Source organism: Rhinolophus hipposideros (genome assembly GCF_964194185.1).
Source record: "Rhinolophus hipposideros genome assembly, chromosome: 11".
NCBI lineage: Eukaryota > Metazoa > Chordata > Mammalia > Chiroptera > Rhinolophidae > Rhinolophus > Rhinolophus hipposideros.
The window spans coordinates 46,069,471-46,141,559 of NC_138057.1; positions in this window are offsets into that span (position 1 = coordinate 46,069,471).

Below are 72,089 nucleotides of genomic sequence, written 5' to 3' on the forward strand. Positions count from 1 at the left end.
GCTTCTGTATAGGAATCTTGGATGGTAAAATATATAACATATCTATTTTGCATAGAAAGTAAATTACTTTAATTGGTGAGTGTACCTCTGATAGGGTTGGTTTTACTTGCCATGCCTAAATGCATAGTAAAGATACTTAATTGGACATTGTTCACAGGGCTAAATTTTGTTTTGCTAATGTTGCTTCAGCTGTTAGGGTGTAATACCTCAAACTCATGGTAGGATTTTTAGTTTACAATACAATTTCACTAATACTGTCTCCTTTGAGTCTTAACAGAGCCCAGCAAGGTAAGAGGAAGAGGTTTGATGTTTTATTTTTCAATTTTATAGAAGAGGAAATCAAAGTTTAAATAGATGAAAAATCACAAAACCAGCTGCAAAGCCAAGACTCAAATCTAGGAGATCATGTTTGCATTTCAGCTTCTCCCACTTGCTTTCAATGCCACCTCCAAATAATTCTCCTTATGACGTCAGTTTGACTTTCTCAGGCTTTCTCTCATCTGTCCCAAATCTGATTCCTTTTTCATCTCCAAAGCTCTATGACTTGATGACTGGATTATAGGAAAAGATTTAATGATGAATGTTAATTATCTATCCATTTATCTGAACTCTAAAGTGAAGCAGGAAAAAAAAAGTGAGACAGCCCTTTGGAGTATTGATTACTTCAATGGTTTCCCATCTGCCTTGCACATTTGAATTACCTGAGGAACTTTAAAAATAAATAATGATGTCTGGATCCAACCTCCAGAGAGTCTGGCTTAATTGCTCTGGAGTCAGTGCCCAGACATTGGGTATTTTTTTTAAAGCTCCCCAGGTGATTCTAATATGCATCAAGTGTTGAAAAACCACTGGAGAAATTCCTTTTCTTCATCCCCTTCTGGACCCATCCCCTTATATTTTTCCCTACTAACTCTTGAGAAATGCCATGTTTTCTCAAATACAATCAAAAATGTGTATCTTAGACAACATTAATGGCAATATTCTAAAATTTAGAATCTAAATGAATAACTGTGTGTGTGTGTGTGTGTGTGTGCACGCGCGTGCGCACGTGTGCGTGTATGTGCGTGCTTTGGCTACTCTGAGAGAAGGAGAATTATCATGAAGAAGGCTGTTGTGGAAAGAGATCATAGGCTAGAGACATTTTGTGGAATATATTTATTTATAACCACTAGAATGTTGTCCCCCATTCCCCAAGGGGAGTGATTTGGTCTGCTTTGGCCACTGCTTTTTCCCTAGCATGCTGAACAGCATGACACATAACAGAAACTCAAAACATTACTAATGAATATTTCCTCAATACCTCCTTCACTCACCCTAGACTAGAACTATACAGACTACTTGAAGTTTCCAAGGGAATCCCAAGTTCTCCACTTAGAAGATGTGCCTTCCCATCTTTTCCTTAAGTATAAATCCTTTCATCCTTTAAGGTCTAGCTTTAGTGGAATTTCTTACACAAGGCTTTCTGATTCTGCTTTGAATTATTACAGGAGTCATCTATATTTCACTCATCACTGCTACTTACCACTGCCTATCATATATATATATATATATATATATATATATATATATATATATATATTACAGTTATTTATGTGTTTGTCTTCACTTTTCTTCTAGTCATGACAAATTTTATTTTTGCATTCCCCTCTCAGAACACATGGAAAACTCTCAACAAATATTAGCTTGAATGAATCACCATTGCTTCTGGTATATTAGATTCCTACATTACACAATGATGAGAGGTTAAATAGCATTTCATAATGTTTGATTTTGTTTTATGCTTTGTATTCTTAAAAAAATTCCCACATACAATATCTTATTTGCTCCTATACGAAAGCCTGGGGAATGAAACAGATGGATATTATAATTTTAAATGAAAAGAAAGTGAGGCCCGGTGATGTTAAATGATCTTCTCAAGGTCATACCCCATCAAAGGTAGAGTGTGAATATAATGGCTGAATTTCGAGCATCTAGTCCATGCAGCTTCACTAAAGAACAGTGTCTTTTCCCCCAAACTGCAGTTTGATACCTGGTACATTTACTTTTGTTAACATCCATAGTCCAAACCTCTCCAGCTCAGTTAAAAAACTTAAGTTCACTCCCAGGTAGGAAGTAGAGAACATCTATGTCATTGGTGAACTAAGTCTCTGTGTTTTTAGGCAGAATGCAATTCAGGCAAGTCAGTTCTTTTTGTCCTTATTGATATCTTGTGAATAACATTGTTCTTGTTTCAGTGTGTCATGGCTTGTTTTCAACCTTCACTTTTGTTCATTAGATCAAAATCATACCAGAGAGAAGCATGTCTGTAACAATGAATAGATGAATAGCCAGACTATGAAAAGTACCACATTGAAAGGAACCAGTTAAAAAAGCAATGAGAACCCAATGGTATGCTGCTTCCCAGCTGGTTTTCTGTGTATATTTTTTAAAAGCATTTAAATTCCTACCTTACCTCTCCAGCAGTTTCTAAGCACCAATCAACAGCATGAACCTAGGATTCAGAGATTCCCTTTGCTCATATATTTTAGTCTAAAGGAATGATTAAGAATCCATATTAAATGACCTGAGGTTTTATTTTTTTCATAACTATGTAACACATCCATCAATGAAAACATCATTTTAATCATGTGAGCAAGACTCACTATTGATCTATCCAAGATCGAACTAAACAATGGTTTTTGACAACAAGAGGGACGTAAGTAGCTCTTCTTAATATGATTTAAATTGATCATTACATATTTTTAATGATAATTTGTGAGCATTTTGCTCAGTTTTCAGTACATTTATTTTCTAAGGATGAAAATAAAACGTTATTGAATACTCTGGAATGGAACAAAATTGTATTTTGTTTTCTTTAAGATTTAGTTATATTGAGAGTTGTGCTTGACTTTAAGAGATAAAGTAGACTTATACTTTTCTTCCATTTTGCATAAATACAGTTCAGGGAATATTACTAATGAAGTGGATGTGGGGTCACCTAGCCACCTTAGGAAAAGGTTACTACTTTATTTTAAGTAGCCCATCAATCACTATGAATTAATGTCGTATTCTAGGTGAAAGCACTAATCATAATAAATTCATTTTGTATTCATGAGGGTGTCAAATGTATACCCATCGGAATCCCATGTCATTTGTCAGTATGGAAAGAAAAATTTAAATATGACCTATTCACGATCTCTTTGCTGTGGCTTATACCCAGATGCATGTTGTGGTACTCAGCGACCTCAGACGCATGTCGGGGAAAGCTGGAACCTTCACTAAGATTATTGGAAGTGGAATAAAATCTGTGTCAGGAGTAATGACCTCGAGCTGCTGACTGACATTTACATGTCCTCCAAGGGATGCCAAAGGGACAAGGGGGTGCCTGAGGGCAGGGCTGTGAGTGAGAATTTATGACCTCACAACCGGGCTGCCTTATTTAACTCACTACTTCCAAAAGCGATGACCACCTTCCACTTGAAATAATAACTTGGCATCATTATTACCATCACTTTACCCATTATAAAAGCAATGTGGGAACCTTTTCTGGGTAATTTCTAGGCGCAGATAATGTAACAGGGCATTGGACATTGTGTAGGAAAGGCTGTTTCTCTCTTTTTCTATTCTCCCTGTTAGAGGTATTGGAGAGAAGCCCTCCTTTCCTTCTTTCATTAAATCCATCTCAATGGGAAAAGGAGTAATAAATGCAGGGAGATGAAATGTCTAACATACTTTTAGAAATGTGTCTCTATTGAATGGAATTGATGTGTTAAATGGCTTGCTGACATTATTATTATTATTATCATTATTATTATTGGTGCTGATGATATTATTATCTCCATTTAAAAAAAGAGCAAACTTAGTCATAGATTGGTTAAATAACTTGCTATGGTTATATAACCCACAAATGGTGAAGTCACCATTTGAACTAGTATTCTGCCTCTCTGTGATTATTATACCTGCTACATGAGATTGTTATGAAAATTAAGTGAGACTGAAAGTATAAATTTCTCAGCAATGTTTGATTAATGTTGTCTAATCTGATTAATCGTATGGTTTGGGGTAAGTGTCCCTTCCCACACACACAGCTCATTGGGACTGAGTTTTTCGTCTGGAATGAAGAACTTGTGGCTCCATTTCAGTTTGCTCTGGTTGGCTCTGTTACCAGGCTAGCAATTAATGTCATAGTCAGGGATCCATTTCTCCTCACGAGGTCCTTACTGCCATCATTGCTCAGATATATCTGGGGCCTGTGATGTTCAAGTCCATGTCCAAAATTAAATAGATCTCTACACTTTCCAGAATGCCTTAGAGGGGGCAAATGGAGACTGCCAGTGCTGCTTTGAGGACTCTTAACCCCAGAGGACTTCACTTCTTATAAAGTTTCTCTATCCTTGGTACCAGGGAAGAATCTCTTTGCACAGCATTTTCACCCTGAGGCCCAAATGGATGATTTGAGCATCATGAACTTATTTCTCTCATCTCATCACACTTTCTCTTCCTTTCCACCAACAACTCTCTTTGATGAAATAGATAGAGACAGACCTGTATCGGAAGAGTAGGACTCAGAAACAACAGAACCTCACACCTTCATTCTACTAATCCTAGAAACCCTTTCATGCTTACTCCTCTTCCAAAGATTTAATAGCAGAAAACTATTGAGGCAGCCAGTGTAAAAGTTTATTTCTCTAGCAAAAATGTCCTATGAAGTATTAGATCAAATAAGAGGAAGTGGGGCTCAAAGGACTTTTCGGATGGCTAAACATATGATTATTAGTTCTTTTTAAACCCCAGCTTTGCCACTGAAATTCCTAACTGGCTTTGGTCAAAGATATTCATGATGTTTCCCAATAAAGTGGAAATTACTCTCGCTCGTATTTATGGGTGTTCAAATCCCATTTCATTCTCATTCAATTGACCTTACCTACACTCTTTTGTTCGTTTAGTCTATACCTAATAATGTAAATCTTAATCATATTCTGATTTTTAGTAGTTATTGTTGTTTAGTTTATTAGATCGCTTGTTCTTATAAGGTATGGCATATATCTGAGTTTCAAAAGCAATCTTACGTGTTGGAGAGAACACTGAAATTTCTCTCAAGGGTACTGTAAAAGTTTTCAAATGAGGAAGTAACTTCGTCAGTAGGTAACAAATTGCAGGGAGTTTTGATTGACACCAAGATTTCTATCTGGGAAGACTGGAATGTGACATTCATCCAACATTTTTTGAATGACTTTTTTTGAGAGATGCAGGCACTCTCCTTGATGAAACAGTATATTCAATGCATTGTTCATTCTGTTTATGATATGTAAATGTCTGATGGTCAATGAGGATGTTAGTGAAAAAAGCTTGTAAACAGTCCTATGTTTATCAAAAGAAGTTGAAGTAGAGAGGAATAAAACATCTTATTCAAGACAATGCTTAGACTCCACAGACTAGTTCAAGCAAAGAACAATTTGTATAAAATTTATTTTTTATGTATTCATGTAAATAACCTTTATTTGTAATCTCTAGCAATCAGATTGATAATAAACTCTTCAATATACCTTAAAGTATCCAGTTAAAACACAAAGTTTGCATAAGGTCACTAATCTTTTAAAAAATACTAATATCTCAGAGCAACAGTTCCTACCTTTTTGGGGGAGTTACAAACTGTCACTTAAAAATGCAAAATTAAAATACGTAGCAAAATTAAAGAAAGGGGCATGAGGACAAATGGAGCTGAAGTGTTTTAAGGTCCTAACATCATCTGGGAACTGGTAAAATTAATAATTTATATTAGACTGACATAAATGAAATGTGTGTGTTGTAATCCATAGGGTAATCATTAAAATAATGGTGAGAGATTGTATTATTGAATAGCTAATAGATGAGGTTAATGGAATAATAAAGATATGGATTAATCCAGAAGAGAAACAAGGAGAAACTATAGAAGAATATAAAACAGGTGGGACAAATAGAAAACAAATAATAAGATGCTAGATATTAACCCAAATATATTTGTAATTACATTAAAAGTAATACAAATATTTTTCAAACTGAGTTAAAACCATATTGCTTACAAGAACCATACCTTAAATATAATAACACTGCATGATGGAAAGTAAAAGAATGGAAAGATATATATCATATAAACAATAACCAAAAGAAGCTAAAGGGTAACTATACAAGTGTTTGACAGGGTAGATTTTAGGATAAGAAGCATTACTACAGATAAAGAGAGGCATTCAATGTTGATAATAATTTCATATACCAGGAATACAGAATTTACATACCCCTAGTAACATAGTGTCAAAATTTACATACCCCTAGTAACATAGTGTCAAAATATATAAAGCAAGAAATCTAAAGCAAGACAGATATATAAGGCAAGACAGATCCAAAAAGAGAAACAACAAATCCACAGTCAGAGGAACAGAGTTTAATGCACCCCTCTCATAAATTAATAACATAAGCAAATAAAAAAATCAGTAATGGTATCAAAAATTAAAATTAGAATAAACGTTAGTTCTGCTCTACACATTACCAATATAAAAAGTATTCATAATATTTTGACCTAAATAGCATTACCTAACTGTAAATCTGTGGATGTCTTTATAGAGGAAATCTTGATGTAAATTTTGGGGTTTCCCATTTAAACAAGCCAAACTATTGAGACACTCCATCTTGAGGTTGTCCCTGATATAACCTTTTAGATAGCCTACATTTTAAGAAGTAGCAGTGAAAAATCTTGTTTCTTTTATTTTGTTAAATATTTCAGCATCAAGGCAAAACAGGATAAGTTTCAGAATAAATGATAACTACCCTTGTGTATCGCTTCTTGTCTCTGTATAGTATTACTATATTGTGTGGTACATAAATGTACTCATTATCTCACTTACCATTTATGTTTACCGGTGTTTTGGTGGTGCATATAACATGGTAATTATTTAGCACTGTGAAAGTAATACCTTGAAATGCTTCTGGGTTTGAATTTTGTTTGCTGATGGGTTGTTACTGTTTTTAGCATCATTTTAATTGTTATCATTATTATGCTTCCTACATAACAGACGGAGTATAAAGAAAACACACATTTGGACTTAATGACAGGGAGTATATTCTTTATTCACAAATATATTTAAATTAGTGGCAATTATAGAAAGTGATGCATGTTATAGGTTCAACTCTGAAATGACACCTAACCCTGGTTTTATGACACCCTGGCACATCTCCAATTAGCTCAAGGGGTATGAAGTTCTATTTAAAAATTCTCAAAGATAATTTATGTCCAACTTATTTTAATTATATAGATGCTGTTCAGCATGTTTATGGTAGCTGACACAAGAGGGGATGGTTATGAATTTTAGGAAACAATGGCAGAATTTAGTACAATGATAAAAGGTACGTTATCACAAAACCAAGGCAATAAGGGACTTAATCCTCCTTATCCTTCTAGAACCCTCTCCTCCTTTTCCAGATGCAATATAAAGAAATACTTAATACAGGATCATTCAATCTGATTAAGAACCGTGAAGGCTAAGAAGGCATGTATTTTCTGAATAAGGCTACGATTGAGGGATACATTTACTTGATAATAATAGAACCAAGGTTGTTATTCAAAGGAAATTAGAGAGATCAAAGTATGAAATATTTCTCGCAATAAAAGAAGAAAAGAGAATGTAATTTTACAAAATTATCAGTCATTTTGCAGAAAATAAATTTGGCCTCCATAATAAAAAATGAATTTTTTACTTAGATAACTTTAATCCCAAGAATACATTCTCTCCCCGATATGACTGCAGTTTATCCAGATATATGTTTGACTGATTCTTTATCCAAATGTAGTTTAAAGTTATTCAAATATGCTTTTATATTTTTTGAAAACTCAAATATCCATTATCCCTTAAATATTTCTGAGTAAAGAATGCATTCTGTAGTTTTCATAATTAAACATTTATCCATATTTACTGAACAGTTTAGTTCTTTGTTGTTTGAACTATACACTACTGAGATCACACAGATTTAAACTTCAGCAAAACTAAAAATTACATTAAACATGATTAATGTAATGTTAAAAGTTACACAACCGAAGCAGTACTTTAAGGTCTTTAGAGATTATCTAAGCCAGGGGTTGGCAAATTTTTTTCTGTAAAGGGCCAGGTAGTAAATATTTTTGGTTTTACATGCCCTATCATCTCTGTCACAGCTGCTCATTTCTGTCACTGTAACATAAAAGCCGCCATAGACATTGCATATGTAAATGAATGGGCAGAGCTATTTGTGAGAACAAGCAGGGCTGTATTTGTCTGTGGGTCATATTTTACCAACCCCTGAAAGTCAACAACATCTTGTTAGTTATTCATTTATCACTTATTACATGCCATACCCTGTGGTAAGCATTGGAGATATAGCAATGTATCTGACTTAGTTCCTGTCCCAAAAGAGAGCTTTCAGACTAGTATGAGGAGATACACATGTGAGTAAATAAGTGTAATATATTGTTTTGGGTAGCATGACAAATATACAGAGTGTGTGTGTGGAGGGAGGGGAGAATTTTTAATTTCTTAATGTAGGAGTATAGTGAAAATTTCTATGGGTACACAAGAGGAGGTATAACACTTTGGGAAGAGGAAATTATGAAACAGTTACAGAGACAGTTGAAAGAGTTTAGCAAGTTTGAATACTAAATAATGATTTTGTATGGCTGAGGCATAGTATGGAAATGGCACATAGTAAGAAATAAAGATGGAAAGATTGGTGGTCTCCAGGCCCCTGAGGGGGGGTCTGCTAAGGACACTGGATTTCTTGCTGAGGCAGTGGGGACAAGCAAAGGGTTTTAACCTAGGAAGAAGGGTAATCTTATATGCATTTTCAAAAGATACTACTGGCAGCATTGGGAATGATGCAGCAGAAAAAAGCAAGACCCGAGGCAAGGAAACCAAATCATGGAGTTATATAGAGTGGTTCAAACCCTAATTATAAGTGTTTGGACCAAGATGAGAGCACTGTGTACATAACATTTTATTCAGTGAGTTTTCCTGCCAGGTCTTCTGTCTGCCAGAGAAGGAAGCATTAATATACAGTGATTGAAATCTTTCAAGGATAATTTAAAGGAAATACCTTGTTGTCAGATATTCTAAAATGTATATGAAAATGTCTCCAGGATGGGAAACAGGGTTAGTACATTATGGTACTACTAGCACTTGCTTAGGAACAATGAAATGTGATTTCTAGTCTCAGTTCTGCCACATAAAGTCAGATGTTTTGAAGTCACATTTAAAGTCACACTCTTTAACCTTTCTGAGCCTCAGTTTCTTTTTTGGATAAAATTAGCTATCCTATCTTCTTTTCAAGTTTTTTTTTTTTTTTTTTTTGGAAGCATACCTTTCCTCTCAGGATGATAGGGAAAAATATATCAATGATTGTGAAGTCATTTTCAAACTATAGCTTATCATTCAATGATAAGTTATTATCATAATATAAAGAACGGATTGGAGAGAATTATTACCTTGATTCCGTCATCTGTAACAGGTCAGAGATAGAGATGGTAACGTGTTGGCAGAAATCCCTACCTGCCACAATTTTAGCTAGCTCCGAAAACCAGACTCCTGGAAAAGGAAGCCCAGAGGAACCCATGAGATTAATGATCCTTGTAAAATGGCCCAGGCTATGCTTTCAGGCTAGCATTTCATGTATGTGTGAGTGCATGTGCGTGCACTACCACACATCACACAGATGCACAGAGCATTTAAAATCTCATCCTTTACGTTCAAGCTTATAATTAATGCCATTTGCAATCTCCATGGATGTACATGCAACTTAAATGTTTGCTGTGTAGCCAAAGTTGTCAACATCTTCTTTTCCTTTATTTATTTATTGTTTTGGCTCCTCAGTCCTTACTTGATCCAGCTCCTCTGGTATACAAACAGATTCACACACACAAATGCAACATATGCAATATAGTACATACACAAAATACAAACAAAACTCACAGAGGACACTTTACATACACAACACACAAATACGTGTAACACACAAACATACTCAACACATAAACTTAGTGATTGTACCACACACGGAAAATATGTGGTTGCTACATGTACAAACATAACACAAAACACTCACACACAAACCAATTAATATGTACCACACAGAAACCACAGACATAGCATACGTATAACACATCAATGGTGAGTTTCCCAAGTACTAGCTATTCATTTAATACTTTCATAATATTCGCTTTATCTACATATCACTAAACATTCGTTTACTTAATATTTTATATCACTTATACAGGTTACACTTCAGAATATTTTTATGTATTTTTTTGCTTTAGCTTTTAGTTCATCATAGTTGACAAACTCTTTATCATCTGATTTTTACCTACTTAACTCATTAGAAGTATGTGACAGAAGTGCTGGTAAATTTTATCCATCATAAGGAAGATGTTGATTATCCTAACCTCAGTAGGCTGATCTACCCACATAGCAGCCTCTATAATTTATGGAGAATTTGTTTTTAAAATGAAGATTATTTTTAAATTAGGCACATCAGTTGTTAACCAGTCCAATCCTATATCTAATGTTCATGTTATTTCTGCCCTAAGTAGTTAATGCTAAGAATAGTGAGTTTATCAGTAACACTGTTGCACTTCTAGAAATCATCTATAATAGCCTATCAATATATTGAAGGCAAATCATCAGGTTGTATAGGTACTCTGAACATAATATGTCTCTCAATCTGCTCAAGGACGGATTCTTGGAATGACTGTTCAAATTATTAAAACATAATTAGTTATAATCACAAAAAATTGGAAAATATGCAAAAGTATAAGTAAAAAATATTAAACACATAATTACTCTTACTACCTAGAAACAACATCATTGTTCTAGAAGTAAGATTATTGAATCAAAAGGTGATACACAGTTTTAATGCTTTGTGAACATACAGAACAATTGTTTTCCAGAATACATGTGCCAACATATACTCCTCACAGCATTGAGCATAGTCTACGCCGTTCTCTCATTAGGATTGAATATTGCCCATAACAATAATCTTTACCACATACTGTGTTTTTTAAAATTAGATTTTATTTCCATCAATTTTCAGTTTGGAGAAGAAATGCCTATTATTATTCAGTACAATTCATAAAATAAATTGGCATATTGATTAAGGAAGTTTTGATATTGTAATTTTCTTCTGTGGAGAAATTTTTTCTGTGGCAACTGATATCCAAAATCACGTTAGTGAAAAGGAAAAAAGTAACATCTCCTAATACCTAACTTCATGTCCCAAGTAACCAAACTCTTTTACTCTTGAAGTAAAGTTCTGACAGGATATTTGAAAAGACAAAGGTATTCTCATATTTCAGGTAAAAAAGCATTTATTTTCATTTTTTTTAGTGCTTGATTTGTAGACTCTCTGAGAAGTTTTTGATGCAGTGCTTTTTAATAAAGTTTGGGTTGCTACATATTCATTTGACGAAGGCCAAAGAAGTGTCTGTTTACACCACTTTCTATGAAACATAAAGGACTGCCTTTGAGTTTGAGGTAAAATAAATGCAAAAGTATACATACACACAGACACAAGTTCTCAGATGAACTGCCGTGCTAATTGGTTAATATTCCTTAATAACATATCAGTGGAAATTAACTGCAGAGTTTGCTTTTTACGTGTGTGTTATTCCAGAGACTGTACCTTCTAAGCAAGTAGAGACCATTGATTATAAGTTTCAGATAACGATAATTTTTCTGTTTCCCCATTATTTTTCCCACAGGTTAGATTCATTTAAAAGATGTTTCCTTTTTTAAAAGATGCATTTTCTGGATCAAAGACTTAAGCATAAGACCTGACACAATAAACTGCATTGAAGAAAACATAGGTACTAAACTTATGGACCTTGGGTTCAAAGAGCATTTTATGAATTTGACTCCAAAGGCAATGGAAGTAAAAACTAAAATAAACAAATGGGATTATATGAAACTGAAAAGCTTCTGCACAGCAAAAGAAACTATTGACAAAATAATGAGGCAACCAACTGAATGGGAGAAGATTTTCGCAAACAGTTCCTCTGATAAGGGGCTAATATCCAAAATATACAAGGAACTCATGAAACTCAACAACAAAAAAACAAACAACCCAATTGAAAAATGGACAGAGGACCTGAAGAGACATTTCTCCAAAGAGGATATACAAATGGCAAATAGACATATGAAAAAATGCTCAACATCGCTAATCATCAGAGAAATGCAAATGAAAACCACAATGAGATATCACCTCACCCCAGTCAGAATGGCTTTCATCAACAAAACAAATAGTAACAAGTGTTGGAGAGGCTGTGGAGAAAAAGGAACTCTCATACACTGTTGGTGGGAATGCAGACTGGTGCAGCCGCTATGGAAGGCAGTGTGGAGGCTCCTCAAGAAATTACGAATAGAATTACCATATGACCCAGCAATCGCTCTCCTGGGTATCTACCCCAAAAATATAAAAGCATTTCTCTATAGAGACACGTGTACTCCAATGTTCATTGCAGCTTTGTTTACGGTGGCCAAGACATGGAAACAACCAAAATGTCCTTCGACAGATGAATGGATAAAGAAGTTGTGGTACATATACACAATGGAATACTATTCGGCGTTACGGAAAGATGATATAGGAACATTTGTGACAACATGGATGGATCTCGAGAGAATAATGCTAAGTGAAACAAGTCAGACAGAAAAAGCAGAGAACCCTATGATTTCACTGATATGTGGTATATAGACCAAAAAGAACAAGACAAACAAATGAGAAACAAAAACTCATAGACACAGACAATAATTTAGTGGTTACCAGAGGGTAAGGGGGTGGGGGGTGGGTGATGAGGGTAAAGGGGATCAAATATATGGTGATGGAAGGAGAACTGACTCTGGGTGGTGAACACACAATGGGATTTATAGACGTTGTAATACAGAATTGTACACCTGAAATCTATGTAAATTTACTAACAATTGTCACCCCAATAAAATTAATTAAAAAAAAAAAAAAAAAAAAAAAAAAAAAAGATGCATTTTCTTTCAGTTGCAATCAAAATAACATCCTTTTCAGGATATGTGGATAGAAAATTCCTGACTCATAATTAATGTTTAAGTCTAAATAAATCCATTAAAGGAAGAACTAATTCTAGGCAAATGACACCAAGATGAGTAATGCTTACATGAAACAATTTTCTAAGAAAAATTGTCCAAATTATTAAACTTTTAAGATATTTTTTAAGTTTCGCATTAAGTCCTTTTCTGTTTTTTCCTTGCAGAATGAATGTCCTTTGGTAATACTAGTTCATCTTAGTGATACTTGACCGCTGTTAAGCAGTATGACCTTGAGCAACTTGCTTCACTTCTCAGGGATGTTTCCTCGATTGTGAAAGAAAAGGAGTGTGGATTAGATAAACCTATAAAGCACCATAACTTTAAGGGTCTATAGATTTTTTTTGACAATATATCAAACTTACAGAAAATTCTTAAAAATAATACAAAGAAATCTCAAACACCAATACTCATTATGCCAAATCTACAAAAGTTAACATTTTACTACATTTGTTTTCTTCCTTCCTTTCTTCCTTTCCTCCTTCTTTCCTTCCCTCCTTCCTTCTTTCCTTCCTTCCTTCCTTCGTTCCTTCCTTCCTTCCTTCCTCCTTCCTTTCTTTCTTTCCTTTTTCCTGAATACTTTAAAAGTAAGTTATAGACATGATGCCCTTTTACTCCTAAATATTTCAGTGGATATTTCCTAAAACAAAGAGTTTTTTCACATACTCAGCATAATTATGAATACCAAGAAAATAACAGATGCAAAAACTATTATGTATTCTATATATAGTTGCTTTAAGGACCTTTTTATTTTAAATCAAGTGATTAAAAGTGGACTGTGCTTTATATTGTGTTTATAATAGATGTGATTTTTAATACTCCCAACCTCTCAACAAGACTTTGATATCATTTCTCTTTCCTGTGGACTTGCCTTCTTAATCCTATATCCATCTGGGTTCTCAGATACAAACCACTCAAACTATCTTTGGCTATCTTAAGTAAAATAACAAAATTAAAAGGGGATTGTACAGACTATATTAGGGCTCACAGAATTACTAAAAGACCAGAGAACTAAAATGTAAAAACAAACAAACAAACAAACAAACAAACAAAAACATGCAGAAAGAAGGACAATTACCCAGCCAGAACCATAGCTAAATTCTCACCACAGGTACATCTGGGCAGATGTCACTGGAATCACTTTCTCATCGATGCTGCCATCATCACCGTGATCAGAACCACCTACCTTCCCGGTGTCTTTGCATCACACACCCAGGATTCTAGAGCTCAGTCTCACTGTCCATGTTTAGGTTATGTGTTCACCTTCTGGCTTGAACTGTCAGGAAAGAGAGGCTGTAGTGGCAGCCTCCTTCAAGGCAGCTAGGGGATTCCTTGGAGGGGAAACTGAGGGACAGTATATTTGTACATTCATTAACAAGAGAAAACATACAGCTCATATGAAATTGGGCATATGAATATTATCTCTGCAAAATATTGCAAAAGACTGACAGTAAAATCCAAATATGATCATAGCTAAAATCTACCCCCCGAATCATAAATGCAAATGCTCGTGGCACACAATTTCAAAAAAAGGGTCCATTTGCTTAGAAAGGAATTTACCTCAGAAAAGAGGTTTAACATTGCAGATAGCTTTAATATTAATATATATGAGCAGCACTGCCTCCCCCATACTTACCCCTCTAGCTCCAAGAAAAGTAAAATAGACTCACATAAGATTTATTACAGTTGAGTTTAAATGTACAAATGAAACATCTGACCCAGTCAGCAATGATGTCCATTAGTTGTTTTATGTAATATTTCAGGAGAGTGATATCTGGAACATTAAATAAATAAATTGAAAAGATCTCATGAAACTGAATTCTAAAGAACCCAAGCAACCTCCTGTGACCTCTTTGAACCAAACGACCACATATAAAAAAATTAATGGGACAAAGAAAAGAACTTGACAAAGAAATTGAAAAGGAAGGGAAATTACTACATGTAACCACAACTGGGGACAGATTGTATCACAGGGTTATTAGAATTTGGAGGAAAACATTATTATTTTTTAAATTGAATTGGATTATTTATTACAGTTTTAAAAAGTATTGAACATGAGGAAGATTCCTAGCAAATATTAGATTATACCAGGAAATAATGTATATGAGAAGAGCGTCTCAGAGATAAATCTCTATATAAACATTACAAATATTAAATTTTTCTTCTTGTAGCTCCAATCTGATAAGAATTGCTCTTATATTTTATAAATAGCAAGTACTGTAATTCTGCTTTCTTACCTTTGTAGCTAGGAGCAGTAATGTTTTACAGAACTGACAACAGTGGCAGTACTTCATGTCTGGTAAAGTTGGTGACCATTGTGAGGGGATTCGAATACCAGCACAGAAGGACCTCTCCAGTGGGCAAGTGTGACTGCTGTATTTAGTTGCAGGGTTTCACAGCTAATTAACTCTTTGCACCCCTGCTTCCACCTTTCAAAATGCTATTCAGTCAAAATTTCACCTCCTCTAGGAAGCCTCCCTAAATACCCTAAATGAAAATTTTCTACCCACACCCCAGGCTCCCTTACACTTTTTGATATAAATGTGTAATGGTGGTTTTGTAATTTTTATATTTTGCATGATAGATAGAACGTTATGGGTGTTTATCTTTTCTAATGGACTATAATTTATTTGAAGGCAAATACTATACATACACATACACACATACACATACACACATATACACATACACATGCACACATACACAGAGGAATAGTAAGCTCCATCTTCATGTAAAATCTAGGCATACTTTAAATTGTAATAGAAGGACATATTTATTTTTTCCCCTCCTTACCCTTCCTACCACTGCAAAAGCAGAAATTGCCTCGCAAGTCATAGTAACTACATAATCCTGGTCTAAGCTTCTCCTGCTTTAAAATACACCATGGTCCACAAGGATTCAAGAAGTCAAACAGATTTATTTTCTGCCATTCTTTGGATATTAGTGATATAAATTGCATCCCCACTGCTTGTGTCCTGGGTGTGTGGAAAATTCAATCTAATATGAAAACCAGTTTTACAATACTCTGCAGAAGCAAGTCCAGCTTCCTAAGAGTATTGGACAAAGAAGAGGGAGAAAATTGAAACTGGTGCCAGGGCATCTTATAAAATGAGAGATCTTCTAAATGAGAAGGAGACAAATTCATTAAAACAAAACCACTTCAAGCCACATGGCTCCAAGCACTGTGGAATGAACATTTATCTGGATAGAAAATCCAGGTGGTCTCCAAAGCTTTTGTCTTAGATTTCTGTTTTTGTGCCCTAAAGAAATGTAAAAGCTTTTATAATACTCAGGCCAAATAAAACCATTCTTGCCACAGTTGTACTTTGAATGGCAGAGAAAGAATGCAATGAGTGTATCCTGCTTATTTGCTAACAAGCACAACTAGCATTGCCCAATTAACTACAAACTTGAAGAGAAAGTCATTTCTCTCTATAACCCTGTTAGATATTTTTTTTGTAAGTGTGAATAATTGGAAAATTTTAACACTGAAAGTATCCTATGAATTTTGGGTAGTAATTATGGTGTGAAGGTCTGACCTTTTCAACATTGTTATATGCTTCGCCTTGAGTTCCTTGAAGGTTAATGCTGTACATCACTGGTCTCATAAAGCATTGCTGGAAAATTGAGGGCAGAATTTGTGCATGGGTATTTCTCATTCTTATAGATTTAAAGACTTTGAGTGAGTTTTTCTTCTGATGCTGGTTCTCAATTGACTGCATCTACTAGCAGGTCCAAAAAAGAGTAACTATTATTCGCAGGAGACAGACCCCAGAAAATGTGGACAGCAGCTTCCTCTTGGACCAGTCTTTTTCTTCTTTCCAGTATTCTCGTTCTCAGGTATTGGGAACCAGGTCTAGGGGTTTCCCTTTTAGTGTCTTATTCCTAAAGACACTAGGTCGTATGCCCCCACCTAATGGACATACGTGAGGAAACTGGTGGTCTCGAAATATTTGGAAGAAAATCTTTGTGTTTACTCAACCAAGCTGTTTTGTGCCATTTCAATATTAAAGCAAGTCTAAGTTTGCCTTTTGTTTTTGTAAATGTAATGATTCTGTAAATCCAAAACTGGAAAAATGCCTGGACATAAGTATCTAATTAGCTAAAGTACTACTCACAATTTTTGTCTGCAACTTATTCTTCTTTTATAATGAGTAGGGGGAAACTTTGATCAATATTTTGAATTCTCACTAAGGCAAATTTTGCATCAAATGTTTAGAAAATAAATATCCTTATGTGTAATTTTGCACAGAAAATTTGTTATAGGCAATAGTATTTATGGAAGGGGTATGGAAAAATTCAATATGTGTATTTTTCCCCACGTTAAAGTTTAAAACTGCCTAAATAAGTTTTATTATAAAGAATTCTAAAGATTAAATCCCTCTTTTACTGATTTAACTTCAAAATTGGGTAGGGTGGAATACAGCTACATTTCAAGAAGCATTTCACATTAATTTGGGGCTTAGCCTTATAGTTTATTGAGGAGTCAGTTCAATTTCACAAATCATGAGGGCAGACTACTTAAATGAGTCCATGCTGACCTACCAGTCAAGCCTTTTGAGGCTCACCTGTAACTAGTTTCTGTGTTCCTTGTTGTGGTCATATTATATTCAGCTGGTAAGGAGCCGTGTCTTAATGCAGTGAGTACTTTTTTTCTTTTTTCTTTTAATGTGCTTTGTAAGATAGAGTGCTTCAACTGCCAAATATGTGCCCACTGAGTTGCTTTGAGGTTTGTTCTTTATAGACTGTATGGAATTGTGGGGAGAGGAGTCTCTATTGACTTGAGCTAGCAAAACCAATATTTTAATTCAAATGGAGCACTCACCTGGGTAACTGGTTATAGTTCTTACCCCAACTTTGTTTTCTTTCTTTTCTGTGCCTCACTATAAATTAACAAATAATTAACATACACTTAAAGCTTGCTGCCTTTTTAAAGCAGTGTGTGAGCCTATTTTGGTGATAGATTAAAAATGGAGGAATAGTTTTGTGTGTGTGGTTGTTTTTCTTTCTTTTTCTTTTATTTTTTTTTTTGGAGAGTGTTTGGGAGAGGCCTCTACACTAAGATAACACTGAAATCATTAAACCTCTAAAATAGTCATGTAAAACATTTTCTCAAGTTGTATTCATAAGACAGCAGGTTTATTTTAACAAAATTTTAATTGTAAATAACAACAACAATAAACAATCACTACTGTGTTTTGTATTGTTTCGTATTTTATGATGCTTGGGGGAAAAGACATAAAAATAATTGCAGAAAATATGATAAATCTATACAAGGAGGATAAAAATTACAGAACTTGAAACATATGGGCTTGTTAAACTCTTTCTCCTCAACTTACTCATCACTCAGGAAGCTGCCTCAGTCGTAATCTAAAATTGACCATTGCAGGAAAAGCAAACCTCAGCTTTCTCCAGAGGGTCCAATCTGGGTTGTGGTCACTATTTTACTACCAGTAATTTTAAATCTTCTTGGAAATAGTACCTTTCTAATTTACTGTAAATTTTGATAGATCTGTGAAACCACACTTGAGATATTGGTAAACAAGATAGATATGTAGAGTGTGGATTAAGAGGAAAACACAATACTAAATAAAAATTAAAAACCAGTAGTATGTACCTGGAAATCATCTGGTTTCAAATGGCTTCGTGAATGGCAATCCAGCAGAATGCCTATCTATATTTGACTTTTCTTTTATGTTTAACTGTGGATCTTTCAGCAAGTTATAATAGGACCTAATGCCACTGGAAAGTCATAAATAGTGACACTTCATGAGAAAACAGACACTTCTCATATTTACCTCTCAGAAAGGTAGAGGCCCACAGAAACCATTCAGAGAGACCAAACAGGCTAAGTGGAAGCATTAGTGAAAGTATTTTTCTTCCAGAATAAGGATCTGTCTCATTACCTTCTCTAAGAAGTTGTAATATTGCTGAATTTTTAGGGCTTTGACTTTATGAATCAAAGGATTTTCTACATCAGGGCAGTTCTTGGTAGTTAAAAACCAACCAAGTCTAATCACTGTGACTTGGAAGGGCCAATTGAGTGTTTCTGTGATTGGTTTTAGTGGAAAGTCTAGGTTTAAGAAAACTCAAAATCTCAACAGGTAGGTATTTATTAACCATTTGTTGCGGGGCAATTCAATAAGCTTGGAAAACATGGAAACGCTACCATATAGCATGGCAGCCACTAGCACTGGTTTGCTTTTCCACATAGGAGAACAACACTAGAAGATGTTTTATTAAAATATAAGAAAAAACAAACAAACAAATAAACAAAAGAGATGGAGACTTCTTTACTATGGAACTTGAACACAAGAAGTTTTAAAAATTCCTACATCAATATTGTGGGGACAGAGCCAGGAGTGCAGTTTCCAGGCTCTTGGCCTCACGTGGAAAGATGCTCACACGGGTAGTAAATGGCCACCAACTGTGATTGAATGGCCATCAGCTGTGGCTAGTTGGCCATCAGCTGTAACCAGTGAGCCATTGGCCACTAATATAACTGCCGTGGCTAAGCTAGCAGAAAATGAGGGCTAGCAAGCAGATGGTGGCTGAACTAGCAAGCGTGGATTGCAGTTAGCAAGTGAGGTTGGTTGGCAGAAGTGGACGGCAGGTTGCAGGTCGTGTGGATCCAGCCTCCAGTGAGACTATAGCGGTATTAGTGGTATGACTCCCCTATCTATGGCTCCGTGGGTGTTCCTTTTTGGCCTCACCATGTCCTGTGTTCTTATATGGGGAGTGGGACCAGAGACCCCACAGGCCACCTCGCATGACAAATGGCACAGGGAGCAGGGTCCCCGCATAACAAATTACCAAATAGTTATATAGTTATAAAGACTAAAGTGGTAGGTTAAACATATACATTTACTTCCATTCCTTCTTACTTCTCTACTAAATCAACAGTAAAGATATATATATATATATATATATATATATATACACATATACACGTATATATACGTATATACATATACGTATATATATCTATATATACGTATATGTATATATGCATATATATGTATATTTTAAAAACTGTAAACCCCAAAGAGAACAAAAAGAGGAGACAACAGCAACAACATTTTAAGATGAAATGCAGCTTGATAAAATGGTATGTAGCAGATCTCAGCAAACTAAATCCTAATCTGTCAATGGGGAAGAGAAAAAAAATCTGATTTACACCAAAAAATTCCTAGTATTCTCAGGAATTTGTGATAACAAGTAAATCAGGATGTGGGAAGTGAAGGTGGAGTTTAATAAAAAATGAGGATTAGCTGAGAGTATATTTAAGATAAGTAAGCCCCAAGACTTCCCCAATGTGAGCAGAGGACTTACTCTCTGGAGAAGCAAAACAGAGGGTCTCTGCACTGGGAAACATCAGGCATAGTTGGGGGTAAGGTTGCATACTAAATAGGATGATTGAGTAAATGTTACTGACTTCAGGATTTGTATAATAAAATTACTTTGTCATACCACCCTATAGTGAAATCCAGTCAAGGAGCTTTACCCATGAACACAAAACTTCCAATTAGCTGTTTAGTGCCCTTCTCTTTAATAGGAGAACACTGTAAAAGACTACCAAGTATCTGAAGAAAATATCTGATGTAAATGGCAGAAATCAAAACAAGTGGACTAAAGCAATAAAGAGGAAAGAGACTATGCAAGGATGATGAAATTAAAACCAACTAAGAAATTTATTATAAATATTGTTATAGACAGAAGATACTACAGCAAAAGAACAAAAACAAGAGACTATATTTTAAGGAAAATTCAGAAGACAGAAAACATGTGGAGATTAAAAATAGAAATAAAAAACTCAAGAAGATTAGAAAGACAAAGTGAAGAATTTTCTTGAAAATAGAGAGAGAAAAAAAGCTAAAAAGTAAAAAAGTGAGAGAAAGGGAAAGAGTTCACAAGTTCTAGTAGATGAATAACAGAAATTCCATGAGAGAACAGAGACAATGAAATGTAGAAAATCATTAAATAAATGATTTAAGATAATTTACTAAAACTGAAGGCTGTGAGTTTTCAGAAAAGATAGATTCACATACTGCCTTGAAAATAGATGAAAATAGTACCATACCAAGGCATATCATTGTAAAATTTCAGAATATGGTAAATAAAGGACAGTCAAATGAATTCTAGAGAGAGAAAATCAAAACAAAGAAAAAAAAACAAATGTCACACAAGAAACGAGAATCAAACTGGCTTCAGATCTCTCAACCCAATATTGAATGGTAGAAGATAATACTTTCAAAATTCTGAGAAAAAGTGATATCTGATTTGGGTTCTGTATTCAGCAAACTATCAATTAAGTGCAGTATTAGAATAAATTTATTTTGTGACAATTATAAACTCAAAAATTTACCTTCCTCAAATTATTGAAGTTATGGAATTATGTTCTCAACAAAACAAGTGAGTAAACCCAAAACAGTAAACACGTGAAATCCAGATGACAATTGAACATAAGAGACTGGAAAATACAATCCCCCCAAAATGGCTGAAATAAACTCCCAAGATGAGAGATGTACAGTAAGTAGGTATAGAGAGCAGCCAGTGTAAATTGGAGGTGGTCAGAAGGCTCTGTGAGAGATTTATGCAAGCAGATCACATTGATCAAACACCTACTGAATTTGAACGTATTGTGATTTTTTTCAATCAGAGGAGAGTTTGGATATGTTGGAGTTAAGCTTTTAGAAACAAAAGAAAATGAAGAGAAAAAAATTATTAATATCTCAGGAAAGATACACAGATGACAATAACAAAAAATCCATGTGAAAAATGTAAAAGTAATTATACTGCATGGCTCAACGGTGCACAGCTTTTATGTAGTCATGATAATGTAGCCCTGGGTATTGATCTACCAAAATTATGACTTGACTTTATAAGGATGAAGGGAGTTGAGGAACCATACACATGTGTGAAGGATATGGGTAGAAATAAAACTCTCAAAAGTAATGTCAGTAAATCAAGCCAAAAGTAGAAAAATCTGGAGTAGTATGATGTGCTAATTATTTAAAGTTATAAAGATAAGTACTATAAGAATAAGATAAAATACTTAAAGTGTTTTAGGAGAGTGGGAATTTGGGGAAGAGGTTAGCTGGAGGACTTGCTGTTTTTTCTAGCATAGAACTAGCTACTTACTTAAAGACGATGTGTATATACAATGTAAAATTATTAATTAGAAGAACGTACCAGCAATTTTGCTAATGCCAAATTCATGGCAAAACTATTCCAAATTGGCTTTAAAATCTACCATACTTTGCCTTAAATTGTAAGTTTTAGTAGTTTTAACAATACATTTTTTTAATCAATACTAATGTTACTTGATTGATAATAAAATTGTGCTCCTTCATTGGGGAAATATTTTTATGTAATTTAAGTAGAATTGCTAATAGATAATCATGTTATCATCTAGGCTTGTTATTGTAATCTAGAAATAATAGCATTATTGTATGAAAATAAATACTATAAATCATCACTCAATCTGAAGCCACAAATAGAAATCATTTGTTCACATTTAGATATAAGTATAATTGGATAGATCGTATCTTGCAGATTTAGAGTTTAAGAATTCTAATTTCTTTTTTTACAAAGGCATCTGTGTATATATTGAACAAATAATGAGTCTGTAAAAACCAACTAAAATTTGTCATAGACTGTTAAAGCCTTTAATAAAACATTGTATTATTTAACATATGCACAGCTTTTAATTTTTATTCTTATGAATGTGAAACTATAACTTTAAGTAGCTCAAGACATTCAAATTTACCTCACTAATCAGTGGCCATGCCAATATACATTGTTCTTCCAGAGATAAGAGTCTGTATGGGCACTGAGAAGTCAGCCTTGCTCATTACCACCTTCTGCTTGAGTCTTGCCCTTAAGTGTTAGTTAACTGAGACAGTATTCTTTTCAACACAGTCCCTTTATGTAAATGATCACAGTCTCGCCCACCTAAAGAAAGACTTCCTGCAAACTCATATGATTCCTATGTAATACAATATTATTCATTTACTTTATCCTTCTTCCTCTAGAAAATTCTAAGCCCTTCTAATATAGCTTTTTATATCAATATAATTCTCATGACCTCGATAGGCATTAATGTCATCTAAATCTGGTGTCTGGTTTTTGTCACATTGTTTAACCCTGGGAATGAAACCTTTAAGAGCTAAGTCTGAAGAATTGATAGGAGTTTATCAATATAATAAAAGTGGGACTTAACCAAATCTAATGATTTTTCTTCGTCCACACACTCAACTTGAACCATTCACCCAACACGTTTATTGGTTGCTTACAATGTGAGAAATACTATCCTAAGTACTAATGATGGTCTAATTGGTTAGTTTTTTTACTTAGAGAAGAGTGAAATGACTATTTATTGACTACTGTCTGTGTGCCAGGCACATTATGTATGTTATCTAATTTAATCTGGATTAATAGCTGTAAGGTAGGTATTATTGTCTCTGTTTTAAAAATAAGAAAACTTTTATTCCAAGCTGTTAACTTGCGTAAAGTCACTAAGCTAGTAAGAAGTGAAATAGGGATTTGTTTCTAGTTGTGTCTGATACGCATTTTACTTATCGAAGACTCATTCAGTGCTAGGTTTTGTGAGTATTAAAAAGCTAAATATACAACAATGTGAATATAGTTAACACTACTTAACTGTCTGTTTAAAAACAGATGGTAAGATGGTAAAAAAAATGTATCAAGTTGTGTATTTATAATACGCGTATGTTATATATTGTATTTCAAAAAAGCTTTTATCAAAAAAAGGTAAATATACGAAATCATTGTTTTCTTTTAAAAGTTGCTATATTTAGCTTAGTTTAGGAACTGCTTAGAAAACAATTAGATTATTTCAGAGGCAAACAACAAGATACAGACAGTAGAGGTGAAACATAGTGATAATTTTGTACACTAATTGTGTACAGTTGCTTTGCAAATGAATAACTTAACACAAATTTTGGTGATTACTCACCAAAAGATCTTAAGATGATAATGATCCACAAAGATGATATAGAAATTCTTGAAAAGAAGTAGGCCATTGAGGACTGAAAGAATGAAAAGAAAGAAGAGGATGGATGTTTTTAAACTGTACATAGAAGAAAGTACTTCCTGGGGAATGACATCACTTAGATAGGATTACCCAAATGATTAAAGGATTGGAATACGTCCCATTGAGAAAAGTCTAAATCATCTGAGAGAGCTTAATGTAAAGATTGGAAACTATGAAAATTATATATTAGTGAATAGTTTTATAGTTTTTGAGTTTATAAAGGGGTATCATTTAAAAGAATTTTCTGCCTTAATGAGGTCTGTGCATAAAAAATTAGTTAATGGTATTGCAAAGGGAGTATTTGTTAAATACGATGTGGGTTACTGAAAACTGAATTAACTTAGCAAGCAATGTTGCAGGCTGTCTTTGAAGGAGACTATTAACGTTTTCGGCCATCTGGAATGGTTCTGTGTGATACTATAGAACACCAAGTGATGGCGAATAGATCAGGTTCCCCTTAACTACCCTTCCAAGTTTCTAACTTAAGGCTAACACTGAACTTGCTCTTTGCGTCCTTTTTCAGAACTCTGCAGCTGACAACTCAAGCACTATTGTGTCAAGTACCAGATTTAGATGAGCTTGCCAGTGGTCCTCTTGGTCTTTATGGTGGTTCATGGGCAGCATTGCCACCACCTGGGAGCTTATTAGATATGCAGGATGGTAGGCCCACTGCAGACCTCTTGAGTTAGAATCTGTCTTTTAAAAAGATCCCCAAGTGATACATATATACACTGAGGTTTGAGAAGCACTGGTTTAGTCCATTCTCTCTATCCCTAGGATAAACTGTCCTAGCTTTTTTCCCCGAGCAGATTTTTTTCCAAATAGTTCCAAAAGATTACATGGAAGAAAAAAAAATTCTCCCTTGACTCAAATGATTATATTGGTGGATATACATTGATTTTTTTTATTGTCACGTTCCTATTTTATTTGGGAATTTATTCTCCAGAGTCGAAAAAGAAGATTTAAGTTTGTCTTACTTAAAGGCATTAAAAAAAAAAAAAATAATAATAATAGTAATAATAATAATTTGGCTACCAGAGATTACATAATAAAAAGGGACACTTAAACATTGTGAAGTTTGGTATAATGGTATCTGTTTCATAGAAAACTTAAGGTAGTGTTTATCTTTTTTTCTGTTTTCTCTTTCATTATATATGTGTGTGTGCCCATGTGTCCACAGATGTGTGGTTGTACAACTAGAAACCATAGAAAATTTTACTGTTTTTACTTCAGCATCCTGACTTTATTTCAATCAGGATGGTAAGCAAGCTCTTTGGTTTTGAAGACCAATAGAAATGAAATATAAGAAGTAAAGCTTTGTAAAATATGGTGTAAATCCACCACAAACATTTCAAAGGGCACCACTATTAAGACAACATGGAAGTGGAAGAAACAACTGCACAACATTACAGAGTAAAATGAAAGTCAATTATGTTACGAGGGTAGGGAGTTTCACAATGATTATTTGGGTTTTAAGCTTTTGTGAGGAAACCAAAAGATGCCTCTTGATTTTAATTTTTATAATCAGCCTTCCCAAATTTGTTATGAAAAATCATTTTAAGCATTTGTATATCCCACCTCTTCTCTACATGATCTATAAAATAAAATGACTTCAGGTGACATTATAGTCTGCTCTCCCTCCCACTTGCTTGTCTCAGCGCCCTTGTAAGGAGAGAAGGATTGGGCTAAAGTAAAATGAAATACCTGATGGTGAGCATCATTCTAAAGACAGCACATAATGCAGTTTAAAATATGGAACATTCTCCCTAAACTAATGTAGAAAATGATTGCCACTAGAGTGGCCAAGTTGACTCTAACTCATTTAGGCCAGTTTGTTTTCTCTGAATGAAGCATGAACTCTCTAGAAGGGGAAGCCCACTGCAATTTTAAAGTGCTTAAAATTTTCATTTAAACAGCTAAGGCTTTACTCTAAACATTTCTGTTTCTACAAGTGACCTTCCTTTTTTCAGTTTATAAACTAACAGATAAGAAATACCTCCCATATGATGCTGTGCATTCATCTTGTGCTTCTGCAGTAATTAGTGAGGTTTCTGGATGAATTATGGTATTTAACATCTGTTATTAACTATAACCACATTTATTGCCTCATAACAATATCATTACAAAGGAAAGCTGTGCAGATGAGAAGCATTTCTTTGTAAACCCTAGTAAGTGTACAATGTATGTGTAAATATTTACTTTTCCATAATTCTCTCACTGTTTAATCGGGACTCTGCATTCAACCATTTTAATTAGGTTGAATTCCCAGCCTTTGAGCATTTAGATATTTAAGTTGAGTGCTCTGTTAACGAATTTTTTTTTTAATCTGTATTACATGTTCGAGAAGCTCTGTCTGTGCAACATTAAATCTTTAAACAGGATTTAGACGAAAGGAAGGCTGCAATGCAATTAGAATCCATTCTGGGGGCACTGGGGCCACTGTAGGTTTCAGTGACCTAACAAAGTACTTTTTAAAAAATTATTACACTACTTGTCAAAATTGGTAAATGTGCTAAACTTACCATTAGTATATTTGTGAGGAGTTTGAGCCATATTCTTTATCTTCCTGTGTCTTTAGGTAGAAAACAGCTGAGTAGGGGAAGGGAATGGAGCCTCAGTCACTGGGCTAGGATGAAACAGATCACATTATGAAATGAAAGAGATCCTCATCTTTGAGTATTGGGAGCCTATTGGAGGTGGCAATGCTTAGTTAAGTCTGAGATTTCCCGCTTCAGCGTCCAAGGAGTGCCCAGTGTTTCAGGTTTGGAAGGATTAGATGTGGGTAGAGAATGTCTGCTCTAGTCCTAGGTGTTGTACTTCTTGGGAATGGAATTATGGGTATTTTGAGGCTCCCTGAATTATTCTCTGGTGGTGGTGGTGGTGGTGGTGGTGGTTGTGGTGGTAATGGTATGGTAAAGAAGGTTGGGAGGATAGGATGGACCAATGCAGAATGGAGAAAATCTGACTTAGAGCAGAACATGTGTGTTCATCCTTGATGAGAGCAGTAGCTGAGCCCTTTACCATCAATTGAAATAACAACAATAGCAATAAGAGCTAACACTATACCACTTATTATGCATGTGTCAGGCACTCTTTTAAGCACTGTACATATATTTGCTCTCTTAATTCCCATAACAACCTAGTGAGATGAATTTTATCATCATCAATATCACCATCATCTCACCACCATCATCACTACTACCATCCATTTTTCAGATGAGGAAAGAGACACAGAAAACTTGCCCTAGATCACAGAGCTAGTCAGTTACAGAGCAAGGATTGAATCCTGGAGTGTCTGGCTCCAGAGTCTGTGCTCTCTACTGCCTCCCATGATGCCCATGTCAGTAACTCCTATTACTTACAGAGCCATCCCATGTGCCACATCTTGTGTTAAGACCCTTTCATACATTATCTCATTAAATCCTTGTAACAACACTGTAAGATAGGAATAGTTTTATTCAATTTGCACGTGTCAAGACGATAGTGGATAAGCAGGGGAGCCAGCTTTTTGGACTGTGGCCTGAGCTTACAGCTTGACTTTGATTGTAGCAAGTCTTGGTCTCCAAACCTTTCTTTGGAGAATGACCTCCAGCGTGTGAGGGGGCATAGTGCAGCAGCAGGAACAAGGAAGGAAGAACTGGAGAGGAAGTACCCTGGGAACATAATGGATGTGCAATGGATATTGCAGGCTACGGTGGCCACAGAGTAGGGCCTGGAAACATAGGTGCATTGCTTACAGTGTCCAAGTGAGCAGTGTGGACAACTGTACAGGGAGGATAATGAATCTCCCAAGTATTTTTCCAGGACAGAAGGAGCTTGAAGAAGGACCAGGCTATGCTAATTATAGTGACAAAGTTTGGATCCAGAAATTTAGATTTGGTTTTAGTTGTTTGTGCAGTTGATAACCACATGTATTTCAAATGCTGGGAAAACTCTTACAACAGTTATATTGCTGGGTCATTTATAATATTTCTGACCTTACCCCATCCCAAATTCTTATGCAGAGAAAACCAGGCATAGTATTTAGTGATGGGCCCAGGGAAGGAAAAGAGGAAGAAGCCAGAGGACTAGAGTAAGACCAAGTACTATAAAGTGACAGCATAGAACATCCAGCTGATCTTCTTCCAGACCCTTGAAGCAAGAATGAAAAGCTGACGTTATGGACAGAATCACTTCTGTGGTCCAAACTGCCACAGCTCTTGGAGGAAACTCAATAGGCAAGAATGAAAGAATTTATTCTGTGGGTAGAGAGTCTGAGCTCTTTAAGTCAAGATGCAAGTAGGGAGTTTTCCCAAACAGAGAAGTATGTTCTTGTGAGGTAGAAGAGGACAGAGGTACTGAAAAGGTCATTGCTAGGCAGTGATCACCAGGATAACAAGAAAGTACTCTCAATGAAACAAGAATTTGGGAGTACTCCCCAACCTCATTTCATTAGTCTATTGAATTCTTCCCCTGTCTAACAGAAACTAGACTTACAGATGTCTGTGTCTGGAGCTCAAGCCTGGATCATCACAGATAGCATGAGTCCCTGGGAGTCTTTTGTTCCTCCTTCTTTTTGGAGAGGAATGCAAAAAGGATCTGCAGCAAAAATATCTAGGTTTTGACAACTATTTGGATGATGGAGCAATGGAAGGAGATAAAATGGTCAGAAATAATTGCACATTTTGTACATAGAAGAAAAGTCCAGAAGGGAACTTATGCTGGCAAGGAGATAACATGTTCTGATTTGTATATGGTAAATTTAATGGGTCTCAAATTGTGTGGTTTCTATCCCCAACCCATGTCCAAGGACCTTTCTCACCCAGTATGTTGTCATCAATGCTAATGTTCTGGCAACAAACATCAGGAAATAGTTATGATTGCCTTCACCTGAGCCAACCAGATGCTAATCATCAGAAAAAGAAAAGCAGCGCTTAGTCTGATGTGGGACATCAGATATTATTATCCTCTTAGCTGCAGTATCTTTAAGCACTTCTTTTCAATCATTAAAATTCAAGGCTAATATATACAAAATTAGCTTCTATTACCACATCAAAGTTGCAGTTTCATTAAGTTGAAAGGCCTGACAACTGTCTCCTGCAAAAATCTCAGTTCTTAAGAAGAAAATTTGAACCTTTCAATTTGTCATCATTTGTACCATTTGCTTACGTCCTCCGCTATCATTAATATCAACTTCACGATCTTATTTCCTTTCCTAAACAGATATCATCTCAACAGACTTCTCTTTGGCCATCACTGGTACTGATGCTTATGTTTACATCGCTCTATTGAAATATTAGGTTGATTCTTACACATTGTCTCTGGATCCACACAGCATCATCTCACAGAAGCAATTTAATAGGAGTGGTGGGTAGTGTCCTAATTTTAAAAATCAGAATCCCAAAGTTAAATTGAGACCCAATGGCCCCACAAGACCACTTGTAAGTGGCATAACCAGGACTAAAATTGGTTTTCTGATCCCTGGACTGATGATATTTTTCATTTTGCCACTTTTGGACCCAACTCCAAAGCTCAAGAACCATTAAAACTGTAGAGACAAAGGCAATCTTTTATCTCTGGAAGAAGATGCACAATTCCCAAATTAACTCAGGTATAGTGTAGGAAGACTTTCGCTTCTACAGGTGAGGAAGTTTTTACACTTCACCCAGAGGGATTGAAAAACACTAGAATTCACTAACAGCTCTTCACAACTTCTACACAAATCATGTGAGCTTGTTTCTAAGAATACTTATATCTAGCTGTCATACTTGATTTCTTTCTCTCATGAGTGGAGTGGCTTTCTTTTGTAATCCTCAAATCACTTTGCTTCCCACTCCTAGAAGTCACGAGCAGGGCAGCTATAGCCCCATGACATAACTTATGGTTGAGAACCACTGGGCAGTAAGGTGATACTTCTTAGAGTTTCATGAACACTATTCTTGGGCCCAAGAATCTCACTGACCTGAAAATATCATTTAAGAATAGCTGAGAATCTTAATTTAACCTCCTTCTTCTTGCCCAGTTATGGCAACTTAATGCAACAACAAATTCTAGGGGCTTGCCAGTAAGATGGTTTTTATAAAGATGAGTTGTTCTTGACAACTGTTATGGTTGGTTTCCCCTTCTCCTCATGGAGTGAGAGCTGGATTCAATTTCTATTACAAATGCATTGACAACCAGAGTACTCCTAAGAGGGAATCAGAAAAATGATTATCTCTTTACCAACAGATAAGAATAAAAAAGAAATATGTTTTTTCAGTCATTAATTTTTCTATTCCTCCGCAAATCAGTGTCTACTTACTTTTATTTACCTAAGATGATGAGGGCTAGAAATTTTCTAAAGGGTAAGAATTTGAGGTCAGGAAGTCATAGTGTTATACTGAGGAACTTCTGAGAAAAGCTTGAACATTTGACATATTGAAGGCAAGCTCAAAGGTTACTGAGAAATCTTGTCCTAACTGATCAGTATGATGGGAGAACAATTGGTGCTGACAGACTCATGGCTAAAAAACATTCCATAGAAGAAATTTTGGACATGTTATTCTCCTTCTAAGAACTTTCTATATTTTCATATCACCTACAGGTTAACACCTAAACTCCAGAACATTTTAATAATCTGGGCTCCACCCATCTGCTCACCAGCATCTCCTATCATTGTCTTTCCCCAGTCTCCTGCATCTAACAACTCATAATTCTCTGAGTATCCTAAACCTCACAGGCCTCCCTGTATGTTCTTGTGCTCTGCCTTCTGCCTGTAATGATGCCCTTGATCAACTGGAAAGCACCCACTCTTCTTTCTAAATGCAATTCAAATGACATCTGCTTTGTGAAGTTTCTCCCTGCCCTTTCCAGGTGATATAAAGGGTTCCTCTCCTGTGCTCCAAGGTGTCTTGTTCACAACTCTACCCTTATCACCATTCATCACCACCACCATTATCATCATCATCCTCCCCACCACCAGCACCATCATCATCATCCTGCATTGGATTTATCTCTTTCCTGGCTGGCTGTATACCAGAATGCTTGAGAGCAAGAAAGCATGTGGGAGAATAAATGATTGCATCGTAGGCCCAAAATGCTTTTCTCTATATGTAGACTCAAAGATGGGAGATATAGGTAACAATTGAATGTCCCTTGCATTTTTATTTCAGTGAAAGGTTTTATGTCTTAAGTAAATAATTTCTTTTTGAGGTGGGTTTTAGCAGGTTATGAATGTTATGATTGTTCTCTTATATTTTACCTACACTATCAGAACCAGCTAGGACTTCAGAAACCCTCCCCCCCCCCACACACACACACAAAAACTAAAAATACAGATAAGAGCATGTTTATAGACACATAGCTTCTAAATGTACTTTTAAAATCATTTTCCTCTTTGTTCCCCTCACTCTCTGCATTTTTGGAATTGGTTTAAACTTATTTTTAGACTACCCTGATCTTTAAGTCCTCAAATAAGGTGAAAACTCGTCTTCCTTCAATCTGTTGCAGTTTCCTTTTCCATGACATTACAACAATTAGCTACATTTTTGAGTCCAAAATGTTGCAGCTGAAGAAGCACTCTCATATTTGAGGAAAGCAGAATCAAATTTCTTTCCCCATATGCTACTTTTTCAACAGGGCTAATTTTTCACCCTTAGATATTTATAGTATCTGAATTCCTCAGAGAAGTTAAGAGTTGAGAATTAAATCTGGAGAGATCTTATAATTACATTCCTGAGGAATACCTCTTGTCCAGATTCACTCTAGGGTCCCTAGATTCTGCCACACCCAATTCTGTACCGTAGTCCTGGACCAAGCTTAAAAAAATCACTGTTTAAAAGGGACACAAGTTTCTATTTTCATTCAGTTCAACATGTGATCTGAGATCATATTGGAGTGTAGGTTTTTGTTTTGCTTTTTTTCTTATGATATTTAAACTTCTCTTGATACCATCTGAAAACAGGTTTCCTTTAACAATGTCAGTCTATCCCCATCTTTCTCTAGTTCTTGCTTCCTTTCTAGCTGTTTTCCAATATTTCTTGGTTGTAGCTGGAGAGACATTTTTCCCATTGTAGGCCTCCATTTGGTAGGTTCTTTCTCAGGCTCCATGAGCACAGGGTGGATGTGAGGGTGGATTTCACCGCCTCAGTAGATTCCCCATTCAGCCCTGACACCTTCCAGCTCACCTCTCTCAAGTTTTTCTCTTTTCGAATTTCCTCTTCTCAGGCTCTTTTTTTACTATGTCCTGGGACTGTATCTACTTTCACCTTGATAACTTGAACCATTTATGCTTCTTGGGGGGCAAGCAGCAGTTACTGTTAACTTTGAACTTTTACATAATGACGTATCAATAAATATTTGATTGAGGGAAAAAATGAAAGACTTTTACCAATTATGATTTTCTTTCTCTGGGATGTTTGCTTCCAACTTTTTCTGTTTCCTAAAAGGGAATACTATGTCTATATGTATTTAATAAGTCCTTTCTCTTCCTTCTTCTTTTTTTTTTTTTGCACTTTCGTCTGGTAAAGTAACTTTAATTGATAGTCAGGACAAACAAATTATTTAGTATAAAAGAGGTATAAAAGTAGTGCTGATGTAGAAACAAATACATGCAACCCCAAGTATGCAGCCTGAGTGCAGACTGAAGAGCTCAATGTCTATAAAATTTGTTCATTAGAAGTCTTTTATTGAGAGGCTATGAAACTACCCAAGTAAATGATTCTCATTCTTGAGTGTCATCTTTCAGCCATGGCTTTGTTAAAGCAAGCTTACTTAAGCTTGGGCACAATTACAAACCTTTTAGTGAGTTTAGAAAGATACTTTGATATTTCTACTTTACTGTCCAAAAGAACTGAGGGAAGATGAGCTCATTCTGAGGGAATGAATGTCAATGGCAGATACAAACTGTTACCACTAGTGTTTTCTGAATATCCTACTCAATTGGCATTGGAAGTGCCAATGAAATTAATTTTAAGAAAGTCCACCTTTGAAGAGTCCCATAGCTTGTTCCTGGGACTGTCTGTCACCAAATTCGGGCGCAGACATTTATATACTCAAGCATTAGATCAGGAGCCTTGGGGCCTTGGGACAGTGTGGCCTGGGGCTTCTTCCTCTGCCTCTGTCTGCATGGTTTTAATCCAGGGAAACTGGAGAATGTACTCTGTAGTGGTGACACTTCATTGGAGGTGGAGATATGCAAAGACTTAAAGTAGTTGCAGAAACTAAAACCAGGAATGGTTTGCTTGATTATCTCCTGTTGTCCTTATGGCTAGAACAGCTAACCTCAGTGAGAAGCACAAGACTTCTCTTCCCATCTTGGTATCCATTGTTGGAGCATGGAATATATTTTCATATAGAAATAAAGTAAGTGAGGTGTGTGCCGTTAGAATAATGATGTTGTTGCTTCTCATTATGTCCTTTGTGGATGAGGCCAGGATTCAAGCCTTCAATAATTATATTCCTGCAAGACTATACCAACTTAAAAACAAAAGTTGGAGATATTACTCATTTCTACAAATATAAATTAGGTCAAAACAGACATGTAAATTCCCAGCTAACTCCTTTTGTTGGTGGTACTAGAATTATCCAACCGTATGATTCTCCTGCACCAAACTAAAGTTTAATGTTTTATTTTCATTTTGTACTTGTTTTCTGTTAAATTAGGTTTGATTGGTTGTAAAATCAATAGAAATAATTGCCTGAACATTGCTTACCAAGGGTAAAATAAGTATTATACTCATTTGAACATTTAGTACACGAGCTGTGTGATATAAGAGCAAATTACTGAAACTTCAGAAGGAAGCAATTAAAATAGGGTTGAAAGAAGGAGGAAAAGTTCCCTCAGTGTTGGGAGTTAGATTTGAAAATCTTCTGCTATAATTTCACTCAGCCTCTTTGACAGTTTTGTAGATGGATGTAAATTCCTTTCAAACTTGTATCATCTGCTTATTAACACAGGAAAAGCCAGATTTTTAGGAGTTGTACTCTAGAATTTATGGAACCAGGCAATAGTCTAGTCATTATTTTCTTGTTTCCTATTGTGGTTTCTATTTACTTTAACCAGTAAATTGAAGAGAGAAAGATTAAAAAAGGAGTATCTAGCAAGGATTTTTCAAAATCAAATTTGTACCAGAATTGTGGAAGAGAAAACCTCAGGAAAAGTCCACCCACTGGAAAGTGAATAGATCCATTCATTAATTCTCTATTTATTGAGTGTCATCTGTGGGTCTGGGATGCAAGGCAGACGTGGACTGTGGACTTGCCTGTCCCGTGGGAAAGGTCCAATTACAAATTGAAGAAGTGCTAGGCAAGGAAGGGTCACAGTATTCACAGTAAGAGAGCATACAGGAGGGGATCTGAGCTGGCCTGGAGATCCAGAAGGGCTTCTCTGAGGCAGCTGGAATCTCAAGGAAGGATAAGAATTAATCAGGAAAAAAAGGCAGAGTGTGAAGTTGCACAGTAAGACCCAAAATGTAGTGTGAGGAAGAGAATCCAGAAGAGAGACTGAGGGAAGTGTGAGTACACAGAGCATGGAGGAGAGTAGTAATGAAAAGGGAGCCAGGAGACAGACCACTAAAGCGTTCTAAACCCCATTACAGATTTAATCTTTATTCAAAGATAGATGGGAAGGGGTAATATGGTGGTGGCTGGTGATCTGATCACCTTTGCGTTTTCAATGCTATCTCTGGATGGAGTATGGAAAAGAGAGAGAGGCAAATGCCAGAGAGAGAATATAATGGTACTGGTGAGATAAAATGGAAAAATTCAAGATATATTTAGCAAATAAAGTCATTGTCATTAGAGGATAGGTTTAGTATGAAAGGCAAAGTGATTCATAGATTACTGTATTTTAAATTTAGGTGGATGGTGTTATAGAAAATAATTTCAAAGGCGCTGGTTTGTGGAGGGGAAATTTTCATGATTTTTACTTTGGGCATGTTGAATTTTAGGTACCTATTAGGTGTGGCAGGAGATATAACAGGTTTTAAACTATAACGAAAGTGACTCAGATGTACAGAGAACATTTGACTTCTTTATTTTCTATAATTGATTCTTTCTTCCTCAAAAACTCTCCCCGCACCTGGTGGCAGAGATGCTGGAGTACTTTAACTTGACAGTTAATGTATTTCAGTTTCTTTTCCCGTTTTAAGTAGTACATTTTATTTCCCTCAGTCTCTTTGGGGTAAATTCAGTCTTTCAGATTTCTGCTCCCCTTCCTGTACCTCCTCAGATGGTGTAGAGTTCAGAGGAATTTATGTGAGCCGGCAGCAATGGGTAAAGGAGCTTTGGACTCACACTGATCTCTGGTTCTCACTGAGATTTTGCCTCAGGGTGGTCAGTCAAGTGCAGGCCATAGACTGATGGTCAGAAGTGTCACTCATCTCATTAGTCGCTGGGGACACAGCACAGGCATTCAGTTCAAAAGTAAATTTAACTGCCTGTGTTCTATGACTCTTCAGGATGAACTATTTTGTTTTTGTTTTTCCCTTTAACATAGCACCTTTCACATTTTTCTTCTCTCTCTCTCTCTCTTTCTCTCTCTCTCTCTCTCTCTCTCTCTCTCTCTCTCTCTCTCTCATTTTTTTTTTTTTTTTTTTTTTTTTTTTTACTTTCAAGTGTCAGTTCATATTCTGACTTCTTTACATCTTTTCACCACCAGTCAGAAAATGTATGAAGGGGACAGACTTTGGTCAATTTCTTATTTGCATCTGAGCCCTGAACATAGTGCCTGATATACAAATATGCAAAGAATAATTTCTGGATTGAATTGAATGGTATCTCTTACCTCCTAAATCTTGCTGATATCAGTTCGATGTGCCAAAATTATTTTAATTTGATATTTTATTTTATTTTATTTTAGTTTTTTAGATACAGACCAAGTTTATTTCGTTATGTTGACTGGATTGAGGGGAAATAAGGTAGTCTGAATGAAGCAAACTTCCTGTGCTATTGGAAACTTTTTCTAAATCTCCATTTTGTCTCATCTTGAAGTAGTTACACATTCTTCTACAAATGCTAAACAGCAATCCTTCTCCACTATCCAGTTGAGAAGAGGCCAAGCTTAAGAATAGCAATGTCTGAAGGCCTTATGAGCCCTGCATTAGTGGGTCAGGATGTAGAAAGAAACTGAGTGGAAATGGATCAATAGAGATACAGAAAAGGAAAGACTTTCCCTGCTTTTCGGTTTCCGGCTCTATAACCATGCGTAGTCGTTCCTGTGTTGCCAATCACAAAGAAAAAGAAAAGCAACAAAAACATAAAATTAATAAAGAAACCCCAAACTCTCTCCACCTAATTGCTGCCACTTCAAATTCTCACCTCCTGACAAACTGTGAAGATACTGAAACAGTGAGTCTCAGTTGTGGGAAAAATGAGTTATTTAGACTGTAGGTTCTAGAATCTAGAATTTAGACCAGCATGGAACAGGGTCCATGCTCTTTCTGTTCACCAAAGTGTCCCTAGAACACGAATGTGCTGGATGCAATGGGAGTTCAATATATATTTGTGGAATAAATGAATGAAATTTATTTCTTTCCAGATAAGAAAACTGCAGGTGAGATGGGCAAAGAGACTTGCGTAGGGTCACACCACTCGTAAGTGGTAGATCAGGAGAGGAAACTCCTGTCTCTGGAAGTCTCATTTGCTGCACTTTATGCTACACAGTAATATTTCCTGTAGCTTAAACCACAGAAGCACTAACCCTTGAGTACTGTAATAGGTTTCTAGAATTTATTTAAACCGTAAAAAATGCGGGACGAATGGTTGCTTTGGCTCACTTAATGGATCAGATATCCAGGAATGCCCAAACTGTATTTATTTACTCACAGGTAACAAAAACACTATAATTCTTTTTGTGGTTGTCCAGTCAATGTAAATTTTTTTCTGTTCCAGTAAAGTGTACATTGATTAGAAATTATTGTTGAAAAAAGCCCACCACTCAAACAGAGGGTCTGAACTAGGCAAGATGTATGAACCCCCAAGCACCTGTTATTATGCTGTGAAAATGGATTACCTCCCTTTATTTATTTTTTTAAAGATTTGTTCCACACAGAAATAGAAGCTCTCTCCTGTGGTCATGTTGGTGAAATTCAGCTGGTAAACCAGCTAAGGAGAGAGAGAGCAAATAATCTTAAATGTTTGGGAATGTAAGAATTAGACATCACATCATCTATGTGGTAAAGAGAAGGAAGATACATTTTTTTTTAAATATTAGTGAATAAATCTATATTTCTGCTATCCCTTTGCTATCTATCAGTTTAAACACAAAGAATGTGCTTACTCAATTTGGGCTGTATCGTTGATTGGGATTTAAAACCCTGACTTAAGTGGTAGAATAATTAAGCATTAACATTTCTTATATGTAGGTTTCTATACATAGAATATTCAGAATGACTCTATTTTTAATTTAATATTGAATCATTGTATCTTTGCAAACTGCTTCAACTGCACTTTTTAAAGAGGTGCTCTTTCCTAGGGCTCCCTGGAGGTAAAATCTCCACAGACTCTATTAAATATACAGGGCTAGTACTTGTTGCCACTGATAGGGGAAAAAATTTCCTCCAGCAACTAAAAGAATAATGTTCTAGACTTTTATTAAAACAATCCTAGGGAAATACCTTCAATTCCATCACCTTGTTAGGCAACATCACCCATGTTATTATTCTCTATATTGATTCTATGCAATGAACATTAGAATGAAACTTTAAAACCAAGCAAATGTATATCTTCCTGATCTTTCTGTGCCAACTATCATTTTGTAAATAAGTGTATTTTTCAGTGGGGGTGGAGAAGGATAAGAGAGAGAGGGAGACCCTTGACTATGTTTCTTTCTTAAACAAGTAATCTCATAATTTTAAAATCCTAGGTAATATCAAAAGAAGCACGGGCTCGGTGTGACCATTTATAAGCTGCTTTAAATAGCTCTCTACTTTTTCACTGGTTCCCATTTTTTTTCTAACTCCTGGCACATTTCTGCTATCACCCAGCCATGCGCACTGTTGCCTTGCAGGCATGCCACGTGGAGGGAGTATAGCTGAAATTAGATGCAAAAACCGGCATGCTTTCTTATTCATGGACTCAATAAAAGCACTTCCTCAGGGAGGTATTATATTTCCATCCTCAAGTCTGGGAGTTTGGGCACCCAAACGTGATTGTCAGCAGCCCAGCCAGAGAAAATTTAACCTCGCTCTGAACTCTGGTGGAGCTCTAGTGGGACTGTCATGAAAATGTCGACTTTTGGCCCTGAGTCTCCAGCTCGAAAGGAGAGTCTGGAGAGCCAAAGAAAACAGAGCCTGAGTTAAGAAATGAGGAGAGAAAGAGGCCAGAAACCTCATGTAAAGAACTCTCTGGCTCAGCAAGCCTGAGAGCCAGCATTAGAAGGAAGGCCTCTCCCTTGCACTTGGCATCTCTTAGTGCCGCTGTTTGTTCTCCTGTAAAATGAGCATTGTCGAAATCAAATTGTGGTCCTCACACTAACAGCATGGGCATCACTGGGGAGGCTGTTAGAAAAGCAGAATCTCAGGCCCCTCCCTAAAATCACGGAGTCAGAATCTACATTGTAACAGGATCCCCCCATGATCCCTATGCTCGTTAAAGTTGGGTATGCTGCGGTGCAAAAGGCCCAGGTCCAAATGCCCAATAGCAAATCCATCATGGTAGACTCTCTTTTAAACACATTCTATGTGCTTATAAAGTGAAGCTTATCCCTCAGATTAGGAGCTTCACAGCCCTGACTTGTATAAACCAAATCAGTGAGCATTCACTGAGCTCCTACAAGTCAAGGGCATCCACTGAAGGCTGACTACCAGAGTGGTCCCACCGGGGTTTGAAATCTGACTGTAAAGATGAGATAAGCAGAGAAAAAAATGTATACAGGCACACAAGATCGAACCCAGGGGCACTATTCAAACCGAGCTTGCAAATCTATTTTGGGAAAGAACAGAGTAAGAAAGACTGTTCTGGGAGTCCTATTTGGATAGGTTTTCCTGAGTCCTTTGGAGGTTTATGCAAAGAGGAACTTGGGACTTTTGCTAAATCTCCACTCCTCTAAAATACAGAGTTCAGACCCCGTCAAAAGGGTACAATTGGCATCCATACTTTGGGAAAATAGCATGATGGAGACTAGAAATTTACCTCAGCTGTGACACTCAGGAGACCAGGTCCTGCACAAAATTCAGCCCAGTGAGACTTAGGAGGGAAATGTGTGGCATCACCATGAGACAGACATTTCTTTCTCTGTTAATGCCACTGTGAGGCCCTTTCACCTGTTCCTTGAAGGATGATGTCACCTCGTCACTGCTCTTCCAGGACTCAGCCAGAACCAGAGGGCTGATTCGAAAAGAACCTTGAGTATTCCATCTGCCTAGAGATCTCCAGAGAAGCAGGAAGGCACTAGGGTATTCCAGAAGCCACAGAGAAGAGTGGTGCAGGGCATGGCTGAGCACGGCTGATGATGTGGCTGCTGAAAGCCTGGACAGCCATTTTTTGATAGGATCAGGCTCTTGACAAGAGACATCAGCTGTGGGAAATGATGCTGAAAGTCCTTATGCAAAATCCCTGCTGATGCAGTTTACTGCCACCCACAGCAGATATCACACTACAGAGCTCAGTCTCAGGCACTTTATTATATTAGCTCCAAGGCAGTTATTAGTATCTGCACTCAACATTTGAGGAAGCCAAGGCTCAAAGAGGTCAAATAGTTTATATTCAGGTGAGCCAGGGTCACATTAGAATCCAGGTCTCCCTAGCTCCAAAGCCCATGTTCCCTTCATTTCACTGTAGAACTTCCCCTGGGGAGATGAGACTTGCCAGCCAGAACCAAAGCACAACTTTGCAGGAAGTCATTATTTGCCCAGAATCTTACACAAGAAGCAGGTAAGAATGCCAGGCTGGTGGAATTTTCCTGTTTGGACCTTAGGAGCCCATACGATTTGTGGCCTACAGAGAGCAAGCACCTGTCCATTCCTCCCTGCCTTGTCAGACACGTTACAGCTCTTGGGAGGGAAGGGGCATTAACCTGGACAATGATGTTGAACGGGCTGCAGTAAGGTCAGCTTCATGGCATGTAGTCACACAGGGCCCCTCTTTCATCGGGGCACTACACTTGTGTTTTAATGCTCTGCCATTGTTGTCTTGAAATTCTTACTACCTTACCTTTGAATTTATGTTGTGTAAGTGAAGCCTGGTGGGGCAGTGGAACATGTGCTTATGGACTGGAGCCTTGGCTCATGCATTGTCTCTCTTCCGGCCTCCTCCTGCCTCCCTGGGATAGGTTATCTGCTGCCTGCTCTCTGCCCTCTGTCTCCCTCAGGCCTGCCCCAGCTTTATCTACCCCTGGTGCTCTCCACCCAGAGAGTGAGGTACCCATTGGGTCCTGCGTGGAGACTGCAAGCCAGGAGGTTGCGTGTCTGCCATGGGCTGGAGCAATAGGCTTCTGAGAAGGAGATATTGACTTCCCTACCTCCTGCAGGGGGCCTACGTTTTCATCTTTCACTGGTCCTGCAAAATATGTAGCCGGCCTTGGGCTGCAGTTTTCTAGTGATTAGAAGTGATTAGAAGTTTGGCACATACAGGAGTAGGCAGGGAATCTCTCCGCTCCTTCCCAGAGGCCCTGGGAGAAGCAATGTCGGCCATCTTTCTCGCCCTCCCACACAGTTCCCAGGACTGGGACTGCTGCCTTGTTTACAGTCTAGGTCAGCTTGACATCAGGCATTAGAAGCAAACTTTCTCTTCCTCTTTTGTTTTCTTTTTGTTTCCCCTCTAGTTCTAGTTTCTCAGGCTCTGGCAGGTGAATTTGGGATCAGCGTTTTAACTTAAGATCTGACTCTAGAGTTTATGCATTAGGAGTAGAATAGTTGTAACAAGTCTCTAGGAGTGCTTTGCTTCAAGGTTTCTTGGGCCTATTTAACTGAAGCAAAAGGAGTCTTCCATATAGTCCAACACACTGATGTTTGGGGTCAAAGCCCTCTAGATAATGAATTGTTACTTTCTTTTAGCTGCATGTATTTCCTTTAGGGAGCTAGTCAACGGGAGAAAGCCCCAAGCCAAGGCAGTATTTATATACTGTTCATCTCTGGCCAAACATCATATTAACACCATTCTAATTATACTTAAGGTCACCCCAAATCCAGTGGTGAGAAAAGGAGTGAAGATAGAAATTTGTGATCTTTCAGTAAGCTCTCTTTAGTGACAAAGCGACACATGTTTCTTTCAAGAAATTTTTAGAGGCCAAAAACATTGCCGAAGGAAGTTTTAGCAATTTTAGGTTTATAATCCAACCACGAAATTCTATCATGGTAGAATGAGTAGTCAGGAAGCATTAGGAGGTCATGAAAACAGCATTCAAGCAAGGTCACAATGTCACTCAGAACTAATAGTCACATTTTTGATACAGGTGACAATTAAATTATAAAACCATAGCTCTTGAGACCTTGAAGCAGCGTCAGAGATTATACATTTCAAAACTCAATTTTCAAATTGAGAAACTGAGGGTTGAAGAGTGGAAAGACCCATATTGTCAATTAGGAAGTCATTGTAATAGTTGGTATTTGAGACCCTATTTCCAATAGCTAAGACCTTATTCTTTCCATTGTAATGTATCCATGAGGTTTATTAACTATGGTGGATATTTATATCTAACAAAGATAACTTTGTGTCTATGTGAAATGACCTTTTCTTATAAAACTTTTGAAATTAGGACTAATCTTTAGACAAAGTACAAATGGAGAAGTGTGTGTGTGTGTGCACGCACACCTCACATACACATACGTGTGTCCTGCTGTATTACATGAGCACTCTGTTAGTAAGTGGAATGAGGCATTAGCCTTCATTGCAAAGTGTAGGAATTCAGGAAGGACTCTTAATTGCCTTCTCAAAAGTTATCACAGATTAGAAAAAATTTTCAGAATTTCAGTGAAATTCTAAAATTAGAAGTTCAATTCCCTGAACTAAGCAAAGAGAGCTCTGGCCTGGTGAGTGCAATCAGTTCAAGCATGAGACCCCCACACCTGAGGGTTTTACTGGTCTCCTTGTCTAATCTTTACCTGACACTTGACTCCATTATATTATTCTCTGGAGAGTGGTGTTCTGTTCTGTGAGAAAGTTTCCATCTGTCCATATCCATCTATCCATCCATCCGCCCATCCCTGCGCCTTCCGTTTAATTTTTCATTCATTAATTTAGTGAGTATTTTTTGATTCTTTCTTCTCTGCCAGTACGCTGGATATTGTCCCTTTTCTCTCAGTAACAAACCTGCCTTCTTTCTTCTGTTTAGATTATCCCATTGAAGGCATTTCTGCAAGATTTAGAAAGCAGGAGAGAAGGAGAAGACATTATATTCTACGGCAGAAAGTGACATGGAAGTGGGCAGAAGGCAGAGGGATACTGGGTGAATAGCGTTTTCCTGAGGATCACCCTCCTTTGTGCCACAAACAGCTGAGCTGTGGTGGCAACATCCCTATGTTTCTGTACTTCTAGGCTTCCTCAACCAGCAGAGGCCTCCTTGAACTTAGCTCCCCGCCACCCCAATGGTGGGGTATGCTTCTAATTCTCTACATTAAATTCATTACTGCTCAGAATACCCACATTAGTTTCTCTTTTCCAGAAAAATACTGGCAGAAATAGCCAAGCTCCAGGCAATGAACAAAAGCTACAAAGCTGAGTTCACCTGTTCCATTCTCAGAAGGCTTTCCTTCTATTGCATAGCATCCTACTGTGTTTCCCCCAAAATAAGATCTGGCTGGACAATAAGTTCTAATGAGTCTTTTGGAGCAAAAATTAATATAAGACCCGGTATTATTATATTATATATTATATTATATTATAATAATATAATATAATATATAATATTATATTATAATAATAATATAAATTTATATTATATTATATTATATTATATTATGTTATATTATTATATCCAGTCTTATAGTAAAATAACACCGGGTCTTACATGAATTTATGCTCCAAAAGACACATTAGAGCTGATTGTCCGGCTAGGTCTCTTGTATGTACATTGGTCCCTTTCCTGCCCTAGGTAGCCACACATAATAAATCTTGTTCATTCATTATGTCACAATGCAGGTTAGCCTTCCTGAAAGAAGATGTCCACAGGGAGGAGAGAAAAAGGTCATGACAGGGGTGTATGATTGAGTGTGGAAAGACAAAATGGATTCCTTTGTAGTTTTCCTGACTCTTAGAGATTGGTGGTTGGATCCTGTCCTTGGAGAGGCTTAGATAAATCCCACTGGCTTCAGAAGAGTCTTATATCTTTTGTAGAACAAAGTAGCAGGATAGAAGGTCTAGGAAGCCTGGCCTCTCAAGATGAGGGCTCTAGGGAAGTCTCCTACCAAAGTGCGTGCAAAGCCACTCACTGTTTCCTCTAATAATCATCAGGAGATGACTACAGGTATGCTTTCACCCTCTAAAATCTCTCTTCTTTACTGGTTGGCTAATAAGGAAAGATGAGATGAACTCAAGAGGAGCCTTCGCATTCCCCAAACACTATCATGAGTTCAGGTATGAACCAATCCTGAACTTTATCCTTCTGTCCTTCGTATACTGCTGGAAAACCCTGTGGCTGGGAGCTGCCTTGGGCATCTTTCGTAGTGACCAAGTCCTGGCTGTGTGCTTAATGGGAGTAGAAGTAGAATTAGGGGAATAATATTTTATAAGAATTAAAAAAACTATTTAAAGTATGAAGTTATGCTCAAGAAGTCTTCTGAATCCTCTATAAATATTTATTCTCACAGAGAAAAATACTATTTCCTTGACTCTGACTCAGTTTTTCTCAGGTTTGTCAGGATTTTCTTGCTACAGATACGGGGTTTCTAAAGAATCTGTTACCCAGTCAATAACCCCCGTGGGTGGACATGTGATAGTCACACTAGATGCCAGAGTAGTTAGTATTTCAGACCTAGTAGAATTGCAAAACATTGGAACCAATTGTGCAGTAAACAGGGTTGTGATCTCAGTCTAATCAGGCAATAAATGTTGTAAAGAGTGTATGCGTAGCGACTTCTCCCTTGCTCCTCAAAGTTATAATGTAAAAATGAGATCTTAGAGACCACACTCAGGGAAGATGACTTCAGCAGGAAAATTTCGTGAAGACTATTAAATACCAGGAGAGTTTCATCTTTGACAGTGTCTAGTTATGTTGACTGTTCCACTAACTGAGCCTGGCTTTTATGCATGTTTATGCATGTTTTGTGCGTTATTGCCCAGGAAAGTGATTTTACTTTTTGTTTATGTCGGCTAGTTAATCTTTCTTTCCCCAAATACTTCTTTAATGCTTAACCTGAATACAGCATTGCCCTGTACAGTGTGAGAAAACCCTCAATAGATTTATACTTGACTGAGAAGGTCAAGACATGATACCTGAAATATAAAATAACATGAAGCTTTTCGTCATTAGTAAATATATTGATTAATTTAAAAATGTTTTCTGAGTGTATGCTCTATGCAAGACAGTGTTCTAACCATTTATTTTGATAGCTCCAATTTTTTTTCCAGATTCACTATTCACTCTTCTCCACTTGCTCTCGGCTCAGGCCGATGAACCCACATAAGTTACATCCATCCAGGGTATCTTCCCTCCTAGCTTCTTGTTAGGTTTAGCCAGAGGGAGACACTGGCGTGAGATCAAGGGTGGGAAACGAATGGCGTTGCAGTAGTTATTCTCTGGCTCCCTTCTTGCTAGGGTCATCCTAGATGGGCTGCTTTGCTCACAGAGCCACCCTCTTAAGTTCTGGTAAATGCTCAGTGCCCTGTCCCTTCAAGCCCAGAGTAGTAATGGCTGGTCCTAGAGTACTACACTATCTTCTGTTGGTGAAGGAAACTGTAAACTCTGCCCACAGTTTTGCACATAGTCCCTAAAATTCAATATAAATTACCCAAGTTTAATGTTCTGTCTCTTTCCTGTCTGGACCTAATCTCACACGAAGGTAAATCGGTCAGATATCCAATCTTCAAGGAGACTATAGGCATGTTTCAATATAAATATGGTAGTTTGTTAATGTATCAGCAAGAATAGTAAACTTGATATTAGGTTATATAGATTCTCATCCCTGCTCTGCCCCCAACCAATTGTGAGCCGTTGAACAAGACTCACAAAGGCTTCCTTCTTTAGATGTAAGTTTCCTTAAGTGTGTGACGACTTTCCTTAAAATGTTGGTTTCTTAAGGTGAGCGTGGCTTTCATGCATGTTTGTGAAGAGGTTGCCTCATTATTTCCCAGGACAAAAATGATTTTACTATTTGTTTATCTGGGCTAATTTATCTGTCTTTCCCCAAATACTTATTTAATGCTATTTTATAGGTGTGCTCAGAGATTTCATCCAACGTCAAGATTCTTTGACTGTTTGCACTCTGAGTGCTGTAAGAGAGTAGCCGTTAAATGCTATAAGGGGATAGCAGCCAAAGTACCGTGAGAACCTGGAGGAAACATTTATAAACTGACACTAAAACCTCTGACAGCTATGCAATTTCTTAGGAAGAAGAGATTGCTGTGATAAGGGAAAGCTTCATAGAAGAGATTGCACGTGGGAAATCTTTATTTACTTCATCTGTTGGATTAGAAAATCATTTAGTGAGTGAATAAGTGATAGTAAATCTTCCTGAGTTAATGCAGTCTTATGGAATTTCTGCCATTCCATATAGAGCAGTGCAGCTACAGAACCTGACTTCCTGTGGTGGTTAACATGTATATAATGCCAAGGGTCCTTTGAGTCATCTCTGCAGAGACCTCTGTGTCTATTTTAGGATATTTAGAATCACTGCTGTTCCTGTCAGAGCATGTAGTTTTGCTGCCTGGTTTCCCAAACAATCTCTTCTTTGCCTCCCATCTCCCATGACACTGGATTTCCTAAAGCTAGCTAGACAACTAAAGACATCTTTACTGATAATGACTCAGACTCTTCTAGAAGTGAATTTGAAGCTGTAAGAGAGCTTCACTGGTTGTGTTGGGCAGAAAGAGAGGGACACAGTGTGCTTGATAGGGCCTCCCGGAGACAGAACTTGTGTGGATTCCAAGTAAGTTGCTGTTTAAGAAATGTATTAAATAACAACTACTTCTTGGGCACAATGGTGACCAAGCCTTCAAGGAACTTAAGTCTAGTAAAGAAAATGAAGGCTAATAATAATATTTAAGTCCAAAGTTGTAAGCACTGCAGTATGGTACTGCATATTGCCTGGGTTATGATGGGAACCCAGAGAACCACAAAACTCATTTGGAAGGTGGGTGGGCTAGGAAGGAATGAGAGAAAGCTTCCTATAAGAGACAATGCACTGTGAGTGCAGTCAGAAGTGACGTATGAAAGTTTCTCACATGAAGAGGGAAGGGAAGGGAAAGACTATCAGTGAGGAGAAGAAGCCTTTGAAGTATAAAATAGCAAGAGATGTGTTTGAATTGTTGTGTATGTGGGTATCATGTGAACAGAGAATGGTTTGGTGTACTAGAAGCATAAAATAAAAATGGAGGAGTATCTTATTAAGGGTTAATTGGGCATTCATGGTCTAGCCTGGAAACGTAACCCCCAAGATAGTCTTATTGGTCTGGGAAATGCATTTCCGTATCCAGCAAGTCTATTTTTGAAGGAGACTGTGAGTGTAGCAGGTGGGCGAGTGGGGGCTCCCTGTGCAGCATTATTTCCCACACATCTCCTGGCAAAGGGCCCTGACAAATAGCAACAATAAAAGCTTCACATCTTTCAATCAATATATAGTGAAATAAGGTAATTCCATCTATGGATGACTTGGAATCAGACTGTCTTGCCAAAGATGGGGAAATTGATTCCCTCGGCCAAATAAAAATCTGTGTATCAGGCTCTTGCACATTTCTCTGGGTTGTGGAATTGTTGCCATTTTTCTCCCCTCTTGGTTTTAATGGGTGCCTGAGAAACTCTGGTTCCCAGGGCTTTGTAGGATGGAAAAAAAAAGCAGATTTAATGCTAGTCTAAGTCTTTAGACACATTTACACATCCTCTTGGGAGGGGAAAAAATTCAGATTTCAATAATAAAAATTGTACAGGTCTTCCCCGAAGCAACAGAAAATGCATGTGATTAGGGAATAGCCATGAAGTGCAAAGGAGCATTAGGACTTAGCGCTTATTGACTGGAGCTGCAAAGAAGATGTGAAGAATGTGTGAAAAATCCTAAATAAAAGAGCTCGAGTGACATACAATATGGATAAGAAAATGTGCTTTAAAGGAAATGCAGCTGTCACAAATGAGCATGGGTGGTAGAAAAGATGGGGGTTGGCGCTTGAGGGAGGAGAAGTGTATGACAAAACTGAAGATACGCCACAGTCTCTTCTTGGAAGCTTGGCTCAGAGAAACAATATTCTGTTCTGAAATTATCGGTGTGCATTACATTCATTCAAAATACAATTAAAATGCAAGAATCCTGAATTAGATCTGCTTTTGCTTTCCACCTTGTCACCAATGAGGCAGATTTCTATCTTATAGCAGCTGAAACTTATAATCCATGTGAAGGGTGATCAGGCCAGCTGCAATATGCTGCCCTGAGAAGTGGCTGGAAACCACGGAATCCTGCGTTCCCTTCAAGCGGGTACAGTGCGTGTTGCACCAACAGTCACATTCAAGGGAGATGTATGATGGGAAGTGTATTAAATGTATGTTGCTGCTCATGAAGACCTTCTGGGATGAAGTACTGCATGTGTTTTGGGTTGGTTTACAGCCAGTCTGGTGTACTTGTGCAACACATTGTGAAATGTCACTTTTCTATTTAAACTCTGAAAGGGCATTGGTTTCACATGTTTACCAGTTGTCATTTTCATGCTATTCTACACCATAAGCCCATCTGATTTTAGCATAAACCTTGTATGCTATGTCAGCTATAGCTAAACCTTGTATCAGCTATATACAGCAGTCCTTACAAATACCTGCCCAAGTGTCTTTAAGATACTAAATGATCTAATGATCTTAAAGACATTTTTAAAGTTCCTCTCTCCTGCTCCCCATGCACAGTAGTTACACCATTGGCCTGGAACATGTAAGGAATGACTGCTTATGTGTTCCATCGTTTTCATGTGTGGATTTTTATGAATTTTAGCCATTGGGATTTATGTCAAAGCAGAGAAATTTCTATTAGTCCACACCCTTGGCTTGGTGAAACATACAAAAGAAATATCTTCACCAGCAAGCTGTCTCCACAGACAAGGGCACATCTCACCCCTCTCATGACAGCATCTCTCTACAGCTCCCTTGCTCATAACTCCCATCCTTAGCACAACTCAGCCACTTTATAATTTTTAGCCCTGACATGGTGACTGTTCTTGTCTCATACAGCTTGGTGATCCCACTGGCAAATTTGGGGGCACACATTCCACTTCTCTTAGAGTCTAGGAACTCCTGCAACTGACACTCTCTACACTGGAACCTTCATACTACATTTCTCTCTGCTGTGTGGACAGGATGAAAGGAAGTTTCCTGACATTGCATGTATGCTCTCAGTGTAGGCATTAGGAGGTGTTTGTTTGTTTGTTTGTTTGTTTGTTTTGAGCACTTAATTCACAAATATTTATTGCACTCTTAATAGGTACCAGGTACTGTTAGGATTATAAGCTGTAACTGAGGCATAACTACTATTTCTGAGGAGCTAATGGTGTAGTAGGGAAGAAGAGGGATGCAGGTAGCTAAAATTCAAAGAATGTTGCTGTCAGTTTAGTATCCTAAGAGACAAACCCAACCCCTAATGTAGGCAGAAAAAGAAGGCATCATTTCTAGCTGCAGATATCACAGAAGTCTCTATGGGAAGCAGCTTTGGTGACAGACCTTGGAGGATATATGGAATTTCAGGAGGAGAAACCCCTAAGTGTGCATTGAGGTAAAAGAATTAGGGTACGCAAGAGCATGAAGACAGGATGTATTTAGGTAACAACAACTGGGACAATTTTGCTGGAGCAAGGGATGTACACAGAGGAGAAGAGCTAGGAAACACACCTAGAACATTTGCCCTGACATATGTTGAGCCAGGGAGTGACACTATCAAAGCATAGATGCTTATCTGGTAGTAGCGATCAGGATGGATCAATGGCTCTCACCTGGATTTAGCCCCTCAGGGACTTTTGTCAAAGTTTGGAGATGCTTTGGGTCATCACAACTGAGTGAGCAGAGGGAGTAGAATCTAGCGAGTAGTTTAGGATGCTGCTAAAAGTCCTATGTTGCCTCCTACAACAGAGAATTATCTGGCCCCCACATTTCAGTGGTGTTGAGGTTGAGGAACCCTGAAATGGAATGAAGGGGGATTTGACTGCTGAATGCGGAAACAAGCATTAAGGCATTATTGAAAGGAAGGAGGATCTCAACAGGTTGGCAGCAGTAAAAATAGAAAAGGAGAGACAACTCCCAAGTATTTACAGGCAGAATCAGCAATAAATTTGGCAAAAAATTGCCTATGGTGAGAAGGGAGGAAAGAATAAAAAGAGAATCCAAGACTTTGAACTGTTTTGTTTGTTTGTTTTATTTTATTTTTATTTATTTAATTTAATTTTTAAAATTTATTTTATATTTATTTATTATTATTTTAAAATTATTTTTTATGTTTGTTTGTTTTGAGAATGTTAGGATCTTTACAGCAACAGAGTCAGCAAGAACTGTCTGGGAAAAAAAAAGCAATATATCCTTTTGTCTAAGAACATAGAATTGGAATCATATAAACCTGGGTTCAAATCCCAACTTTTCCATTTACTAGTTGTATGGTTTGCACATGTTTCTTTAGTTCCCTGGGGCTATTTCCATATTAGTAAAATAATGATAATACCACCTACTTCATGAGTCACCATGAAAATAAAATTAGATCATGTCCATTGAACACATTTCCAAGCATATAGTTTTGCTCCATAAATGTAGCTGTTATTCTGCCACTGCTGCTGTTGTTAAGATTTGTTGTCCAGCCTGTAGTGATGGCAAATTATGGTTGAGAAAAGTCTTACCCACAAAGGTAACTTTGACTAACACTAATGCCCAAAAAAGTCAAAGCCATTGGTTTCAGTGACCTGAAGATGTTTTGGTGGGTGACTTGCTTTACATGGGACTCCTGTTGTGCTGGAGGAACAGCCTGAAGTGTCCTTTAGTGTCGTGCCAGTGGCCTCAGGTGTAACTCTTGGTGACACAGCTGTAACTGAAGAAATAATGCCCAGGGGTTGTTGGAGGGAGAGACTTGAGACTATTTGCATGGCCTAAGGACAGCAGAGACTGATTAAATTCATGTGTAATGAGTACCCACTGTAAGCAAATGTGTTGGTAGAAACATAGCACTCACTCCAGTGTTTGTACCATGAAGAACAAGAAGTAACCATTAAGTCGTAAATATGGTTAATGAGAAAAAAAGACAGCACTTAAAATCATTTGAGAAGTAATTGGATTTGACTTTACTCTTTCAAAATGTAATAGACTTGAAAGTTTTTTAATGTAAATCTATTTCTGTATTAAAATATATTCCTATATTAAGTCATTTATTATTTGAAATGTGCTATATGCTCTTCTTTGTCTTGCTAGTCAACTATTGTTATTTCTCAAGAAAAATGTGATCTCATTTTCTATTCTGTCATACTTACATGTGTTTCCATGTGTTTAAGAGGAAGAGTGCATCTCATGAAAGGAAACTAGTAGAATCCACCTTTGAGAGTTTTACAGGTGCCCCACATCACAATGACCTGTGGATAATAGTAAAAGTGTGTTTACCACATATAATGATTAGGGTAACCGCTGGACTTCTGAGTATTTGAGTAAGATGGCTCTTTTTCAAACTTTGAATTTGTTGCCTTCACTTTGACGCCTTACGTCTGCCACCATTGCCCAAGATTTTATTCATTTATCGGTGGTGTGTTATAGAGTGCCTGTATATTAAGATTTGTAGGCGCTTATTTAGTGGAGATGGTTATTTAGTATTATTTAGTATAATGAAACAGAGAACTTAACAAACAAGAACTAGACCAGAAGAAAATAAATAGGTGAGGGAGAGCAGCGATAGGAGAAAGAAGTGCTAAATATATAGAAAGAGAAAAGTAAGTAAGAGGAAAACAATAGCTAAGTGGTTGGGTGCAAGTCCCTGTTACCTCCAAGAGAGACAACGGGGGTTCTGAAGGTGCTGAGGGCATGCCACAGGTCCTTTCATTTCTTCTAAGAGCTGTGTTCCCTCTTCAACTTCATCATTTCTTAATAGTTATTGTGAATTGTGTGTGTGTGTGTGTGTGTGTGTGTGTGTGTGTGTGTGACTGCTTAATTCTTTAAAATTTAATTGGGCACAAAGAGTATTTGGAAAGATATGGTTTGAAGTCATAGCTAAATTAGTAGAAGTTTTTTCATCCTTTTCAAAATTACATTAAAATTGCAAACGAAAAGAGACACTTTTTCCTCTTTACGTTGTTAGTTAAGGTTAGCAATCCTTAACTAACACTTGCTAAAGAAGACTCTTACTGAGAATTTGGAAAATATGGTTCAGCCATTTCTTTCTAAAAAGCTTCCACAGAAGGCGACACATTCCCTTTGTTACAAAACATCATCTCCTTTGCGATGACTGTAATGCCTTTTGATACTGTATTCAATGTGGCACATGACAGACATTCAATACATGTTTTTTAATAAATTAATTCAAGTTGTCTAGGCAGGTGTCTCCCAATATTTTAAGTCCCCATGAAAACAAATCTTGGTTGTATACTCACATATTTGAGAATTTAGCTATGCATATATATGCACATTTTTGCATATCTATTCCTATAATTATATGCATGCACACACATATTCTGGACTTCTTTTGAAAGTTGTATGTGTGATGATACACTGTATATAAAGTGTGTCTTTATGTTGCTATCCATTCAAGGCGTGTATAGCAACTGTACATATGTTGCACCATATGGCAGAACTTCAATGCCCATCTCTCAGCTTTATTCTTAGAGTCACTGAAGAGATGCCTTTTGAGATAAGACAGCCTTAAAACAGGTCAGAGACCTCAGGAATTGATTTTTTCAATGGTAAATCACATCATGAGGCAAAAAATAAAGGTGAAAGTGGGAAATACGATTGCTAAATAAGCTAGCTGCATAAGCAAAATTCAAGCTACTGAAACTTCTCTTTACTGACATACTTCTTTTGCAAATACTTTTTCTATAGCCTCTTTCTTCAGTTGATATAACCCAGGGATTGATACATTTAAGTCTCCTAGAATCATAGATGTAAATTTGAAGAGTTCACAGAGTCACATCTTAGACAAATAGATTTAATTGATGAAAAGTATGTCATCAATACAAGCATGGTTGGAGGAAAGTGTATTTATGGATACTTTAATATCATTCTAGCTCATACTCCAAGAACACCAAGCTTAAAAAAAAATGCTAAGTGGCTAACTGCTTCATTTCTTAAACTAATCATTTAGCATAATAATATATTTACCACTAATAATGTATCACACGTTTTGGTTTTCATTCCATTTCACAATCACCTTATTATGTAGATATTATTATTATTTTGATTTTATAGATGAGTAAACTAAAGCTGAGGGACATTATTAATTTATCTAGACTCACTCAGCTTGTAAGAGGCAGAGATGATGTTCCATAAATATTTTTTAATGAATAAATGAGTGAAATAATAAAGTTCCTTGGAAAGCATCTCTCAGTTTATCTGATTCTTAAGCTTAATGTCTGTCTGGTACATTGTACTTAAAATAAATGACATAATTTCCCTCTTTAAATGCTAATAAGCAGGAGAAGGAATTGCCAATATTAAGGGCCCATTACAAATTATAAGGGACTGGCTTTTAATAGGCCTTCAGCATATGTGACCTTATCAGGTATTAAAAACTACCATGCAAGAGAGACTTAGTATCCCCAGTTTATAGTTGAGAAAACTATAGCTTACCAAAATTTACATTTTTATCTAGGCTCACAAAGCTGGGAAATGAGTTGTATAAATAATATCAAACTAATGCCTGTCTTATTCCAGTCAGCATTTTAGTGCACCTAACGAAAGGGTGTAACATTGAATAAAAAGGTATAAAATGGAAGAGATACCAAAACAAATGAATAGAACAAAGGAACTCAGAAGAAAGAAATTGTAATTAAGAAATTATTTATAGATATTTCATCTATAAACATGAGGGATGCCTTTTGTTGGAATTCTTGTTTGTGCAATAGGTGCCATCCAATGCTGTACTCCCCTGTACAGAGGTCCTAGGAAGAAGAACCCAGGAAGCATAACATCTGTCCAAACCCATGTTATCTTACTGTCTGCTTTGTGCGAACTGGCTCTGTAAGTTTTCAGATCCTTTGCCATCAAAGAACCTTACATCCTCTATTTGTGATTCTTTGTATATTTTCATGTATCACTTCATCATTTGTTGAAACTCCATGCTGATTAGAAGATAAAGTTGGAAAACTGTCCTTAAAAATAGAACCAAAATGCTCAGAGATGGGAATAAGGGAGTGAAAAGCTAAGATGAATTATGAAGGTCCTGACTGGCACGAATTTCAGAAAGGAAAACCATATTGGAGATAATTATTCAAAAAATTCCCCACAAATTTTAAACATACATTTCTATATTGAAAGGGACCAGTGAGTCTCTAATACATGTATGAAGACAAAAACAAAAATGACAAGATGAATCATCATAGAGTTTTTGAACGTTGAAGAAAAAGAGAAAAATCTGAAAGGCTGCCAGTGACAATAAAATAAGTGACATAGGAAAGACCAGGAATCAGAATGAAGTCATATTTCTTAATACTAATTAGAAGCTTAAAGAAAATGAAGATACGATTCAAAATTCTGAGGGGAAATTATATCTAATCTAGAATTCCATACCCAACAAAAGTATAAAAGTTGTGTGGATAGAAAAAAGTCACTTGAAAAACCTATGCAATACCAAAACGTTTACCTTCAATTCAATTTTTCTCAGCAAGCTGTTGAAAAAATGGTATAAAGCAAGAAAGACATGGATCCAGGAAAGAAAGAATTCAACCTAGGAGAAAGATAAGGCGAAATGTCAGGATGGTGGCTATGTAGCAAGTGTAGGAAGATTCAAGTTCAGATTGAAGCAAGAGGATCAAAATATATAGGAGGGATATCTTCAAGCAAACAAAGGGAGCTGAGGGATCACCTGACATATGACCAGGGGGCAGAAAACTATGGCCCAATGCAAATCCAGCCTCCTGCTTATTTTGTAAATAAAGTTTATTAGACCATCCCCATGCCCAGTCATTTATGTTGCTACAATGTTAGAGTTGAGTAGTTGCAACAGAGACCGTGTGGCTCACACGCCTAAACTCTTTATTGTCTGACCCTTTACAGGAAAAAAAATCCCTATCCCTGTATAAAGTTATTGAAAGAAGTTTTACCACTCTTGGGATGTATTAATGATAGATATGTGGAAAACCAAGGAAAAAACAACAACAACAGAACTGAACAAGAAAGGTACTAGCTATGAATATTTGATTAAAACTTTGACATATTTTTAATGAAAGCATGGTGTTTAGGTGTGTCTTGGGGATGGGTTGTAAGGAAGGAAGCTGAAACCCTTATCTTCCACAGTAAGAAATTGAAAGATAATGTCTAAATAGAAAAAGAATTTAAGACAGTGAGAACATTATTTAAAAATATGGAGGTAAATTTCAGGAGAAAATGAAAATGGTTGCTTCTAGAAAGCAGGAACCAGGGATAAGAATGGGTAGGGGACAGCTATTTTGCAGTATTATTTGATTATGTAAATCACACACATTCTACTTTGCTAAACATAAAAATTAAATTAAAACTATGACAAATTTATTAGAGAATATTTAAATGCACTGAACCTCTATAGTGGTAAATTATTTGAATCTTGATATGCATTTTGTTTTAGCAAACACCTATATTTGTCATTAAAAACAAAAAAGGACAGAAAGCATCGCTGAGGGCTTAAGGTATGGACGAAATGAAACAGTTAAACTGGAGAATGCCATGTTCACAGCTTTCAATCCAGGGCACGCTCGGCTCTACACATGTTCTAACATATGGTAAATTTTCAATCTCTTATCTTTCGATATTAGTTTTTATCCTCAGAGTCACCATGGGGCTATTTTACAGAAGGAGGATCTACTAAAATGGGTCAGAGACTTGGCAGCTAGGAATTAATTCCATTTTTTTTAACATGGGAAAAGCATGTGATTCAGTACTCTCTAAACAAACAAAACAAACACACTTCCCATACTCTTTGAATATATGAAACAATTATTTAAGTAACTTGTCACTTTTTATATTTTGAGAATATTGCATCTGTATTTTCTTCTGTATCTTTCTATATTTTTGGTTTATGCAGCCAATATTCTAGACTAGAGAGCAGAATCATTCATCTTAGTTTATTTGGTTTTAAAAAATAAAAAATGCCTACATTAAAGCATAAATACATTAGTCTCATCATCACAGGTGAAAATTAGTCACCATCATCTGCCAGGCTTATGATTTTTTACAATGAGCCAGGTCAAAAGGAAATCAGACATGAAGAGTTGTGAAGGATGTTCATTTGGATATATGTGTGTATGTGTGTGTACATGCACACACACATACATAAATACACTGTGTGATTCTAAGAACAAGATTTGAATAAATGGCTACTTTACTGTAATATGATGCCATCCTTAATAGTTCTCTAGCAAAATATTGTTTAAACAATAAATCAATGGGTAGAAAAAAATAAATAAGTGAAATTAGCATTTCTTTTTCTAAACCCTACATGGTCTACTGCTGTGAGCTTACTAACTAGAAGAGGAGTCCAGATGGAGTCCCAGAGGACTTTCAAACGGTCAGAACAGTCCCTGGCTTTTCACAGGCTTTGTGCCTGAACTTTCTTCCTCTGGTAAAACATCTTCGTGGCCCAACCAACTCCGATAGTTCATCTTGAAATGCAGAGTGATCACTGTGCTGTTCACTGGAGTGAATGCAGGTCTGGCTTCTTATCTTGTTCCAAAGGGCTCATCCCAGCATTGATTTCCAGAAACGATTTGCTCCAGATTAGCTTTTATTTTTCTCTTTTCTTTCTTGACAGTGCAAACCAAAAGAGAGTGCCACATATAATATCCTACCCACTTCCCCGGCTTGAAGAGAGTCAGCTATACATAACCTGGGACACTATAGGGATCACTTTGAGAAATTGCAGCAGTCTCCTGTGTGTGGATCGGGACAGCAAACCAAAGCATCCTGTCTCTCTTTTTCCTCACAATCAAGTACAGAGAACAGTTGTTATTTTTGTTGTGGCAAAAATCCCCGAGGCCCTCCATGTGCTTTGCTGTCAATATGCAGGTGCTAAAGTGAAGTAAATGTGTCACCTAATAAACTGCTTGTATAAAGCTGTGTAAAGGCACCATGAATTCAAAGAGACTGGCAGCGAACAGTCAGGCAGGATGGCCGTGTTGCCTTGTCATTAGGGAGACTGGTTCAGCAGTGGGAGGAATGTATTTGCCAATATAATCTACGCTTTCAAATATCCATCGTTTACTTAAACTTTGGAGGCATATGCTCAATGGAGAGCAGAAAAAAGACATTTATAGAGCTCATTGAAACTGACGTCAGGCTGCTCTTACCACAGCAAAATGAGCATATTAATCACATTGGTGATCACAGGGCTTCCTGTGAGGGACAGTGAGGGTGTTTGAGTGAACTCCAGGGTAAACAGCAGCAAGTATGAAGCTTGCTGGAGACTTAGCTGCGAGCCTGTAACCTGCTCCAGTGTACAAGGAGTTTCAGAGTCCTACCTGAAGCACTGTTTACCTGGGGTACATAATTAAAAATTCCAGTTCAATAATTGTTTATTCAGTCAAGCAACCAACCTAACATTATAATCAACAAACTGTTTATTGAACATTCATAGCACATGAGAATGGATAATCGTATACTAGATGGAAACAGATCTCTGTTCTAATTTTTTAAGTTTGTTGTACCTTATAGCAATCAGTCTCAAAATAGTTACCAAAATAGAAGTGTTCCATCTTAATATAAGTTTTTTTTTTAATTTAGAAATATAGAAAGGAAGCAAAAGGTCACATGGAGAATTAAGCCCACAACATGAAATGATATAGGTACACTTTACTAACAGGAAACTTAAATATAATATTTGCCATAAATTTCAGATGATGCACCATGTATTTCATGTTAACTAAGCAAGGTCTGTACTAGGGAGCGGCAAGCTCTGACAGCACGATGATGAGAGATTTGTGTTCTAGTACCCATCTCAGTGTGGTCTACACCTACCTCTTGAGCCATCCTAATTCTTCATGGCTCTGCCTTAACCAGTTTTCCTGCTCTGTGTCACACTCTGGACAGTGTTGGACAGTGCCATTAATATACTTAATAAGATGTATTCTCCCTCTGTCAGTAACTGCTCAGAGTAAAGGGCTTTCTGCCTCATTTACACCTAGCTCTGCAACTATATTTCTGTTGCAATTACTACTTTTGTTCCTCACTGAGAATCCATGTAAAATAGAAACAACAAAGGAAAAGTAGAATATAAATACCTTCAAATGCCAGGAATTGTTACTGCTTTTGAAATGAGAATATTATCAATATCGATTTTTTGTGATATTGGGTGACTGGGGCTTATTACACTTACTCATTAAGTGAGTAAATGACGACTGAATGTTGCTTAGAAGATGACTCATTTCCACTTTTTTTTACATTAGATATCTCCTATGCTCTCAAAGATTGAGACAAAAGGCCTCATCCTGGGGCTACCTGCTTCTCTTAGGCTCTGCTATTTATACATGCCATACTCACTTCTTTTAATACAAGCATTATGCTGGATAATTAGAGTTTGAGGAAAAAGTCTAAACCATGATCTTGTCAGTATTCAAGATATTAAAAATGTGTCAGGAAAGCACACCTTACATAACAAATCAATTAGAAACAAACTGCAGGCATCACATTTTCTGATTTAAAACTATATTACAGAGCTATAGTAATCAAAACAGTATGGCACTGCCATTAAAAACAGGTTCATAGACCAATGGAACAGAATAGAGAGCCCAGATATTAACTCATGTATATATAGTCAAGTAATCTTTGACAAAGATGCCAAGAACATACAATGGATAAAGGGTAGTCACTTCAATAAATAGTATTGGGAAAACTTGATATTCACATTCAAAAAAGAAAGGAAGGAAGGAAGGAAGGAAGGAAGAAAGGAAAGAAGGAAGGAAGGAAGGAAGGAAGGAAGGAAGGAAGGAAGGAAGGAAGGAAGGAAGGAAAGAAGGAAAGAAGGAAAGAACAGGAAGGAAGAAGAAAAGAAAGAAGGAAGGAAGGAAGAAACTGGACCCTTATACCCTTCACAAAAATTAAATAGAAATGCATTAAAGATTTAACTGTAGGACCTAAAGCATAAAATGCCTAGACAAAAAGCATAGGGAAAATTTCCTTGACATTCATCTTGGCAATGATATTTTGGATAAGAAACCAAAAGCATAGGCATCAAAAGAAAATATAAACAAGTGAGACTATATCGAATTAAAAAATTTCTGCACAGCGCAAGAAACAGCCAACAAAATAAAAAGCAACCTATGGAAAGGGAGAAAAATGTTTGCAAATCATCTACCTGATAAGGGGTTAATAATCAAAATATGTAAGGAACTCAATAGCAAAAAACAAAACAATCTGATTTAAAAACACATAATCTGATTTTAAAAAATGGTCAAAGAACCGGAACAGATGTGTATTCCAAAGATGTACAATGGCTAATAAATAAATACATGGAAAGATGCTTATCATCACAAATCATCAGGGAAATGCAAATCAAAAACACTCTGAGCTCTCACCTCACACCTGTTAGGGTAGCTATTATCATAAAGACAAGAGGTAATAAATACTGGCAAGAATGTAGAGAAAAAGGAACCGTTCCTTGTGCATTGTTTGTGGGAATGTAAATTAGTGCAGCCATTGTGGAAAACACTATGGAGATGCCTCAAAAAATTAAAAAAGAACTGCCATGTGGTCCAGCAATCTGACTTCTGGATATACAGCCAAAGGAAATAAAACCAGTATCTCAAAGAGTACCTGCACCCCATGTTCATTGCGTCATTATTTACAATAGTCAAGATACGGATGCAGCCTACGTGTGTACTGATGGATAAATGAAGTTTGATACACACACACACACACACACACACACACACACAGAGTGCCAAAAAAATGTATACACATTTTAAGAAAGGGAAAAACTGTATTAAAATTATGCTGGTGGTAACCAGTTTGAGCACCTCTTGTAATATATATATCTCAATATGTTATTCAGCTGTGACAAAGAAAAAAAGTCCTGCCATTTTCAACAACATGAATGAACCTGGAAGGCATGATGCTAAGTGAAATAACCCAGACAGAGAAAGACAAATACTGTTTGGTACCATTTGTCTGTGGAATCTTTAAAACAGAAACGCCGATCTCATAGAAACAGAGTAGAACGGTGGTTGCCAGGGACTGGGGGCTGAGGAGGCAGGGAAATTGGGACACGTAAGTCAAATGCTACGAACTTTCAGTTATAAGATAAATAAGTTATGAGGATCTAATGTATAACATGGTGACTATAGTTAATAATACATTTATTGTATACTTGAAATTTGCTGAGAGTAGATCTTAAGTGTTCTTACCACAAAAAAAAAAAAAAGGAACTATGTGAAGCTATAGATGTGTGGATTAACTTGATTGTGGTAATCACTTCATGGTGTATATGTATATCAAATCATCACATTGTGCACTTTAAATATATACAGTGTTTAGTTGTCAGCTATTCCTCCAAAAAATCTGGTGAAAAATGCCAAGGAACAAGGACCTGACAGAAGCTAGAATAAGAATTCCAAGTTCAATAGGTGAGATTTGGGTAATTGAGGGAAAGCGACATGACACGTAACAGGAGTACTGATATGGGGATAGGATTTAAATAAGCAGGCAGGAAAAGCTATTTTTTTTGTGTGGGAAACCGCATGGAAATGCCTTCCAGAGAAATGGTATTGCTCAGTCGGACTTGCAAAGCCTTCTTCTCTGACTCCCTTCTTTTCCAAGCTCCTTGTCCTCCAAATTGGACAAGATTCCTGGGTGTTTCCATAGCTTTCTGTACATACTTCTATGATAGTATTTACACACCCTATCCTCTTCTTTGACTTAAGTTCCTCCTACTTGTAGGCCCAGTATCTGGGTCAGTATCTGGTATATGGTAGGTAGTCAGTACACTTTATGACTGAATGGAAGAAAGATGAAATAATGAAAAGGACATTAAACAAAGGGCTTGTGATGAGATAAAAATAGAGATTAAACTTCATGAATTCAATGCTTACAGTAACTTCTCCCTTGTACAGAATAAAAAGGACTTTCTATTGTCTGTGAGGACATATAATATAGGCTCCTTCTCTAAACTCACTTCCTACCATTCTACCTGGTGCTCACTCATTTCAGCCACAATGGCCTACTGGATGTTTCTCACTTGCCCCGTGTTTCCTCCCAGTCTCGGGCTTTTCTAATTCCTCTGCATAGAAGGCTCTTCTCTCAGTCAATACTGCTTACGTGTCCCCTTATCAGAGAGCCCTTCTCTGACCACCCTATCTGAAAGAGCATCCATTGACCACACTGTTCTGTCACCATTCTTTATATTTTTCCCTTATTGGTCTGTTTGCTGTCTGTCTCCTCGCCTAGAATATAACTCCCATGGCTGCAGAGACTTAGTGCCATGCACATATTCGGCACTCAATAAATATTTCTTGAATGAATAAATGGAAGAATAATAAAGAAACAAGGTTAGATCTGATAGTTGAATTCTTAAGTATGCGAGCATCTTAATGAAAATTGGTAGTTTGTAAAGGTTTATCTTGTAGTGGCCTGCAGAGTAGATGGAACGGGACAACTTCAAAAAGACAGGAGAGCTAGCTAGGAGGGGAAAGTTGAGGGGGCCTGGCTTGGGAGGGGAGCTTGGGAGCTGTGAGGGCGTGCTTGGTCGAGTCAGGCAGGTGACCACTTATAGGTCTGATTCTCTTGGCATTTTGGAGGTATTCCCTATCAGCCTTTGCCACTAAAGAGGTTGGCGACTTTTCAACAGTCCCAGGTTGTCAGAAGGTAGTCAGTCCCCTCTCCTCTAGTGTTTTCATGCAGCATAGAGCTACAGAACTGTTCCATTAAATGCCTATCTCTAATCATGAAATTTGCATGCGCAAGGCACTTAGCTCACCAGGAAGGGACTCTGAGGGCTGAGAGAGCAAGTTAGGTAATCAGGAGCTTAAAGAATTATGTGCACTCGCATTAGGCAGATTTGAGTACACTTCTGGAAAATAATGTGAATCTTCACCCCTCCCCAGACTAAGACATACCCTTCTCAAACCTTGTGCCTAGCAAGCAGTCTCAGATCTGAAGTTCCCTGGATGATAAGAAGCTAAAGCCCCTGACAGGTAGTCAGAGGATGTGGAAGGTGAGGCTGAAAATGCTCTCTTCCTATTTCAGATGCAACGGGAGAACTTCAAAAAGGCAGGACAGCTATCTAGGAGGGGAAAGGTGAGGTAGTGCAATATGCAGCTCTTTTGACCACTGGGCCTAAAAAGGGATTTTTGAGTCTGTTATACTGTAATTCCAGTTTGGCCTTATAAAATGCTGTTTTAAGCCTGCTTGAAAGCAGTGCAGTGCACGCAGATTATTCATTTGCTGTCTCTCTCTCTCTCACTGAATTTGATTTTTAAAAGAGTCCTGGTTTGGACTTCTGTGGGGCATTTCTTTTTTCATAAATAAAGGGCACAAGGAAAGAAATGTGACTTCCTGACAATGTGAAAAGCACCCCAAGTGGATTCTGCAGATGAGCGAGAAATGACAGGTGAACACTGTGTCTTAAAGTCACCCCAGGGGATGCTCTCTCTGATGTGAAGGGAACAGCAGGGTCCATCCTTTCTGATTTAGTCTTTGACAGGCTGCTTTTCTGACAGTAGCTGCAATGTACTAAGTGCTGGATTGGGAAAAGGATAATGGCTGAAGGGCACCATTTGCCAATGGCAGGAGAAAGAAGGGCGTCTGAGGAGCTACTGAGATGAAATATGACAGGTTGAAATTAGGAAAATCTCTCAAAAAGCAGACTTGTATTTAACTTGCAAATGTCAGAAATTTTACCTTGATGGTAGTGTTTTGGGAATGAATGAAGAGACTGAATTATAATGCATCTCTTCGTAGATGTAATTTTGGTTAAGAACTAACACTCTCACAGATAAAAACTTCGGGATTTAACAATGGGAACTAACACACCTTTTGTTAGTTGGCAAACAGATAGCAGTATTTATTTACTACTTGCTTTTAGAAAAAACTGTTTAATTCTGCCTTTGGAGGAAATAAGAAAATAAGAATCAAGATTTTTCTCCAACTTCTCAGGGAAAATCATGGCTTATACCAAGAAAGAATAGGAATGGAATTTTAAGGAGTTGTTAGAAACACATATACATGGACCACTGATCTCAACAACAAAAATTCTTAGGCCAGAAATATCGACGATAGAGTAGCAATGGAAAGATAGCTGTAATTCTAATTTGTATCTCATTTCTCTTCAAGGGTGATCTGGAGATATCACATGAATAGATTTGCGCTTTGACAGGTTAAGACTTGGAGACACAGCTCCTGTTCCATTTATTTTCTATAGACTTAAAAGCTTCTTTCCTTCTAACTCAAAGTTACTTTAATACCTTGAATGAATTGATTTACCCCATGGTGCATAGTTTATTCTTAGAAAACAGTGTTCTTAGGTTTTTTCAACATGGCTATTAGCTAACTGACTATTTGATTGGCTCTGCCCTTATTTTCTTTTCCCCCGTAGTTTTCCTTCAAACGGGAATCAGTGAAATAGAGGATATATTTAAGTGCACAGCCTCCCGATGCTCAGGCTGAGAGGAAAGCATATGTTTGAATATATGGTTTGGTTCAATTTTCCGTTGGCACAGAAGGCATATTCATCTTAATATTTCCCGTTAGCACCTGAGTAAAGAGGGTAAAAGATTCCCCTTGATTCTAGGAAATTTCTATCTTCATCATTGGAAGAAATTTACTATTCCATATCTGAAAAAAGATTTGAATTGTGCATTTAAAAACACTAACCATAATACAGTCTAGCGTAAAGAATATTTCCTCTTTTAAAAATCTATTTTATTCACATGTGCTTTACACATGATAAAATTTACTAATTTCGGGTATTTCAATCACAATGAATTTTGACAAATGTATAGTCATGTAACCACCACTACAGTTAAGATATGGTACAGTCCTGTTATCCTAAGAAGTTTTCTTATTCCACGTTTTGGTGATTTCCCTTCCATCACCTTAGCCTCTGTCAACCAATGAAGCACTTTCCATCACTATAGTTTTGTCTTTTCTAGAATTTTATGTAAATAGAACCATACCGTATGTAGTCTTTGAATCTGGCTTCTTTCACAAAACAAAATGCTTTTGAGATTATTTATCCATGTTGTTGTTTGTCTCCTTTATATTGCTGAGTAGTTTTCCCTTGTGTGGATATACAACATTTGTTTATATATTTACTATTTGATGTACATTTTGGTTTCTTCCAGTTTGGGGTTATAATGAATAAAGGTGTTATGAACGTTCATGTGCAGGAGTTAGTGACCACACACACACACACACACACACACACACACACACTTTTTTTCAGTTCCCTTGGGTAAATACAGAGGAGTGGACTTGCTAGGTTTTATCAAATGTCTTTTTTTTCCTTTTCAGTCTTAAGGACTTTTAAAAATTTAAATGCAATTTCCATAACAAAATTAACCATTCTAAAGTAAATAATTCAGTAACACTTAGTATATTTACAATAGCATGCAGCCACCAGCTCCAGTAGTTCCAAAATATTGGAGTCAGCCCCCAAAGAAATTCCCATACCATTAATCAGTTACTCTGTTAACCAGTACTCCCAACCCCTGGCAACCACCAATCTGTTTCTGCCTCTATGGATTTATCTAATCTGCCATTTCATATCAATGGAATTATTAAATATGTGTGACTTTATGTGTCTGGCTTCTTAGCATGACTTTTATGTTCATCAGTGTTATGAATTTATCATATTTCATTACTTTTTATGCCTGAATAACATTCCACTTTATGTATGTATCACAATTTAGTTACACATTAATCCGTTTCAATTATCTCTAATCATACTGTCATGAACATTCACGTCCAAGTATTTGAGTATCTGTTTTCACTTCTTTTGGGTGTAGAGCCAAAAGTGGAAATGCTGAGTCAAGAATATCAAGAATATCAAGAATTTGATATTTAAATTTTTGAGGAACTACCAAACTTTCAACAGTAGCTGAACCACTTCACATTCCCATCAGCAGTATAATAAGGTTTCAGTTTCTTCACATCTTTGACAACATGTGTTGCTTTCCATTTTTAAAAAACCACAACCTTCCTAATAAGTGTGATGTGGTATCTCACTGTGGTTCTGATTTTCATTCTGTCAATGATTGCTCCACATATATTGTATCATTTGGTGCCTACATGTTCATAATTATTATATCTTTATATATTGACCCTTTTATCAATATATAATGACTTTCTAAGTCTCATTTATGCCTTAATGTCTGTTTTATCCGATACTAGTATAGGCACTCCACTTTTATTTTTGTTACTACTGCATGGAATATCTTTTCCATCTGTTCACATGCAACCTATTTTTGTCTTTGGACCTAAATTGAGTCTTTTGTAGATAACATATGGTTGGATCGTGTTTTTGTATCCATTCTGTCAGCCCCTATATTTTAATTGGTGAATTTAACCCATTTACATTTAAAGTGATTACCACTAAGGAAGGACTTACTTCAGCCATTTTATTGTTTTTGCATGTGATATCATTATTTGTTCTTCAGTTCCTCCAACTCTGCCTTCTTTTGTGTTTGGTTAATTTTATCTAGTCTGCCATTTTGATTCTCATGCTCTCCTTATTTCCTTTTCTGTATATTTGTTAGTTATTTTCTTAGTGGTTAAAACTATGGGGGTTAAAATCAGCATCCCAAATTTATAGCAATCTACTTTGAATTGATAAAAACTTTGCTTCAATAACATACAAAAACTCTGCTCCTATGCACCTCCATTTCTCAACACTTCATGTTGTTATTGTCACAAATTGCATCTTTATACCTGTGTTCCCAATATATATTTCTAATTATTATTTTATTCATTTGTATTTTAAATAATGTAAGAAACAGAAAGAGGAACTGAAAGGCAAAAATATAATATTACTAGTTGTTATGTTTACCTATAACTGACTTTTACTAGAGTTCTTTATTTCTTCATATAGCTTCAAGTTACTGTCTAATATCCTTACATTTCAACCTGAAAATTCCCATTAGAATTTCTTGTAGGATAGACCTCCTACCCACAACTCCCTCAGCTTTATATTCAACAAGAAACAAATGTTTATTACAGTAAAACACTAAGTTTTAGGAATGTTTGTTAAGTAGTATTATTAAAGCCAAATCTTAAGTAAAAACTTGTAGTAAAAATGGGATGCAGCTATGAAAGCCCTCTAAATTACATGGCATTGGCTATGGAATGAAGAAATTGTTGTAAGTAGCCAGGAAATGGCAATCCATGTTATTTGGGGGTGAAACATTTGGTAAATCTGCCTCCTAATGAACTTGTGGTATTAGGCATAGAAGTTTTGAGGCAGATTGTTGATAGGATGAATTGATTGTTACTAGTTTTATTTGATTTGGTGCCTAAAGAAAGAGAGACGCATAGAAAAAAAACATAATTGAACGGGAATACAAAATGCTCAGAAAATCTAGAATTTTCAAGGTTAAAAAATTAAACCCTTTCACATTTCCACCAGTTGAAGATAAAATTAAGAAATATTTTCAGTTTGAGTGGCCTTCTAAGGCTGACCACATGGCAAAAACCAGATTGGGTGGTTGGTTTTAAAAACAGCCTCAGAGCAAAGACAAAATATTAATGTGGCTGTGACACAAATTATTCAGAACTCTGAATAATTTAAGATAGGGTTCAGTAGATCATTATGGTTTGACAAAATAATTCCTATAAAGGAGGCTAGGAGTGTAATCCCACTGAAGGAAGATATGGTCAAAGGACCTGCAATTAATTGAGAGTGGCAGGCATACCCCAAAAGAATTACATGTGGGACTTAGTGTATTGGGCTGACTGATCAACTCATAGATTTTTTTTTTTTTTTTTTTAATGTTTTTCAGAGGGTTGCGTTTACAAAAGCACGTCATCCTGGACTTAAGAAGGAGCACTGAATGACAGAGAACATTGGAATTCCTACTGTATAGAAGCAGAAAACAGGCTAAGAAAGGTGAACAGGCTCTAAGAAGGTAAGTTCTCTGATAGTCTTTACAGATGTGGCCAAGAATGATGAAAGAGAAGATATCATAGAGCATAAATCAGAAAACCATGGACTAGGGAGTTATTTCTAGGAATTGGAACTGAGGCCTAATCAGGACACATTTACTGCCTGCAGTGGGGTTTTGGTGAATCCTATGTGTTTCCAATTCTTTTCTTTGCCAAATGAGGATGTTAATGTAGTTATCCTGCCTCTTTTCATCTCTGTGTGTTCCTATGTTTAGAGAGAGAGAGAGAAGATGGCTCACCATTTTAATTCATAAGTCTTTGGAACATGAGTTGCCACATTTTGGCCTGATATTGATACTGTCATGAGATCCTGGACTTTAATCCTGACTGAATGTGATTCTTGGAGTATCAGCAGTTTACACTTGGGAGGAAAATTTCTGACAACAGGAAAGACTGTCTCATATTGTAGGTTTAGCAAGCTATAGCCCATCAGTAGCTGGAACATAGCCATACTTTTCAAGATGCTCTTTACTATTTGACCCTTTAAGAAAAACATTTGCAGGCCTCTAATATATTGTATTATTTGTCAATTTTTTCCCCCTCTATTACCACCACCCCCAACTAATGCCATATAGGCTAAGTTAACTTCCCTGCCTCATTGACTTTGGGTTTGACCAGGCGTCTTGCATTGGTCAATTGAATGTGATTGGGAGAGATTGTGTACCAGTTCTAAGATGAATCCTTAAGAGATATTAGAAATTTCTGCTCATCCTTCTTGTGTTTCAACCAGTTACCTTCACAAAAACATACAGTGGATAACTGCTGGGCCCAAAATAAGAAAATACAGGGAGTATAACTCAACTCACACCACAATGTGGACCAAGCTTAGATGATCCGAGCTAAACTCAGCAGAGACCCAACCCCCCTGCAGAAAGATCCATGAGAGACAAAACAATGCTTTTGTAAGCTACTTATAAAAAACAAACCTTTGGTCTTTGTCCCCAATTTCTAGCACAGAACTCCTAAAACTTGAGACTTTCTATATTTTTTATGCTAATGATATGATTCATAGAGGGCCCTAGATAACTTCAGAATTGGGGCTGGTCACCAGAAAACTAACCATGAGATTAGAGAGTTACGGTTTTCAGTTTCACCTGCCAACTGCTGGGGAGGAAAGAGAAACTAGAAAATGAATTCAATCACCAATAGCCAGTGATGTAATCAATTATGCCTATGCAACAAAATCTCCATAAAAACTCTTGAACAATGAAATTTGGAGAGTTTCCAGATTGGTGAACACTTTGATATGCTAGGGGAGTGGTATGCCCAGAGAAAGATTGAAAGCTTTGTACTCTCCCCCTACATGACATCTCTTCTATTTGGCAGTTCCAGAGTTCTATCCTTTATAGTAAACTGTAATAGTAAGTAAAGCACTTTCCTGATTTCTGTGAGTTGTTTTAGTGAATTGTCAAACCTAAGCATGGGGGTTGTAGCAACCTCCAAATTTATAGTCTTTTTGGCAAAAGTGTGGATGGACTGGACATCCCATTATGGCTGGTATCTGAAGTGAGAGCAGTCTTGTGGGATGGAGCCCTTAACCTTTGTGGCCTACAGTAGTTACAGAACTTAGTGTTTAAATTGAATTGAATTGTTGGACACCCAGTTGGTAGCAGAGAATTGATGTGGAAAAACAGCATGTATTGGGTGATAGCAGAAAAAGAACACACGATGTGTTTGGGGGATGATTGTTACACAGTATTACTGCAACATAAACGTGACAAATACAAAAGCTATTTCCACACATAAAATTTCATAAGAAAGCTACATAATGAAATAAAATATTTGGTTAATTAACCATAAATTAAAGTACATTTTCAGTGATTATAGTGTGATCTTGATGTACATAGATTTATGCAAGGCTAGCTTACTGCTTAGTCAAAAAATGAAAAATTGCAGGATCTCCTAAGTAGCTTTATTTTGTTGACACATCCAAGATTCAGTGACATAAAGGTTGCATAGGAATAATGAAATAATACTTAAAACTATTTTTGTCATTTACATCTTAGAGTGACTAAACTTATGATATAGTCTTGTTAAAACCTTTTAAAGTTTTTTAAAGGAGAACAAAGGGACCACAAGAGCACTACATATTAGACTGGGCAAAGATTGCTGAGTAGGGAAAGAATATGATAGACAAAAGACAAACTTTATTTCTAATTTCATACTTAAGATATAAGCCATGTTGTTTTATATGGAACTTACTTTACTATATTTAGTAGAGAGTCATGCTCTTAATTTTGTTAACCTATTATATTTTTTATTTTCCCCCCATGAGATCAATTTTTCCAAAATATTATAAGTTTTCCTGGAATCTTAGGGGCATTTTCATGAGTAACTGCTCATCTCCAAAGCAAGATATAGTAGAGATCTGGACCAATTGGAAGAGATCTTAACTGCAGATGGCTCTGAGCTATAATTATCCAATCTCATATATATGGTATGGCCTAGAGAATCCTTTACAATGTAAGGTTCCAGGGAATTTTCTATGCACAAAGAACTCCTTGAAAGTCACTATTCTCAGCAGAAATAGAAAATTCTATACACTTTCCAACAATCCATTGGAAAAAACAAGAATGATGGAGTCAAATTTAGTCTTTCTAATAAGTATCTCAGAATAACAGTTTGTTCAATATATTATAGAATGGAATTTTCTATAAATTTGGTATGCCATGGACTCTGTTTAAGGCATTACAATTAATGAAAAATCAAAATGACCAGTAAAAGGGGGCTTTAACCAAATGTTAATGTCATGTCCTAATAGTATTATGGGGCTAAAGGAGAAGACTGGAACAAACAATAATTGAAGATCTGGGCCAGACTTTATATACCTTTGGAGTGAAGCTTCTGAATATTTCATTTGTATCTAATATGAAAATACACTGAAATATAAGGATTACTGACAAGTAACAAGTGGTTCTTTGTTTTGGATACACATCCTGCCTTACTTAGTCCATTAATAGTTGTACTGAAAGGTCTGAATGAAGATTGATTTATATCTAACCATTTTTGTAGCTCTAAATTTTGAATGTGTTGTTTATCCAAAAATTACTTAAGGATGAATTCACAAACAATGCTTTCTACTCTTTGAATTCTGTGGCAACTTCTTTGCTCCATTAGGTCTTAGTCTTTTGTTTTAAGGGCCTGCCAATGGTTTTCTTAATACTTATTCTGATCTTTAAAATGGTTCTCTTAATCTCATAAATGCTTCTTTGGTTTGGGTCAACCCACTGTGGGTTCCTGTGGAGAATAATCCCAGTCACCAATGCAGGGGTTGCTTACTATCAGAAGAGTCAGGCCTGTGTTGGCAGCCTTGATTATTCCTGAGAATTATTGCTAAGTGGCGTCTGTTGCCTAATTGCCACTCTTCTGAGACTTTAGTGGTGGGAATTCATTATCTGTTCTCAAGAGATCTGTGAGAACCAAAATTGAAATCAGTTAGACTTATTTTCTTCTTCAGAAATCTAGAGATCTCTGCAAACCAAACCTACCATGCCATGGTTCTTGTTTCCTTGCCACAGTTCGTTAGCTTTGGTCCACTTGGTTTGGCCTGAGTCATCCATTTCTCTACCACAGTCTTAGAACAGCACCCCTGGCACCCCTTCTAGGTTCCCTGCAGAGCAGGACAATAAGACCTCTATTTCTCTGAAAGGAGGGAGATTATTTGCTTTCATTCCCAGAAACAGATTTCTATCTGAAAGACTCTAAGGATGGTGGCCAAAGAGAACCTCTTCTTCCTGAATCTCCACAGCTCTGCTGCGTCTATCCACCTATGAGCAAAAGGGAGCCATGGGAACTTTATTTTGTGTCTGTCTCAACAGCAGTTTTCTTCATCTGCTGTGAGATAGAGCCAGGATATCAGAGTTGAGGCAAAACCCAGCTAGTTTTGACATTTTTTAAGTATGTAAGAGGTGACTATTTACCGTAAGAAAGTTTTAATTTTATAGTTTAAAACTGGCATTCAGTCTCCATGGCTGGAGGCAACTTTATTCCTCTGACATAGATGACTGAGAAGCCTTGGAACATAAATATATGCAATAAGCCAATAATTCTACCTGCCTTTCTGCTGCTCCTACAGGGTATCTCAGTGCTGGCAAACAGAAGGGTAATGGGAGTTAGAAGGAGGGGAAAAACAGCAATAAAAATATAAATCAAAGAAAGAAGGAAATCCATTTGCTCCTTGGCAGCAGAGACAGTGCTCGGCTAATCCATGCTGAGTGCAATCCAATCCTCCTTTCTATAATCCTGTGCTGGTGGAAGAAAATTAAAGTTTAATGCAATAACGGCTGACACAAATCACTTTTGTTGCCCAGAAGCAGATTAAAGAATAGTTAAAATCATACAAATCTAATTTCTTTTTTTGGTTGTTGTTGCTTTATTCTGTAACATCTTGATGCTTTAATCCCTAGCATCAGTTTTTGATTATTAAACATATATTACCAACATAAGAGAGATTGTGGGGAAAACAGTGACAGCCAGGAAATGATTTGTGCTCAAATGGTACATGTTAAAGCTCTTTCAAAATCCATAAATTTTTCATAGGTTCATAGAGGTCCATGCCTTTAATCAATCTGTGTCAAGGGAATTTTAAAATAAGCATAAAGGTAATGGAATGCTATCAAGCGTAATTGGGGCTGAAAAGAACCATCACAGTCCATCAGCTATCACTCTGGCAGTGTGTGTGTGTGTGTGTGTGTGTGTGTGTTGCTCATCTGTGTCGGCACAGTGTATTTCCATTCTCTATTTCTGATTACTGCCATCAATGGGACAATTTGAAGATCTTGTATAAAAATAGACATGAATTTTTTTAAAAAAACTTTAATTGTGTTTACCATTCCCCCCTTTCTCTGCTTCCTCTACAAGAATTACTGTCTTTGCAGAGAGAATGGCTTACCTCATCTATGAAATAGACATGCCTCATCAGAACACAGGCATTTTTTTAAAATAAAGCCACCCCACCTATATAAACCTAAATAAAATGTCCCTTGCTGGATACAAATGCTGCAAAGGATTTAGGACTTCCCTGCCCTCCTTAAAGACCCAGGATCAACACAGTGAAAGGAAAACTCACTCAAATTTCTTCATGACATTTTGATGATGGGGAGCAGTTTTTGCAGAAACTCTTGCTGGAATTAAGTAAAATTTTTGCTTTGATGCTATGGCTTTCCAGTAATGCTCTCTAGGTGTTTTCCATAGATGGTTTTGCAATCATCTATGTCCCATTCCATGGAAACTTTGTGGTTACTAATAGGCATTATCTCATAGTGTCAGCACGAGATTTCGAAGGAAAGAACATTTGACATTCATGGTTCACCTGTCCTATCTGTAGAATTTTTTTCTCTCTTTAGGCTGAATATGTGTGTGTGTGTGTGTGTGTGTGTGTGTGTGTGTGTGTGTGTGTTTTAACTTTTATGATGGAAAGTTTCAAACACAAAAGCAGAAAGTATAGTATCACCCAACTTGAGTATCCACTAATGTCTAATTTTGTTTCATCTATACTTTTACCCATTCTTCCTCACCCTTGATTATTTTTAAGCAAATTGCTGATATCATTTAATCCATAAATATGGCAGCATATGTCTTTACAGATAACGTGTTTTTGTTTTTTTTAAATACGGCCTAAAAGCACTAGGAC